Source organism: Dipodomys ordii, unplaced genomic scaffold, assembly GCF_000151885.1.
Source record: "Dipodomys ordii isolate 6190 unplaced genomic scaffold, Dord_2.0 Scaffold102, whole genome shotgun sequence".
Lineage (NCBI taxonomy): Eukaryota > Metazoa > Chordata > Mammalia > Rodentia > Heteromyidae > Dipodomys > Dipodomys ordii.
In genome coordinates this window covers 2,386,742-2,458,830 of record NW_012267318.1, presented here as the reverse complement: position 1 = coordinate 2,458,830, position 72,089 = coordinate 2,386,742, and the positions used below count along the sequence as shown (strand labels likewise).

Sequence of the window (72,089 nt, the reverse complement as noted above, 5' to 3'; positions counted from 1 at the left end):
AGATAGCTTCAAACCGTGGTCCTCAGATCTCAGCCTCCTGATAGCTAGGATTACAGGCGTGAGCCATCAGAGCTCAGCTCCGGACATTCGTTTTAAAGGACGTAATTGCAAATATGAGCGCAAACACATGATATTTGACTTTCTCCATCTAGCTTATTTGGTAGATGGATCAGGTTGTTCAACCTGATGATCTTCAGTCCCATCCACTTTCTTGCAAATAGCACCGTTTTGTTCTTCTTTATACCTGAATGATACTCCATTGTGGATAGCAGTTTTTGTGTATGGAGGTGTGTTGTTCTCCACCTGGAACAGCTCTGAGATTGTGGGCACAGTCTTACAGCCCTCCAGTCTGAGGCCAGAGGCTCCTACTGTGTCCAAACAGAGCAGGCCACCACCCAGCAACATGTAGGTTCGAAGATTGGCCTGGATGGGAAAGAAGTGCTCTTTATTTGTGTGTTCATTTGCTTGAAGATCAATGCCAACTTTCCTACTGTCTTTAAATTTTTCCCTCTCCTAATCTGTAAGATTTTTAAGCACTTTTGAAGGATGACTTGATCATACATTTTCAGGTAAAATAAATCAGGGCCAGGGAAGTAAAGACTCTTAAAGTCACACAGCTAGTAACAGCAGAATTAGAAGAGCAGAACCCAAGACTCTCCTTAGTGCCCAGTGCCTTGGGAAATGACAGCTTGTTTGCAGAGCTAGTCCTGGTTCCATTTCAGGGTCAACATATTAATGATCCTTTACTAATAAGCCAGGAGCATAAGATGTTTCACAATGGTGGCAAATTGAATGTGGAGAGAAAATAGAATGCTTTGTGACACACCACAATAGACAGGCATATTGGAAGTCATGTGACTCTTCACCCTGGCTTCTTAAATGATGGTTGATCTCTGGCCCCTGTGGAGTTTATTGTCTGGCCCTAAACAAAACACTTGTTCCAGACCACAGACTGTAGCTAATTAGCCACAACTACATTTCACATGAAGTTTTGGAGTTTTTTCCATGATACTTTCCCATGCAGCAGGAGACTAGGCACTGTGTTCCTTTGTGTCTTCCTAATTAAATTGAGTTGTAATTGCTTCTTCCTCTCAAAATGAAGACTCAGATTTCATCACCAAGTTCCTATATTCGTGTAATATCTGAACTAATTTTCAAAACCCTGACACAATTAAGTAGCTTAGTGGCCTGTACCCTGGGCGTAATTTTGAGGTGGATATTACACTTCCTGTTGGACAATAATCATCATATGTTTATCCAGTGACATCTGGGATAGAAATATTGCAAGAAGTACCAAGAACAGTAGACTATAATGGTACCCCTTGCCACTGATCACCAGACTTTTCCATCTGACTTTTACATACTTAAAAGGAAACTATGATGATTAATTGAACCATTTTGGCAAAAAATATAATTACGGATTTTGGCAATCAGAAGTATCACGTCAATAACACCACTCTATACAGTACAGCTGTAGCTAACAGATTGCAAGTGGAAACACATAGAATATGCAAACTGAAAAAGGTCTCAGAGCTAATCTGATGCAAACCCAAATCACATCCATTCTTAACTACTTACAGGAGCAAAATCCCTCTTCTGTTAAATGCCTACATCCAGGGCCTTGAGCCCCTAAATCTATTTCTCCTACTTCAGCAACAGCACCACAGTTTTGCTTTGGGAAGTCGCCATCCGCCCAAACTGGTGGAGAAAATCTTGGTGGGGGTTGGGGAGAGACTGTTCCTGAGGATGCTCTATGCCACCCTAGCCGGGAACTGGGCTCTGAATATGACACCAGCCAAGGGCTCTCTCACTCACTTTCACTGTGTCTCTCTTCTCCCTCCCTCTTTTCTCCTTGCTCATCTCCCTTTCTTCCCTTTTGATCTCTCTCCTTTCTCCCTTTCCTTCCCTCCCCTCCCCCATTCTCTCTAGCTTCACCACCCAGAAGAAGATGCTATTTGTCCCTAGGGGAGGTCTGAAACATCCTGCAGTTCCTGACCCTGCTGAGAGTCTCACTTACCCCGGTTTTGGAGCTTGTGGCTCTTGGGTTTTCAGCTTTTCTTTTGATTTCTGTGAACCAGTCTTTATTCTCCCAGGAACAGCCCTCATTTGCTTTTTGTTTTTAAAAAAAAGTCAGTCAGTTACTGTTTACCTGGCATTCCTGGGCTTTGGCTGATCCATTCTGGATTACTTCCGTGTGTTTCTGCTGCCTTCTGCCCTCACCAGACCCGACTTCTATCCAGCATGGGTGGAATCCCCAGAACCAGGAGCTGTGCCTACATCATGTGAGGCTTCCAAAAACTACATATTGTCAGGCACTGGTGGCTCAGGCCTGTAATCTTAACCACTTAGGAGGCTGAGATCTGAGGATTGAGGTTCAAAGCCAGTCCAAGCAGATAAATCTGAGAGACTCTTATCTCCCAATAACCAGTTAAAATCCAGAAGTGCATTTGTGGCTCAGAAGTGTTAGAGTGCTTGCCTTGAGTGAAAAAGCTAAGGGAGGACACCCAAGTCCTGAGTTCAAGCCCCAGATCTGGCACCACAAGAAGACAGGAAGGCAGGAAGGCAGGGAGGCAGGGAGGCAGGAAGGCAGGAGGCAGGGAGGCAGGGAGGCAGGGAGGCAGGGAGGCAGGAAGACAGGAAGGCAGGAAGACAGGAAGGTGGGGAGGGAGGGAGAGAAGGAGGGAGGAAAAGACAACCTATATGTCACATGAATGACTGGTGTGCAATCCCTAAATGATCCTGTTGTGAGATCTTCCTGGCTGGGATGACAGAATGACAGATGGAGGAAATGAGATGTTTTAGTCTATTTCATTGAAAATGTAAGCTTTTAAAAGAAAGCCAAGCGCTGGGGGCTCACACCTACTCAGGAGGCTCACTACCTATTCAGGAGGCTGAGATCTGAGGATCACAGTTTAAAGCCAGCCTGGTCAGGAAAGTCCGTGAGACTCTCCTTTCCAATAACCACCAGAAAACCGGAAGTGGCACTGTGGCTCAAGTGGTATAATGCTCACCTTGAGCTGAAGAGCTGAAGGACAGCATCCAGGCTCAGAGTTCAAACCCCACCACCACCAACAACAACAACGATGAAAATAAATTAATTAAAAAGAAGTAAAAGAAATGGAGGGAAAATCTGAGTCTCACTGACTAAAGCACAGTCTTGTTTTTCTGCCAAATTAGCCTTAAAATTGAGCAGCTGGGCAAGCAATGGGGAGGCCCTGGTGTCAGAATGGGCTTTTCTGCCCATTCTGCCTCCGTGGCTAATCCCCCCAAGCTGCAGTTCCAGGGTTGCAGCCACCGTCTTCCACTTCTAAGTCCAGCAAGCCAGGAGAACGTGAATAAAAAGCTTCCTGGAGATGATCCATTGAAAATTGCCTTCATAATTTTTGCAACCATGCTGTAGAATCCTTGGTAGATTTGTTTGTTGATACCGGTAATAGGACTTGAACTCAGGGTCTAGGCACTGTTGCTTAGCTTTTTCACTCAAAGCCACGGCTTCATTTCCGTTGTGATTGTTGTTTCATTCTATTTTGTTTTCTGTGATTAATTGGAGATGAGAATTTCATAAATTTCCTGCTTAGGCTGACTTCAAACCTTGAGCCTCAGATCTCAACCTCCTGAGTAGCAAGGATTAAAAGCATGAGCCACTGGGTAGATTTAAAGTGGACCTAAAACTAGTCAGTGTAAAAAAAGAATTGAGTTGCTTGACAAAAATCATAATAAATGATTTTAAAATGGGCAAATGACCTCAGTAGACATTTTCCAAAAGGAAATATACAAATGGCCAACAAGAATGTAAAACTGAAATTAGTGTGTCAAAAATACAGCTGCACCCCGGTTTGCTGTCTCACAATTCCCAACAACCAAGTCAAGGAATTAACCTAATTGTCCACTGATAGAGGAATGCATAATACAGTTGTGTTTATTTACACAATGGAATATTATTCAACAATGAAAAGAAGGAAATCCCGTCATTTGTGACACAACATGGATGGAACTGGTGATCATTGTGTTAAGTGAAATAAGCCAGGCAGAGAAAAACTTAAAACCTCAATCCTCTTTCTGTTACTACAGGGAGTGGTGGGTTATCATCTCCCTGAAATCTCAGTGGCTCTAATGTAAACCAAAAGCACAGCCATTTGGGGAACATTTGCATATGCTAGAGCCTCTAGGCTTCTAGCTTAAAATCAAGGGACATTGGTCATTTTTGTTTGTTCACATGCAGAAGATACAATATTGATCTCATAGAGGTAGAGAGTAATCAAATGCCAGTGGCTCACAACTGTTGTCTTAACTGCTCAGGAGGCTGAGACCTAGAAGATCAAAGTCTGCAAGGCTCCATCTCCAGTTAACCAACAAAAAGCTGAGCTGGAGGCATGGCTCAAATGGTAGAGTGCCAACTGTGAGCAAGAAAATCTAACAAGGGTGAGAGGCCCTGAGTTCAAGCCCCAGTACTGGAAGAAGTAGGGTATAGAATAGTGGTTCCCAAAGGTAGAAAAGTCAAGAAGGGTAGAAGGAGGGTGGAAAATGGGTACTAAGATAGTTAGAGGAAAAGTCTAAGTCCTAATGCTCTTTCCAGAGCATTTACAATACTTTACAATACAATATGATACTTTACAATACAATAATTTACAGTACTTTATTCCATATTTATAAAGAAATAACAGGAGTTTGAAAGTTTGTAACCCAAAGAAATGTTTGATAGGGTGGAAATGCAACTGACAGTCAGCCCTCATTAGTGGATTTATTATACGTGTTTTTGACTGAGCATCATAAAAAAACTGAAATTTCAAAAGTAAAAATATGATTAGGAAATATTTTTTGTTGTGTATATAAAATTAATTTTCACAAATGACTTACTAGCCAATATAGTATTATCTCTTTAAGGGATAAATTCATAATGCTATCTTACCCATGACATTAACTGTAAACTTCATTGCAAATATATCATTTGTAATTCGTGAAAAATAAGATAAAAAACCATGTATTACCTTCTAGGAAGATTCTTCTGAAATTTCAAGCAACCTTCTCAGCATGAATTGTAACTTGTAAACTCTATGGTCATTTTATGGGGACAGCAGTGACGGCTCAAGGGAGGTATCCTTCTCAGACCTTCTAGTCCTCACCAAAGTCTTTGAAAGCAGTTACCTCTATGAAAGCAGTGACATAAATCAAATGAGATAAAAGCAGAATGGGGGGTTAAGCCAAGACAAGAAAATGAGCCATAGATTTAGGCTAACCAGCCTAAATCTTGAGCATATCAGTTTATAAATGTGAGAAAAGCAATTTTATTCCACTGGGCTAGGTAAGATGGAACAGAGACTGAGATAATATGTGTCATTTTGATTATTCTTAATTTACTAATTCAAGTTGTCTAATATTTTGTTGTTTCTCTCTCTAAGTGAAGTTGCAATAATAGTCTCATAATTTAAAAAAAATGAAATTCACACTCCTTTAAAAAAAAAGTGTTTATGTCACATTGGTGGCTCACATCCATCATCCTAGCTCCAGAAGAGACTGAGATCCGAGAACTGTGGTTTGAAGCCAACATGGCCAGGAAAATCCATGAGACTCTTCAGCTAACCACTGAAATGCTGGAAGTGTGGCTCAGGTGGTAAAGTGCCAGCCTTGAGTACTGAAAACAACAGGGACTGTGCCCCAGCATGGGCACCAAAAACAAATACATAAAAACCAACCTTCATTATTCATTTCTGCGAGGGAATTACACAGCTCTCTCAATAAAAGCTCTCATTCGGTCCCACCTTTATTGTCAGTTGTGATCAGCAGATGCTTGTGTGACCTGCTGCTATTTCTGTGCTTCTACTAATGCACAGTCCCTAGGAAATGAGGTAAAAATTAATGCATTTAGTTGAAGTGATAAAGGGAAATTTTGAGATTTGTTGAACAGTGGCATGTCTCTTGCACAACTTGCACATGCTTGGATCAAGCATCCTCTCTACCCTGAGCACCAACCTCTCTACCCTGAGCATGTACAGCGTGGCCTCAGTAGTACTCCCCTGGGAACTCTAGACCTGCAGACATCAAGGGTCTACTCTACTCTGATTTAACCTTTATCCATTATATTCACCTATCAAGGTATCTCTATCCCATAAATATGTGAGCAATAATAGTTACTATTAAAAAAAATTGGTTGTGGGGCTTGAGCTCAGGGCCTGGGCACTGTCCCTGAGCTTTTTGCTCAAGGCTAATGTTCTACCACTTTGAGCTACAGCACCACGTCCCATTTTCTTGGGGTTTATTGGATATTAGAGTCTCACAGACTTTCCTACCTGGGCTGGCTTTGAACTGTGATTCTCAGATCTCCTGGGTAACTAGGATTACAGGCATGAGCCAGCGGCACCCAGCTCAATTAAAATTTTTAAATGAAGAAAAACACTAAGGAAGGGAAGGGTATGGTGATAGGAAATATTTGACCATTGGGTACAGATAAGTATAATTGGTTGAATATTGGAGACATAAGAACATGATCATAAGGCTGAACATAGTAACACATTTGTCATTCCGACTACTCAAGAGACAGGGATGGGTAAGATCACAGAGGCTAACTCAGGCAAACAGTCAGTGAAAGCCTTTCTCAACAAAACAATCCAAGCCAGGCACTGATGGTTGAAGTGATGAAGTAAACATTTGGGATTTGCTGAGCAGCAGCTGTCTTTAGTACAAGCTGGACATGCTTGGGTCAAGCATCCACAGTGCAGCACCAGTCTTAACTACTGTAATCTTAGCTACTCAAGAGGCTGAAATCTGAGGGTTGTGGTTTAAAGCTGGCTTGGTCAGGAAAAGTCCAATCAACCACCAGAAAGCTGCCAGTGGAGCTGTGACTTGAGGGTAGTGCTCTCGCCTTGAGTGAAAGGCACAGGGACAGCACCTGGCCCTGAATTCAAGTGCCAGTACTTGCACACACTAAAGAAATCCAGGTGTGGTGGTACACAAATTTGCTATACAGATACACAGGAAGTGGAGGGAGGATTATGGTCTTGGTCAGTCTCAGACAAAAGCATGACTCCCTCTCTGCAACATAAAAACTAAGACAACTCAAATAACAAAATCCAAAAGGGCTTGGCATGTAACTCATGATTGCCTAGCAAGCTGATGCCCTGAATGCAAGCCTTGATACTACAAAAGAAAATAGGAAGATGGTCACAGACCCCCCCCACACCTTGGATATGAAATAAGACTTTAATGGGTTAAAAATGATGCAAAAACAACCATTGAGACACTATTGAGTAAATCCATGCCAGTTGGCTGTGACATCACAGAGGTCTTGACAGATGTGTTCAGGATGGCTGTATGCTGTGAACATCTGTTGAGAATGCGATGCTGAATCACTGGCAGGCATTTTTCTTCTGGCAGAGTATCAGTCCTTTGCGGAAGGTCCCACCACCCTCTCCTGTTACACAAGCTAGGAAAGGGAGGCTTATAAAAGGTAAGGAACTTACCTTTTGCTTACTTGGTAATCCCAAGACTACAGACTTCAACTACCTAGTGTCACTGGACACAGGAGAGGATTAGTGGCGTTTCCCTTTCAGAGCAAGGCCTCCTCACTGAGGGTCCTTGACTTTGATTGCAGGATAAGAATTTCTGGACAAGTCAGGGTAAGAAAACTTGGCGGAAGCTGGGCGCTGCTGGCTCAGGAGTCTGAGATCTGCAAATTGAGGTTCAAAGCCAGCCGAGGCAGGAAAGTCCGTGAGACTCTTATCTCCAATTAACCACAGAAAACTGGAAGCGGTGCTATGGCTTAAGTGGTAGAGTACTAGCCTTGAGCCCAGGGACGGTGCCCAAGCCCAGAGTTCAAGTTCCACAACCTACAAAAAGAAAAAGGAAGGAAGGAAAGGAAAGGACGCTTGGCTGAGCTTTGTTGAGTAAGCAAGCAAGCAGACCAAAAGCAGACCGATGGCAGGGGCACACTTTAACAGTGTGGGTGCTCTCACAGGGAGATAGCACAGCCCCTTGGCTGTTATGGGTATTTGTATGGTAAAGGCAGGAGGTCTGGCTTCAACGTTATACAAAGCTAGGTGTTTTGTCTTTGCTCTAATCACTCCTGGTGTTACTTTCTGAGTCTCTGGATGTTTGGGGGGGCATTTCTTCCAGGTGAGCATGCATCCTGCCAGATGCTTATCCTTGAGATAAGGAGACACCCTGTTGTCCACATTTGGGGTAGGAGGTTGCTTAAGTTTTGGGGAAGCATTTTTCTCAGGAAGGCATATATCCTGTAATGCAAATGTTGATTTGGGGGGTGAGAAATGCATCCCTCAGAAAGGAATGCATTCTGTCGTCTCTCTTTGAAGCAAAGATGGCACTCCTCTGTTTCTAAATACCATATTTCTGAGTTGCCTGCACCAGGCCTCATTTTTCTCAAATTATCCTATCTCATTTTCCCCTAAATGACTTTGGTCCCTTAATATTAAGGGAAGTCAATGAATGAATATTTCCTGTATTCGCCTGCAAGCTGACCAGACCTCATTTTCCCTTTGTCTATTCCGCTTCAATAGAAACAAGTTCTAATGCCAGGGAAACTGAGAGGCCAGTGAGTTCCACGTGTCACTCACATCACAAAGGTGACAGGAGAAATTCAGGAACAGTTCAGGCAGGGAGGACACCAGAGTGGTACTTACGCATTCAAATGCCCTACCTCCGGTGAGCACCTGTTTGTATCCTGAAGCGCTTCTGCTCATTTCCTACCCCTTGTCAGTCCCTCACTCTGTGGCTTCCAAACCTCTCCCTGTCCATGCTCACCACCCACCCTACCCGCCATTCCAGAGGAGCAGATAAACCCGAGAATTGGCTAGTGGTATTTCTGCTCATGTCTCACACAAAAAAGTAATGGGAAGCCTTTTTCATGTTCATCCTGGGGCTTGAAGAACTCAGCGCTGAGTCTGTTACTGAGCTTTTCCGCTCAAGACCTGTGCTCTACCACTTGAGCCATAGCTTCACTTCCAGCTTTTTGGTGCTTAGTTGAAGATCAGAGTGTCACAGGCTTTCCTTCCTGGGCTGGCTTCAAACAACAATCCTCAGATTCAAGCCTCCTGTGTAACTAGGATGAAAGGTGTGGGCCACCAGCATCCAGTAAAGTGTTGCTGTTGTTTAACCTTTGAGAAAGCAATCTAGCCTTTGAATCCTGGAGAATTAAGGTTACCCTTGACCCAAAAAAAACTTAAGAAATTCAGAGAGAAGAAACCCTATTGGGCACTAGTGGCTCATGCCTGTAATCCCTGCCTAATTCAACCTAAGTAACCATCAAAAATCTGAAAATGGAGCTGTAGCTAAAGTGATAGAGTGCCAGTCTTCAGCAAAAAGTTAAGAGGGGAGTTCAAACCTCAGGATGGACACAAAAGGAAGAAAGAAAAAAAAGAAAGGAAGGAAGGAAGGTAGGAAGGAAGGAAGGAAAAGAAAGAAAGGAAGGAAGAGAGAGAAAGGGAGGGAGGGAGGAAGGAAGGAAGAAAGAAAAGAAAACTAACATCTAAAGGTGTTACTCCTCTTCCTTAAGACACTTTAGTCAGGAAATGGTGCAGTAGCTCAAATGGTAGAGTGCTAGCCTTGAGCTGAAGAACTGAGGAACAGCGTTCAGGCCCAGAGTTCAAGCCCCATAACCGACAAAAAAAAAAAAAAAAAAAGACACTTTAGTCACCCTCTAATGGAGATCATGTTTTCCAAAGATGGCTGCCGCATTCTCTCCCATTCCATGTGCTCTCTGCAATGCTACCTTCCCTGTCTTTCATCAAAAGGCAAAGACTAATTCCCTTCTCCTCAGATCTGGGCTGATCTGAGTTACTACTATGCGAGCCCGGAGGCTAGAGCAGAGGGATCTGTGCAACTTTGGCCTGAGTCCCTTGATATACTCCCTCCTCTTCCTTTCCAAACCCAGCACACAAGTTTAAGGAGCCCAAGCTAGGCTAAGATGAGGCCACCTAGAGTTCTCCAGGATAGCCTAGCTGAGCCTACCTAGAAGCCATGTCTACCCAGGCTTCAGAGAAGTGAGAGAAGCCTCCAAGGACACCAGTCCCCAGTCATTTGGTCTATAAATGGCTATTTGGTCTTGGAGCTAAGGCTTAAGATACTATATAGGAGGCACAGGCCATCATCGACAGTATGGTTCTTGAACGTTCTCTGGCATGTGTTTCAGGCTTGATCCCCCAGGTGCACTAATAGGAGACAGGGAGCCTTTAAGATGTAGGGCCTCAGGAGAGGTTGTTAGGCCATTGGGACGGTGGCCTTCTGAGCCACTATATCCTCTTCATGATATCAATGTAAGTAAAAACCAGAGCTATTCCAGAAGATACGGTTGGGAGGATTGAATAGTTCAGGGGTGACCCAGACAAAACGTTCCACAAGACCTCATCTCAACCAATAGAAAGCTGGGTATGATAGTGTGCAACTATCATCCCGGTGACACAGGAAGCATAAGAAGATGGAAACCCAGGTTGGTCTGGGCAAAAGCAAGACCTCTATTAAAAAGAAAGTGAAGGCAGGGGACCAGGGGACTCTGCAGCAGGACTAGAAGAGGGCAAGTGGCAAGATTGGTAGCACGTATAACAGACCAGAACAGCACAAGTGTCAGGAAGGGATGAGCTCCAGCATCAGGACAGGGAGAGAGGGAGGAAATGCAGCCCAGCCAAGGAATCCCACAGTGCAGATCAAAACAGACTGTGAGCTGGAGGGAGGAGGAAAGCAAGGAAGCCACATGTTAAGCAGAATGTGAGCAAATCAGGGAACAGATGATAAGGCCCAGAGTCCAGAGGCCCACACTGGAGACTGAACTCAACCCTCCTCACCTGTGCTGGGGAAAGTAGCAACCACCATTATGACCATAGGAACCTATTGCTATGCTCCCACCTGCTGGCCACAACAATATAGACATTGAGGAGAAAGAACATTTCAGGTACCCTACCTTAATTATTCCTTTTTATTCCTCTTTGATTTTCTTGTCATTCTTACCAATAGGTAGGTCATCCAGATCCTCCCCCCCCCAAAAAAAAAACTCAACAGAGAGACATAGAGAACTAAATGACACAATAGACCAAATAGACTTAACATATCTACAGAGTATTTTATCCAACAGCTCTGAAATGCACGTTCTTCTCATCAACCTATGGAGATTTCTCCAAAATAAATCATAATTTAGCCCATAAAATAAGCCATAGCCAATATAAGAAAAATAAAATAACTCCCTGTGTTCTATCAGACCATACTGGAATAAAACTAAAACTCAACAGCAAAAGAAAATCATGGAGACTGAACAATATATTATTGAATATGGAGGAGGATCAAACACCTCTGGGAATCTAACAAAATTAAAACACAACCTACCAGAACCCTTAGGACACAGCAAAGGAAGTGTTAAGAGAAAGATTTGTGCCTATTAGTGCTTACATTTTAAAAAAACTCAAATACTTAGCCAAATGATGCTCCTAGAGAAACAAGAACAAACCAAACCCCAAATTAGCAAATGAGAAGAAATAATAATTAGTGGAACAAAAAAATCAATTAAATGGAGACTGAAAAACAATATAAGCAATGAAACAAAAAGTGGGCTCCTTGAAAGATAAATAGGATAGACAGACGCTACCCAATCAGACAAAAAGGAGAAGAAAAAAAATCAAAGTTAGAAGCCTGGCACCAGTGACTCATGACTGCAATCCTAGCCACTCAAGAGGCTAAGATCTAAGAATCAAAGTTTGAAGCCAGCCAGAGCAGCAACGTCTTTAAGACTTCCAATTAACCAACAAAAAAGTTGGTCTGGAAATATAGCTTAAGTGGTAGAGAGAGCACCAGCCATGAGCTAAAGAACTGAATACTGGAACAAAATTTTCTTTAAAAAAGGCAAATGGGGAAAAAAAGTGCACAATAGTATTAGTGGAGTCAAAAGGTTCACAAAGGAATACTTAGAAAACCTATATTCACATTGGAAAATCTACAGGAAATGGTTAATTTCTAGATGCATTTGACCTACTGAAATTGACTAAGAGGCTATAAATGACTTAAGCAGATATATAATAAGCAATGAGATTGAAGCAGTTAATAGATCTAAAAAAATTCACTCTCCAACTCTTTCATAAAATAGAGAAGGAATTGTAGGTTTCATGAAGCCAATATATAAACCTCATCCTAAAACCAGACAAGGACACAAAAACAACAAGAAGAACAAGGAAGAGAATATAACTTGATATTTTTAATAACCATAGATGCAAAAATTCTCAATAAAAGTCTTATAAATTGAATTCAACAACACATTATAAAGATCACATAGTTGATGTCAGTGCCCTGCATCTTGTATATACATTTTTCTAATTTGGGGAGAGGAAGGAAAATAAAATGTTGAAATAAGCATACAGGTTGACCCATTGTAACAATGAGATGTACAAGACACTATGTAGAAAACGAACTTTACAACTTGGGTGGGGGAGGAGTTGGGAAGATGGGGAGAGAAGGGTTGGTAGGGGAAAAGGAGGAGGCAAGAATGCTCAATAGGAAATGTACTCATTACTCATGTAACTGCAGCCCCTCTGTACAGTATTTTTACAATAAAAAACATTTAAAAAGACCATAAAGTAACTAAACTGGTTTCATTGTAGGATGCAAGGATAGTTTAACAAACATAAATCAATAAATGTAATATAGCACATAAATAGAAACAGTGACAAAATTCACATGATCATGGCAATTGATGAAGAAAAAGCCTTTAAAAGCATGTTTTCACATCCTTTAATGATAAAAGCTCTGAAGAAACTAGGCATAAGAGAATTGTACCTCAGCATAATAAAGACTATATATGATAAACCAATAGCCGATAGCATACTTTCACTCAGGAGAAAACTAAAATCCTGTTCTTTGCAGTCAGGAATAAGACAAAGGCATCCACTCTCTCACAATGTTATTCAACATTGTGCTGGAATTCCTAGCCAGAGCAATAAGACAAGAGAAAGAACTAAAAGGGATTCAAATGGGGGTCAAATTATCCCTATTTACAGATATGATCCTTTACTACCAAAAAGAAAAAAAAAACTAAAAATTTTACCAAAAGAAAAAAAAAACCCTAGATCTGATACATGAATCTGATAATCTAATGGAAAAATTTCCCATGTTGATGAGTTGAAAAATACCATGAAAATGGCTCTACTACTAAAGGGATCCTAAAGATTCCATGCAATGGCCATCAAAATTCCAATGGCATTCTTTGCAGAAACAGGAAAAACAATCCTAAGGTCCTGTGGAATGCGGATAGAAATACCAAAGATCCTGAAGAGCAAAGGTAATCTCAAGCCAAAAGAGCAACACTGGAGATACCATCCCGCCAGCCCAGTCCCCCATCCTGCAGTGAATGCCCCGGGGAGGGTCTTGCCTGTTTTAGATAAGCCAACCACAGTCTCACACATTGCCTAAAGGGAGAAGGTCACAGTGTCTCAGGTAAACCCACTATCCTGCAGCCACCGCCCAGAAGAGGATCTTGCCTGTTTTCAAACACACCAATCATGATCTGGCAAATTGCCCAAAGCTGTCTATGGCAGCTCTGCCCTACCCTGGCTGGCTTCTTCACCTTTCTTCCCCAGACCTGCCTGCAGTTCACACCCAGCTTGGAGACCGCAGGTGTCTATCCAGATGGAGATGGAAGTATTGATTCCTCCAATGCCACCTTCATCTGCCCTTTGCCTTTCCGACAGTGGCTGAGATCGTGGGGTCAGTCTCTTCTCTGGAGCGCCCCGTAGTGGATGGTGAAAAATTACCCTGAGGTGAGTGACTGCCCCCTGGTGGATTGTTTCAGATCCTATGAGGGTGGTGTCCCACGTTTGCTAATGAATTTTTCACCCAGAATAATTGAAATTGCTCTCTCCAAGTGCAGGATTACCCAGAAGTTGGGGTAGAGTCCAACATTCCTATGGAAAGTTTTGTCTTGGCTTGAACTATTGTAACACTACACAGAAGTCTTAGGGAAGACTGCATTTGGGAACAATGTCTGAGAAAGCAGTCAGGCCTCTCCTTGACCTAGAGATTATCATGGGCTTTGTGCTTAGAAGATAGGAAAACGTTTGCCTTTGAAAATTATTTAGTTCTCTCTCCTATTAAGATGCAGCTTATATCATCACTTCCTTTTTTACTCCAAAGTCAATATTTGACACACAAAGATGAAGTTTGTCAAAGTGAAATGTAGGGGGAAAAATCATATTTGGAAGAAGTATTGGCTCTTCAGATTATGTGGAAAATATTGTGCTTCTCATCGATTATTTAAGAAACAATCAAACTTAAACCTTGGTAATTGATCTTTATACAGACAGAATCACAAATTATACATGATGCCTACAATTCTCTTCTACTGCAATGGTCAGGTCTATAGACTATCCTGTGCAAGGATAAAGCCAGGCCCACCTTAAACTTTGCTATTTTATACTTTGCAACACCATTTTACGTAGTCTCCCAATAGTCACAAAGAAAGAGAAGATTTGATGAAAAGTAGTGGAGCAGGCAGCTCCCCCAGGTCACCCAGCTAGTGAGTAAAGCATTGCTCTGAGCCGCTCTCCTTTCCCTGAGCTTCCCTGATTGCTCATCTATTCTTCGTGAACTTCAGATCATCTCACTTGGCCTTACCTTATTTGTTGTCATTACAGAAATAACTTGGAGACAAAGTAACACACTTCCTTTCAGAAATAGAATTAGTTCCATTCATCTCCTAAAATGTCAATGAGTTGGTGATGAAGTTGTCCTGTGGATGTGGCCTTCCTGCTCCTCTTTACCTTCCCTTGGAACTGCCTCAGCCTTCAGTCCAAGGTGCTCTAGCGTGTGGTGGGTCATAAGAACAGGGGTTTCAGGCCACCTGTGAGCAGATCTAGCCCACAATTGCTCCAAAATCATGGAACTCATTTATCAGTGGGGATTTTCTGAAGATTATATTGTCAAGGATATAAAAGATACCATCAATGTCTTTTGAATTTCATATTAGTGGAGGATTTGCCTGGTTATATTCCTCCAGATTGAGAGGTATGTAATGGCAGGACACAGGGCTTATATTCAACCTTTGGTTCTAAGGCTGAGCATAGGAACCTGACACTGAATGGGCACACAATGAATAGGTGTAAATGTACTTGAGTTGGATTGCAATTCTCTAGGCCTTGCTTATCCAGGCATAAGTAGGGAGAACAGATGAGGAATGAGATAAAGCTGACCCACCATGCACTCTCAGCTGGCATCCCAGTTTGTGTTGTTTCTCCTCTTTCTGCTTGTCTAATTCCCACAGCTGTCTTATCTTCATTCCCCCCACCCCTCTCTCTTGTAGCCATCTACAGTTATGAGAAGATGGGACTCCAAGGAAGCTGTTCCCAAAGACCACCAACACTAAAATGGTTCATTCCAGTCAGATAGTGTAGCCATCTGGTTCCCAGAAGCAAATATTCTGGGATGGTTATGTGTCATTTATATATCCTAATGTGTACATAATCACTTTATAGGGAAAAATCTACTCAATTAAAATATTTCTCAGGATGGTCAACATTTACACATGAATTTCTTTAGAGTTAGAATATGGCTGCAGTACATTATGATGTGTTTTTACTTTTCATTGAGTATTATCTCTAGCTACACTCACCATGTTAATAACTACATACTGATGTTAGTGTCACATTTGCTCTTCATTAGTTATTGGATTCTTCTAACTTTTCAACTATGAATTGTGCTATGATAAATATATTTGTGAAAATTGTCTTTTAGTATTCCTTAGGATCTTATGCTGTTCCAAGAAATAAGGTAACCAAGGTAAAGACACACACACACACACACACACACAGCCATTTGACATTATAAAAATAAGAGGAAAAGTAGGCTTTATGTAACAACATTTTTAGGCAAGAGTTTTAAAATGTTGAAGCCTTGAATGAAAGACATTGTAAGAATATATTTAGACCATCTCCTAAAGAATAAAAATAATGTATTTATTGTTGTAACTCCAGTGATTCTTGGACAGCAAATTTATAACAATCCAGCTCTTTATTTTAAAATTGTTAATTAATGTAACATAGCATTATACTTTCTTAACATGACTTTTGAAATAAAGTTGCATATGTGTCTATAAAAAAAGAATGAAAATAATGTCTTCTCAAAATTGTAATTTATTGCCACAGTTAAGGCAGATTGTTTTGACTGATATATATGGAAAAATGTGGTTTCTTACAGGCATGTAAGAATATGACCAATAGATATTAACAATATAGAAACTATTTGAAAAAAAATTCATATTATTACATTTAAATTCATTGATCTAAAAAAAAGAAGAAAAAAGAAATAACTTCATTGATCTGTCTTGAACTTTGTATGGTTCTTTAATCTATTCATAATTTTATTTTGTAAGGTTTTTTTTTGCAAATGAGTTCTGTTCTTTTAAATATAATGTTGGAAATACTTTTGTTTTGAGTGGTACTAGAGTTTGAACTCAGAGCCTTGTACTTGATAGGCTATTTTTCTACCACTGAGCCACCTCCAATCCCTCATTATATAATTTTGGTGCTACATGAAGATTTTCTAGATATTGAAACATTTTATTTTCTAATATCAAAACTCACAGTGGCCTAGTTGTATATGGCTACACTGAATAATTCTACAAAATATTTCAAAAAGAATTAACATCAGTACTCAAATTCTTCCACTAAATTAAGGAAGAAGAAGAAACACTTCTGAACTCTTTGTGAAACCAGAATTTACTCTAATAAAAAAAAGTCAAAAAATTTGTAAGGGAACAAACTATGGTCTAACATCACTGATGGAAAAAAAAAATACTACAGCCAAAATTTGGCAACACGTTAAGAACATTACACACCATGACAAAGTGGGATGTATTCCTGGAATGCAAGGATGGCTCAATATATGAAAAGCAATTACTGAGATACACTTCATTAACAGGTTGAAGGACAAATACAACATGATCATCTCAACTTATGTTTTTAAAAAATTGACAAAAGTCAATGCCCTCTCACAGATAACATACTCAACAAATTAGGAATGGAAGAAAACTGAAAATCTGCCATAAAAAAAATTCTACTGCTAACATCATATCATTAGTGAAAAACCTGTTTCCCTCCAAGATCAGGAACAAGGCAGGATGCTTAAGCCCATACGTTTGTTCAATGTACTGTTAAAGAAGTCCTGTCCAAAGCAAATTAATGTGCTCATGGTGGGAATAACATCAAAATGAGAAAGGAGAAAGTAAATTATTTTTTTTATAAATTATATTCTCATTATGCTCTTATATGTAAAAAACAAACAAACCCCTGAAGATCATAGACAGACAGAGGACAGAGAGACAGAGGACAGAGAGAAAAGAGAACTAATAAATTTGGCAATGTTCCAGAATACACATCAATTGATTTTCTACATACTAACAATAATTCACAGGGTAAATATGAATCCTATTTACAATAGCAACAAAATACATACATATATATGAATAAAGTTACCCAATGAGACAAATGACTTGTACACTTAATTATGGACATATTACTGAAATGACTTTTTTAAAAACACAAATAAAAGGAAAAAATACTGTCAATACTGCTAAAATATCCATACTGCCCACAGATTCATGAAATCGCTATCCAAATCCTGATGGTTATATTTTGCAGAAGAATGAAACTGCTAAAATTCATGTGGAATCTGAAAGGACTCCTGAAAAGCTGAAACAATCTTGAAAAAGAACAAAGCTAGAGGCTTCATACTTCCTGATTCAAAAATTAGTTTACAGTGCTGCAGCAATCCCAACAGTATGATTTGGGCAGAAATATAGACCAACAAAAAGAATAGAGATCCCAGAAATAAACTATCACTTCTGTGGTTGTAAATGTCTGACAAGGAAGCCAAGTTCAAAGAGTAGGAAAATCAGGTCTTTTGACAAATGGAATGGGAAAATTGGATGCCCTTGTGCAAAAGAAGAGACATGAACCCTTACTTTACACACATGAGACAATTCAAAATGGGCTAAGCATAACACTTAAAACTAACAACCTTTAGAAGAAAACATTTAAGTTTTATGGATTGGATTTGGCAAGGATCTCAGCTATCACTCCAGAACAAAGGAAACAAGAACAAAAACATAAATGAGCCTCCACAAGACTTACAGAATGGGAGAAAAGGATTCATAGCTACAACTTGTAAAGAATTCTTGCAACTCAACAAGTAAGTAAAAATGGGAAAAGAATTTGAATGGACATCTCCTTGAAGAAGACATGCAATGGCCAACAAGCATATGAAAGATGCAGCCAGGTGCTGGTGGCTCATACCTGTAATCCTAGCTACTCAGGAGGCGAGAGTGGAACTGTGGCTCAAAGTGGTAGAGCACTAGCCTTGAGCAAAGAGAGTTCAGAAACAGTACCCAGACCTGAGTTAAAGGAGGAAGGAAGGAAGGAAGATGCTCAGTCACACTCATTTAAGAGAAATGCAAATCAAAACCACAATAACTACCTTACATCCATTAGAATAGCCACTGTCCGCAAAACAGCAAATAACAGGCATTGGCAAAAATTCAGAGCAGTTGTAACTTTTGTGGACTACTGTCGGGAATGTAAGTTATCGCATGTACTATTGAAAACAGTATGGCTGTTGTGTTTGTAACCAAGCCTTTCATCTCTGTCACAAAATGCATGTGGAAAACATCGTAAGGGAGGAAGATTTATTTTGGCTCACAGTTTCAGAGGTTTTGGTCTGTGATCACTTGCCCCCATCAGTTTGCGTCAGTGGCAAGATAGAACATCATGAACAATAGAAAAACATCACAGTTGAGTGGCCATGTGAAACAGAGATGTTAGCTCATGCGGTGATGGAGAAATAAAGAGGATGGACCTAATACACCTCCAGTGTATGTGTGTTCCCAGGAATCCACTTTACAGGTAGGTCCTACCTTCTACCCTTGAGCTATGAACTCATCAATGGGTTGATTCACTGAGGTCAGCATCCTCATGATCCATCTACCTCTCAACAATGCCACCAGTTAGGGACCAAGCCTTTAACATACAAGCTTTTGGGAAGACATTCCATGGCCTGACTTTAAGGTTTGTTTAAAAATTAAAACTAGCTAGGCACATGTAGTTCACCCCTGTAATCATTTTCTGAAGTATCCAAACTCTTAGAAACAGAAAGTTAAATGGTAGTTACCAAAGGCTGGGTAAGGAGATATTCAAGTGTGAAGAGTTTTGGTGTTGCCAGATGAAAATATTCTGGACGTCTGAGGCATGAGGGGTACACATACATCACATATTAGTTTACTATTACATAGTAAGATGGTAAGTTTCATATTTGTGGGGTTTGATACAATGCAAAAAAGAAAAAGATACAAGATATATGCGAGTGGGGGAAAGGGAGAGGTAAACAGGCAACACACAAATGGCAAAAGAATGCTAGAATCTTTCTACGCATCCTGAGTTCATGGCCGAGGGCCCTGTAATCCAGGGTAGACCAACAAAAGCATGAAAAATCACTTGATCTGAGTTTTCCATGGCACAGAAACCTTCATAGGGAAGTAAAGACACATAGATGATTAAACCTGGACAATCTTATGCTACCTGGGATGAAAAGTGGGCAGTTTGGGAGAATACCATTGGACACAGAGTATTACCCAATGCTAATAAACCAGGAGTACTCAGCAAAGCCTGTTTGTCAGATTCTTCCTTGAAACCATCACCTTCAGAGACCATGATGCCACCATCTTCTGGGCACAAAGAGGGTATCCTTCACATGAGTGTCTTCTGACCTGCTACCAGAGGTCCTTTTTCGATGAGATGGTCTGCTTGAAGACAGAAGTCCCATTCTCTCATCAAGGGTGAGAGTGATCTTCCTATGCTGTAGCTTTCTCAAGCACCTTCAGCCTCAAATATAGTCACATATTACCTAACAATGGGGTATGGTCTGAGAGCTAGGTTGCTAGGCAGCGTTGTCACCATGTGAACATCATAGTGGCTATTCACAGAATGTGGCTATGACATAACCAGGCTGTATAATCTTATAGGAGCCATCAAGATTTATGGGGTCCATCACTGATCAAAGCATCAGGACAGCAGGCCTGACTGACTTAGTATGCCAAGAAGCCCTATTTAGAGGAAGCATATCTGATAAGGGATTTTTAGGTCAGTGAAACTACAATAAACATTTATATCTCCAAGTGACAGCGGTGCCCACTGCGGGCATTTCACCTCTCAGTGACATCTGACAGCCTCAAACCACAGGAATGATTAAGTTTAGATGCACACAAGAACTTGTAGCACAGATTAGTTAATAGGATTTCCTAATGATGCTGTTTATCTAGCCCCAGGCCATTTAGTAGGACAACCAAATGCCCAACCAGAGGAAACCATAAAGAGTTAAACCTGCCTATGAGCCCAAAGGCTGGCCTAAGCCTTTGAACTTCTTTTTTCAAGACTAGACAGGGTAGGAGTACTTTAAATGGAGGAAACAGGAAGTGCCTAGATAAAACGTTTGTTTGGCTTCTTGGGGGTGGCTGGGATGGGGGGCGGGGAGTTGGTCTTTCTAGAAGCACTCTTCCGGGAAACCAGACCTTTCCCACCTACAGGTTGAAGTTTCCTGAGAAACACATAAATAACCTCTCCCTGGCATAGTGCAAGGGATCGGTTAGTCAGAAGAAGGGGTGGGGGGGAACCTGCAGAAAGGGAACATGGGCCTCTCTCACTATCAGAACACAGGAAGGAGGAGATGAGGACTTTGAAGAAGGGACATGAAGAAGAAATTGGTGTGCAGGCTGTCGTGTGAAGATTTAAACAGGCACACGCATAAAAGTAGGGCCAAACATAAGAGCCTAGACTTTGCTTGCCAGGGCTGGGCTCCGTTTGCCTTGTTGAAGAACCAGATTCCGGAAGGAACTGCATCTAAGAGGAAGAGCCCGCTGGGCTGAGAACCTGAAATTGAAGCATTCTCAAATCACTCCCTTTTGTTCCTGGCTCCCCACCAAGAACCTAGAATAGGTTGGGTTTTGTGGAAGACAGTGCCCCCTAGTGGAGAGTTTCCCAAAGCGCAACCCACTGTGGAAGCGTGAAGGCCACAGGACAAAAGAGGGTTATTTCCAATGGGGTGGCAAAAATGTATTGCTTCTTTGATGCCTATAGTCTCTCCATCTTCCCAAATACCAGATGACATCAAAATATGCTACCTACAACCTTATTTTGAAGTTACTTTCAATTCACCATGGCATTTATGTATCTTCCCCCTTCTCCTGGATGAAAATTATGTGCTTTTTTTCCCCATATTTTACCCTAAACTCCTTATTTAGACCTCTCTGCCTTCTGCTTCATTTCCTCCTCCACTTCCCAGTAAGCAACTTCTCTTCTAAGTGGGTTGAACCAGCTTCCTTCCTACGTTTCTCTTGAGCCTCCATGTGATAAACACTGCTCATAGGCAAAAGTGCCAAAGGAAAAAAAAATTGTTCAATATACTTGTTAAAGCAGGACAAGGCTGACTTTATTTAAGATCACTGAAATAAGTATAAGGGCCATCACCCAATGGAATTTTGTAACATGAGACAGAGACTGAGTTCAATCCTAGTATAGTCACTGCATGGGGTGGGGGCAACCTGGGGGAGGGTTCATGGATGGAAAATTACTAAGAGGAAGAATTATGGGGAAGTGGAACTGTAGCTAACCCCGCCCAATAGGAGGGAGATGGTGACAAATCAGAAATGTTACAAGACATAAAAGTGATCAGATGTATAAGTGTGGGAGTTTTGCTAAACTCCCTCACTTTGCAGGAGTCTATTATAATTTTACAAGGAAGTGCATAGGCTGACTTAGGAGTAACTTTGTACCTAAGGCTTTTTTTGTCTGTCCAGCAAGATGTCAATCACTGAAGCAATGAGTTTTGCAAAAGATAAAGAATTATATTCATGAAGTATCAGGGAATTGAGGATATATATATATAAAGAAATAAGATTAGTCAGGTCCTGGTGGTTCACACCTGTACTCCTAGTATCGCTGGATACTGAGGTCTGAGGCTCAAAGCCAGCCTGAGCAGGACAGTCCGTGTGACTCTTATCTCCAATTAACCAGCAAAAAGCCAGACGTGGAGAAGTGGAGCTGGTGGCTTAAGTGGTAAAACACAAGTTTGAGCAAAAAAAGCTGAGGGAGAAGGAGAGCTCCCTGGCCCTGAGTTCAAGCCCCAATACTGGCACACAAAAAAAGAGAGAGAAAGAGAGGGGAAGGAAGGAAGGAAGGAAGGAAGGAAGGAAGGAAGGAAGGAAGGAAGGAAGGAAAGAAGGAAGGAAGGAAGAGAGGAAAGGAGGGGGAGGGAGGGAGGGGAGAGGGAGAGAGGAGGAAGGGAAGGAAAGTAGGAAGTTAGTTGAGGCAGACAGAAGTAAGGCTTGGTGATCTGCACATGCGCACATTTGGTTGCCCTTCTTGAGATGCTGCTTAGAAAACAGTGGGCTTATCATGATCTGTGGGTGTCTTAGCATGATGTCAATAGCTCACTCACTTGTACAAGCTTCAAAGAGTAAGTTACTTCACCAGGTTTAAACTAGAAAAGGCTACCTCCAAATCTCTAAGCAAACTAAGCAATCATTTCCAAAGCATCTGCACCTCGGAAGCACTGCAGGGGGCTAGCCAGGTTACTTCATTGTTTACCAAAGCAACTTCAGGAGCCAAAGCAAAAGCTAGAAGTAAATTAAGTTAGGGGTTAATTCATTCAGGATTTCCCTGGGATTCCAAACAAAGCATGTGACCAATCTGGTCCTTAAACTTCAATGAGGGAAGAAGAATGGATCAAACCTTTCAAATAAGTTGTGTGTGTGTGTGAGAGAGAGGGAGAGAGAGAGAGAGATTTTGTTCTTGAGACTCCTTACAGGCTCAGGAAACTGACTAAAATTCAGCCAAGAAAAAAAGAAATCTTTGTCAGGACCCATGTATCTTTCTCAGTGGTCTTTTAGTGTTTGTCAAAAGCTTAAGCAGTGCTGTCGTTAACCAAAATAGTAATGGCTGGTATTGGTTAAGAACTTGGTCTCATGTCCCAGGCAGGATTAGTGGGAGGCAGAGAAAGTCCTGTTGACCTGTTGCTAGCACACAACTGGCTATATAACCTAGCAAGTGAGCACAACCTAGAAAAAGTAGGGCACTTCCAGTGCAAAAGCCCTATAGAATATGCTGGCAGGGCAAGAATGTTTGCTTCTGCAGCTTGCTAAGACTCAGCATTATTCGTCACTCAACTTAGTGCCCAGTATTTGAGAGAAATATAAGTGGTTTTTTCTTTAAACCAAGAATTTTGAATAGAAATTTGTAATAGATGTTTCTCAATGCCATCATTCAGCCAGGCACTGGTGGCTCATGCTCTAGCCCTAGCTACTCAGGAAGCTGAGATCTGAGGATAGCGGTTCAAACCCAGCCCAAAGGAAAAAGTCCATGAAACTCGTACCTCCAATTAACAACCAGAAAACTGGAAGTGGCGCTGTGGCTCAAGTGGTAGAGCGCTTGCCTTGAGCTGAAGCACTGAGTGACAGCGCCCAGGCCCAGAGTTCAAGCCCCATGACCGACAAAATAAATAAATAAATTGTAAATAGGATTTAATGACCATGGGTCAAGGAGTAGACCAGCTGCAAAAAGTGATCAAATCCCATCAAAACCAACCCTGATGACCAACAGAACATCATGTGCGCCTGGAATCCAAAAGATCTTCCTCTGAGGATGCTGCCTTCCCACCATGTCCTCTGCCAGTTCCATGTGGTAGAAGGGGGTCTGTCCTGACAACTGTACCGAAGATTGGGTGGGAGGCACGGGCCTGGGCATGTCCTTCAACACTGCCAGTGATGCCCTGGTCACCTACATGATTGCACACATCCTGGGCTTGCAGCCAGGGGACTTTGTACACACTTCGGGAGTTGCACATACTTACCTGAATCACATTGAGCCACCTAAAATTCAACTGAAATACTTTCCCCAAAGCTCAGAATCCTTCAGGAAGTTGAGACAATGGATGACTTCAAAGTGGAAGATGTTCAGATGTTGAAGGGTACAAGCCTCATTCACTATTAAAATGGAAATGGCTGTTTTGAGCTATTTCAAAGGGACTATTGCAAGGATGTTGCCAGACTTTAGCAACCCAGGTGAAAGTTAATTCTATTCTAAAGGAATAAACAACTACAGTAGGTCAAAATCTGTGCATGACATCAGTTACTAGGCATCAGTGTTGAAGGATGTTGCTGTTTCTTTTAGTAATGGAAGGCATGTTGCGTTGGATGAGTTCACTGCATGAAATGAGGAGATGAGTCAAGTACAGACATGCAGCAGTGTTTCCATCCCAGATGCTCATGAAGGCTGGTGACATTCACTAACTGCAGAAGCTATTTTTCTAAATTTAATAACAGCATAAATACTAATGTACAGGGTGCTTATAAATGTTTATAAAGTTATCTTTTGTTTTATATGTTGTTGTAATAAAGATCCGTTTGCTGTAGTCTAACTATAAAATATAAAGTGATTCCTGTAGATCTGATCACTATGAAGTCGACCTCAGACCTATAGAAAGGGCGGAATTAGCCTAGACTATCCTCATTTTCCATGTCAGAGCCATGCTGCTCCTGGCACAGGCTCCGGACACTGGAGGGAAATGGCAGCACCTGGAAGATCGAGTGTAAGATGTTTGCAAGAACCCATGGAAATCTCACATGGTTTTTGTCCTGAAAGATGTTTGTATTTTGCGGAGTTTCTGGAAGCCACATTAGGTCATTGAAGAGAGAATAACAGCTGGGTGTCACCCTTGACAGCCAGTGTAAACACTGCATTCCCAGATCAAAGAAAACTAGACAACATCAGGAATTACATCATTCAAACTTATTAAAGAAATGCCCCCAGATGGACGCCATGGCTCACGCCTGTAATCCTAGCTACTCAGGAGGCTGAGATCTGAGGATCAAAGTTCGAAGCCAACCCACGCAGGAAAGGCCGTGAGACTCTCATCTCTAACTAGCCACCAGAAACCAGACATGGAGCTATGCCTCAACCTAGTAGAGCACTGACCTTGAGCTCAAGGATAGCACCCAGGCCCTGAGTTCAAGCCCTATATTTGACCGGATGTTCCCAGCTGGGTACTTATGGCTCACACCTATAATCTTTGCTATAATCCTTAGGAGACCTTGGTATGAAGATCAAGGTTCAAATCTGGTCTGAGCCGAAAAGTTCGAGACTCATCTCCAGTTAACTGGCAAAAAGCTAGAAGTGGAGCTGTGGATCAGGTGGTAGAGTGCCAGTCTTAAGCAAAAAAGCCGAGCTGAGTAGAAACAAGAAACCCCAAGTTCAAGCCCCAGTACATACACACACACACACACACACACACACACACACACACGAGCACGCGCGCGTGCTGGATGCCAGTAGTTCTTGTCTGTAATCTTAGCTACTCAGGAGGCCGAGATTTGACAATTGAAGTTCAAGGCTATCCTGGGCAGGAAAGTTTATAAGATTCTTGTCTCCATTTAACCACCAAAACGATGGAAGTAGAGCTATTTCTCCAATGGTAGAGCACTAAATTTGACAGCACCTAAACCTTGAGTTCAAGTCCCAGAACTGACAAGGTGAGCCACCAGTACCCAGTTATTATTTTAAAGTCCTTGAAGTTAAAAAAAAATCTTGTATAATTTCCTCTTCTCTTTTTTGCCAGTCCCAGCTTATTTCAGAGTGTTTTTGGTTTGTGTTATGGAACTCGAGTCCATGGTTTCAGAGAGCATCATGGCAGGAGCATGTGGTAGAGAAAGCCTCCTTGTCTCATGGTGCCAGGAAGCCAAAGACAGAGAGAGAGAGAAAGGAGCCTACAGCCAGGCACTGGTGGCTCACACCTGCAGTCCTCACGACTAAGGAGGCTGAGATCTGAGGATCAGGATCGTGGTTCCAAGATAGCCTGTGAGACTCATCTCTAGTTAATCACCAGAAAACCTGAAGTGGTTGCTGTGGCTCACAGTGGTAAAGCACTAACCTTGAGCAGAAAAGCTCAGGAACAGTGCCCCATGACCAACAACAACAAAGAAAAGCAAGAAAGAACAATATCAATAAGGAAGAAAAAAAGAAGCAGCAGCAGCTAAGTGTATTCAGCATTTTGTATGAGTGAGCGCAATTTGCTGAAGGCATTGTAGATGCTATTTCGTTTTAGCTGCACAAATTTCTATGCTGCCATTGTACTATAATTGTGGCCTGAGGCCCACAGAGGCCAGTGGATGCAATGGTTCCACCTCTCAACTGGGCTTCCCACACCTACCTACCTAAGATGCAATATTCTCGGGCCTTACAGTTGCCTCAATCCTCCTCCTTCTCCTCCCCCTCCTCCTTCTTCCTCTTTTGTGCTGGTCCTAGGGCTTGAACTTTTGTTCTCAGTTTCTTTTTTGCACTCAGGTCTGTCACTCTACCACTTGATCCACACCTCTACCTCTGGCTTTTTTATTTTTGGTGGCTAATTGGAGATAAGAGTCTCATAGACTTTTCTCAAGCTGGCCTGGAACCTTGATCCTCAGAGCTCAGCCTCCTGAATAACTAGCATTACAGTTGTGGGCTACCAGCACTGGAAACCCCAACTCTTTGCAAAGAACTTTTCAGGTATTAACTCACTGCTCACAAAAGTAGGCAATGATATTCATTATTAGCCCCTTATTTTACAGAAGAAGAAAGTAACCTCCAGAGAGACTAAGTAACCTGCCCAGGACCATCCAACCAAGCAGTGCTAGAACAGGATTTAGACCCAGGAAACGGGAGCTAAGAAGTCAAATTTTTGTCTTCCTTTTGCAGTACTGGGGTTTGAACTCAGGGATTCATATATGCTAAGCAAAGCAGACTATTATTTAAGCCAAGACCCAAGACTTATTTTTCAAATAAGGAATTATGCTTTTTGCCCAGATCCCAGCTTCAGACCTCAATCCTTCTTATCAAAGCCTCTGGTGTAGCTGGGATTATAAACATGCACCACCACACCTGTTGTGTTCATTCAGGTGGCCTCTTAAAAGCCATCTTTCAGACAGATGCTGGAGGCTCATTCCGATAATACTACACCTCAAGAGGCTGAAATTAGGAGGATTTCTGAAGTTGATTTGGGCAAAAAGTCTGTGAGATTTCATTACCAATTAATCAGAAAAAATCCTGGACTGAGCTCTGAGGATCACAGTTCAAAGTCAGCCTGGGCAGAAAAGTCCCTGTGAGACTCTTATCTCCAATAAACTACTCAAAAAAAAGCTGGAAGTTGTGCTGTGGCTCAAATGGTAGAGTGGTAGCCTTGAGTACAGAGAAGCCCAGGGATAGTGCCTAGGCCCTGAGTTCAAGTCTCAAGACCAGAAAAAAAAGAATACAAAATTAGTTTGGTAGAAGAATGGTAGAGTTCTAGTGAATCTTTGAGGTTCTGAGTTCAAGTCCACATACCAACAAAAGAAAGAACAAAATTAAGCTGAAATCTGAAGACTAGGCCAGTAAGAAAAGTCTGTGAAACTCTTCCAATTAACTATCAAAAAGCTAGAAGTGGAGATGTGGCTCAAATGGTAGAGTACTAGTTTCAAGTGAAAATGCTAAATACAACACCCAGGCCTTGAGTGTAAATCCTATTAGTCTTTTCTCTCTCTTTCTCTCTCTCTCTCTCTCTCACACACACACACACACACACACACACATACTAATAATACTTAAAATTATTTCAGCTCCACACTGACCAACTAGCTCTTTAAGAAGATGAAAAAATAAACCATCATGTTGGATATAACTATTGCCTTCCATTTGCAAAATCTCTCTCCCTTCTATTCCCTCTCCTATTCCACAGTAGAAAATGAGATACAGACTCAAAGGAAGTTTGCTGGTTGTGTTTAGCTGAAAGGCAGTAAGTTCATTGGGATAGAATAGGTATGCATGCACACACACACACACACACACACACACACACACACACATACACACACATTCATATCCTTGGCTTATCACAGGCTTATTCACAGCTCATAATACATGTGCAGTGAGGGGGTGGGGGAGGAGTAGTGATGAGTTGTTCTTCTCATTGTTCCATTAAAAAAAATGAAGTTGAGGAGCAGATGGAGGGTCCCTATGGGTCAGTGTTTCCGTAATTTGGGGATCTGGGAACAGAGCTACACACAAAATGGTGATGTTGCTTCCCAGACGTGACAATGGGCCACTTTATGCACCAAAGCAAGTCACAGGATGTATCCAATAAAAAGAGAACTTACTATGCACCCAGAAAGGAAGAGAAATAGAGTCTTCACGTAGGTACAACACTAATAACTAAAATAACCATAAATGCCATCAATGAAAGGAAATTGGATAGTGGAAGCATAGGATCCCCAAAGAGGGGCCCCTTAACTGTAGCTCTCAGACTAAAGACCCCCCTCACAGAAGATTCTCAGGAATGACGGTGTTAAAAAAATAGTACTTTGACTCTAGTGCCCTTTGTTCATATGTAAGTAATCCAAAGCCCAACTTAACCAGTCAGAAACCATCACGTCACCTATACGAAGGCACTATATTGAAATGATCCCAGAGACCAAGATTTTTCTTGTTTGCTTCTGATTTGATATTGGAAAAAACTTCCTTCAAACTCCCACCCCCTTGTCCAAGCCCCAGACTATCTGAGATCTGCAGCTGCCACATCACTGTCTGTTCAAATAATATAATGTGCCTCAGTTTACCTTTAAACATGATAATGTTTCAGCTGGTTTACGTGTACCTAAGGAAGGAGACTGATGGAGCTGGTGGTCATCCGTGAAGACTGAGACAAAGACAACAGAAACATAGTGCTCAGTCATCAGTTTAAGAACTTTCCCAGCCAGGCACCAGTGTCCCAAACCTATAATCAGCTACTCAGGAGGCTGAGATCTGAAGATTAAGATTCATAGCTAGTCTGAGCAGGAAGGTCTGTGAGATTCTTATCTTCAATTAACCAACAAAAGGCCAGAAGTAGAGGTGTGGCTCAAGTGCAAAAGCTAAGGGATAGCACCCAGGCCTTGAGTCCAAGTCCCAGTACCACCAGCATACACACACACACACACACACACACACACACACACACACACATCAAAAAAGTCTGGTCTTGCCACCAGCAGTACTAGCAGTGCCAAGGAGAGAAGTCATTCTTTCAATAAGTGGAAATGAGGAGAATCAAGGATTTCTGCAGCCTGCTTTAGACTTTCCTTCTTTTTGAACAATCAAATTAGCTCCAAATAGCCAAAGAATAATTCATCTGCTTCACAGCCTTAAAATGTTTGCATGCGTAGAACTGCATGTTCTGAGGAGAAATCAATATTAATACACCTCTGTAGCCAACTAAAAGTACATGTTTAAAAAAATCCGTTTTATAATGCTTCTTTTTTACAAATAACATTAAATATGTACTATGTATAATTATTATAATTAACTATTATGTTATGTATTATAATAGAATCAAATTATATAACAGTATCTATTTTATAATATAAATTATATCATATGTAATAAATAGCACATGGCATAATAGCATATCAATGATATATGTTATTTTCTATACAATATATAACACATATTTATATATACTATTTTTATCTATATATACTATAAATATACTTCTATATAAGACCATATAATATATAAATATAGCCGGGCACCAGTAGTTCACACCTGTAATCCTACTCAGGAGGCTGAGATTTGATGATCCTGGTTCAAAGCCAACTGGGGCAGGAAAGTCTGTGAGACTCTTATCTCCAATAACACCCAGAAGTGGTGCTGTGGCTCAAGTGGTAGAGTGTTAGCCATGAGCTGAAGAGGTGAGGGGCAGCGCCCAGGCCCAGAGTTCAAACCCCATGATGAACATATATATATATATATATATATATATATATATAATTTTATATATTTATATAAACTAGCACAGAAACATACAAGTCTGCTTTTCTCTTCTGGCCTTCATTTCTTTCTGAACACTCCCCTACTAAATAAACTATAAATAATTCTTATGCTTTCTTCTTTTTAAACAGCATCTGTTGTTATAGGGCCTCTCCTTGAACCTAAGGTGGGAAGGAGAGAGATTTCTCTTTATCTCTGGCATCAGCGATGTCACCCATGGTTCTGGTCGCAGTTATGTGTGGCCCCCCCACGAGTTCTGTCCCCGGAGGCTGGCTGTGACCCACGGTTCTCCACCGCCTTTAAATAATGCCCGGTGAGGCTGCAGAGACAACGTTCCTAGGTCACCATGGGGCCCGGAAGCGATGTGACGTTGGGACGTGATGCTATACTCATTTTTCCGAAATTTAAAAAGAAAAAAAAATCTGCGAAGAGAGAAATTATGACTCGTCTGCACAACAAGCTTTCATAAACATCCCCAAATTCCAGCAGCAGACAAAAGGCGTGAGTCACACCGCGCAGCGGGGCGTCGCTGGGACAGGGAAGTGGCCCTTGTGAACACTGCTTCCCTCCCCAAAGCTGGGTCTGGCTCCCAGCGGGTCTGTAGGAAGCTGATAATGGGGTGTTTCATTAATGGGGGGAGGGGGAAGCTCGGTTTTGATCAAGAGTGTTTCCTTAGCTAAATAGGTTAGATTCTCAGGCCTTGATTTGAATTTTTACTAGATGGTGATTGAAGAGACTGAACCTTTGACAGGATGGTTCAGAAGAGGGAAATCTTTTGATCTTATAGTCTCCTGTGGGTCCTCGGGATGAGGTCATCCACAGGGGTGTGGTCTCAGCCCCTCCAGCTCCCCCCACCACTGCTGTGGTTTTTTTAAAAGGTAAGGAAGGTCCTCACACTACCGCAGCCCTGGCCTACCTGAGATTGTTGCGGGGTACAACAATCCCTTGTCTCTGAGGGTCCACTTGGACTGAAGGAGGGTTAGGAGTCTGCACTTGACTAGCACTCCAGATGATGCTTTGGAAGGGACCTTCCTACTGAGTTTAGAGAAACACTGATTAAAAATCAATTTCTTGCTGAGTGCAGGTGAATATGCCTGTAATGCTAGCTGAAATCTGAGAATCGCAGTTCAAAGCCAGTCTGGGCAGATAAGAGTCATAAGACTCTTATCTCTTATAAACTACTCAGAAAAAGGTGAAAGTGTTGCTGTGGACTAGCAAAAAACAAAAAAGATCTTGCTGGGCACCAGTGGCTCACACCTGTAAGCCTTGCTACTGGAGAGGCTGAAGATCTGGAGAAGAAAAAGTCAGTGAGATTCTAATCTCCAATTAACCAGCAAAGAGTCAGAAAGTTGAAGTGTAGCCCAAAGGACAGAATGCCAAACTTGAGCAGAAAAAGCCAAGCGAGAATGCAAAGCCTTGAGTTCCTGAGTTCAAGCCCCAGTATCTGCACGCATGTGTGTGCGCGCACACACACACACATACACACAAATCATATCCAAAAAATAAGAATATTGATGAGATATGCAGAAATTTGGGCTGCTGGTGAGAACGTAAAATTATGTAGCTCCTGTGAAAAACAGTATGACAGTTCATCAAAATTAACTAAAATCACTGTGTAACCCAGCAATTCCATTCTAGCTATAAACTCAGAAGGATTGACGGCAACATTTGTATGCTGGTGGTCAAAGAGGTGTTTGTATGTTGGTGATCAAAGTGGTATTATTCACAAACAGGTAAAACCAGCCCAAGTCTTATTGATGGATGAGTGCATAAATAAAATGTAGTCTAGACTACAATGGAATATCACTCAGTCATAAGAGGAAAGGAAATTCCTACACATGCTATCACCTATAAGAACTTTTGTTGTTGTTGTTGGTCATGGACCATGAACTCTGGGCCTAGGCACTGTCCCTCACTTCTTCAGCTCAAGACTAGCACTCTACCACTTGAACCACAGCACCACTTCTTGTTTTCTAGTGGTTAATTGGAGATAAGAGTCTCATGAACTTTCCTGCTGGGGCTGGCTTTGACCCATGATCCTCAGATCTCAGCCTCCTGAGTAGCTAGGATTACAGGCATGAGCCACCGGCATCCCGTTATAAAGAACTTTATGCTAAGTAAAATAAAAGTCTCAAAGGAGTGCTGGAGGTATAGCTTGAGTGGAAGAGTACCTCCCTAGCGAGTACAGGGCCCTGAGTTCAAGCCCCAATACTGCTGAGAGAGAGACAGAGAGCGACAGAGACAGAAAAGCAAAGCAGTCACAAAGGAACAAAAAATACCATTATATATTCTCTACTCATAAGCAGAACCTATATTAGTCAAGTTCATACTATTCAAATGTCAGGGAGGGGTAAGAGGAATAGGAATTACTGAGGATTTCCCAAGATGAAAAGCATTCTGGATAGTTGATTATAATTCCAAACTGATGGAGACATAGCTAATGCCACTGCATACTTAAAATGGCGATGATAGCCATTTGACCACAACATTTTAAGTAATAAACAAAAAAACCACCAATACCCCTTACAGGAAAAGAACATTGCACAAAGAACACATAATTCATTCTGAGATTCTGTTTTTCAGTCACAAGATAGAAACACCATGAGTCAAAAATGTTCTTAAGGAATCCAGGACTCTTAGAAGTCAAATGACCTTTGTCAGGGTCGGAAAGCTAGAACACAGAGCACCCCTGATGTGAATCCAGGAAGCTGATCCTAAGGCCTTCAGTGCTCATCCTTTGGTCCCTCTGGCTCATTTCTGTTTGTATGTGAAGGGGGGAAAAAAGAAGAGAGTATTTTGAGATTTCATGTTTGGGTTCTTAAAAGATGTGGGAAATTCAGGAGAGGCCATTACTGTGAGGAGGAGGAAAAAGGAAAGTGATTTCTGGTTGGAACTGGTTCATCATCAGAGCTGACAAGAGGATGATGGGAAGCGCAGGGGGGGGTGTGGGAAGTGTTAGATTGTGGTTAAAAGTGGAGGCAGCAAGTTATAAGAGACAGAGGAGGAAGAAGAACAGAAGTCAGGGAGGCCAAGAAGCAAAGGCAGGCCTGAAGAAAATGCCCAGACTGTGTCCAGGAAGCAGACAACCAGGAGAAGATAGCAACCAGAAGAGATAAGGAGCTTAGGGGTGCCATGGAAGCCCAACACTGGGCCTAGTGACCAGGCTCTTCCAGTGGCCATTACCACCTGCAGAGACTCTTTGTCCACCATAAGGTGCTATGGCTCAAGTGGTAGATCATTATTCCTGAGGGGAATAAAAGCGTTAAGAAACATATCTCAGGTCCTGAGTTCAAGCCTCACTAACAACATAAAACCATTTTTAATTGAGACAATTAGTATTGGTGATGTTATATGATCAATAGTGAAAATAACCTTTGGAGTGTCAACAGTTCTATTCTTGGTAGACCACCACAGTTTGCAGCTTTGTCCCAACCTACTGAGGCCCTGGCCACAAGGAAAGGAGAGCCTGCTTTGGCTCCACCCCTCCCTTCACTCCTTTCTCAATTTTCAGAGGTTCTCAGCAACAACCCTTGTAGGCATGCTAGGATTTTCTCTAGCATATCTTCCCTTTTCCTTCAACAGCATTGGAATGAAGAACAAAAATTAGACTGGAGATTCTTATCCTCGGATGGTTTCAAATGATGCTAAATCCAAAGCAGGAGGAGGACCCCAGAGAAGTGTTCGCCTGTCCCAGGAGCTCACACAAACAGTTCATGTCTTCAACCATAGCTTAACACTGTACTTCAAATTCACCAATAAATGATTTTAGCATTCTGTCACACACACATTTATCTTCTTGGATAAAATAGGCATCAATGTCTCTATATTGTAGTTGATTTTACCTCTCTATACTATGGTTTGCTTTAAACTTTACAATTACATGCTAAGCACCTATATAATCATCTATCCATACACCTACATAGTATTGAACCTATAGCTTTCATATATTTACACATATGTAATTGTTATCTTTATATGTGCATATAAATCTTGTATATGTATGCCTGTATAAATCAAATACTAGTTGGGAGTGCTCTTTGGAAGAAAATTCTGACGTATGAATATAATGTGTTTTCATTACACATTAAGTGAATAGTAAGTATCAATTATTTCTCATAAAACTTGCTCCAAAATGTGGAAAGAAGCCATTTTCCCTAGGCCTTCCACCTAAATATTTAAGAGGCTGAAAGCTGAGGATTTTGATTCAAAGCAGACATTTCCAAGAGATTTTTATGTCCAATTAATCAGTAAAAAGCCAGAAGTGGAGCCGAGGCTCAGAGTAATAGAGCACCAGCGTTGAATGGAAAGTGTTAAGAAACAGTGCCCAGGCCTGAGTTAAAACCCCAGTAACAGCACACACACACACACACACACACACACACACACACACACACACACACACACACACAAGAGCTTCTGCATAATAATAATATAATAATAATAATAAATTGTCGAAGGTCTGAATGGGTGGAGTACATTATAACAAAGATCCAAGTAATACCTAGCATATTCTAGGGAATGCTCATGTTGAGTTTTAAGTCCACAAATAGATTGAAGGGATCTAAATCAATTCAGTGAGCCAAAGAAAGCTCTCAGCCTGCTAACACCAAGTCTGAATTTTCTAATTTCCCAAGCCAAAATGTGAGTTTCATTAGGGAACCCTAATGAGAGAGAGAAAGAGAGAGAGACCATGTGCAATTTATAGTCTCTGTGGAGTCCCTTCGGTTCTAAGCTGACTTTGGAGTATATAGCCATACTGAGCCTAAATTTCCCTTGTCCCCCAAAGGGAACCTTCTAGAAACTTCCCATGCCCCATAGTCTTAAGCCTGAATAAACACCAAAAGTGGTGGTGGACCAATGCAAGCTGGTGTTGCCTTCACCTTTTGGCTTTAGGACTGTTTCAAATTTCATACTTAGATTACTTTAGTTCTTTTTCTTTCTCTTTGTCTGCCTTCCTTCCTTCCTTCCTTCCTCCTTCTTTCCTTCTTTCTTTCTCTCTCTTTCTTTCTTTCTCTCTTTCTTTCTTAATTTCTTCCTTCCTTCCTTTCTTTCTTTCTTTTTTCTTCCTATCATTCTTCACTTGACTTAATTCTCCCTTGACATTTTGCTGTAAAAGACACTCTTAGAGAAGAAACAAAATATACCCTGCTCTGCTCTGCTTCCAGTAGGAGCCAACAGATGGCAGGAGATGACCCAGTTAGCTAAATCAATGCTTGTTTTCTATCTAATTTTGAGGAGATTTCCTCCTCAATCTTTGAAAGCTTCCTGTATTCATTACCTTGGTTACGTGTTTGGCTCAATGTAACATTTTTTAAAGGCCATATATAGGCCTTCTAGAGGAAACAGGACAGACATAAATATACTCCCTCTTTGTTGAGGCTATAGGTTCTAGGAACAATAGCAGTTGCTTTTGGGGACAGAACAACAGAGACCAAGGTTATTCCTTTTTTATGCATGACTATTATAACTTCATGTTTATGCCATATCTGTTTCTACTCAAAAGTCTGCTTGTAGAAAAATTTTAATATGTTCTTGGCTCACTCACACCAAGACTGGTAAGAGGACCAGGCCAAGATACCTGTAGATCCTGTTCCTCCCCCTGACTCCATAGCTCTGTCTACAGTCCAGACAAACTACCACTGATCCTTAACTAAGGCTCAGGAGTACATAAAGAGATATGAAGAGAGTCATCTATCAGGGGCTACTCTTGGCCATAGCACCTGATTTTGAGGGGGAGGGGTATACTAGGGATTGAACTCAGAGCCTGGGTGCTGTCCCTGAGATTTTTTGCTCAAGACTAGGTTTCTGTCACTTGAGGCATATCTCCACCTCTGGCATTTTTGCTGGTTAATTGGAGATAAGAATCTCAGGGATTTTCCTACCTCATCTGGCTTTGAACCATGATCCTCAGATCTCAACCTCCTAAGTAGCTAGGATGACAGGCATGAGCCACAAGCACTAAGCTAGAACCTAGATTTTGTTTGATTTCCAGAAGCAAAGCCACCATCATCAGATCTTCTCTAGGATGCCCAATGGCCTTCCTTCTGGACATGTCTTTATATGACAATAACAAGTACTAGTATAAAAAGAATTCTCTTCAACTGCTCTGTGTGTGCATGCATGCATGCACGCATGCACAGACACATACACACACACACACACACACACACGCCAGTACTGGGGCTTGAACTCATGGCCTGAGTACAGTTCCTTATCTTTTTCTCTCAAGGCTATCACTCTACTGCTTGAGCCACAGCTCCATTCCAGCTTTTAGCTGGTTAATTGGAGTTAAGAGTCTCACAGACTTTTCTGTCTGAGCTGGCTTTGAACCATGATTCTCAGATCTCAGATCTCCTGAGTGGCTGGGACTACAGGCACAAGCTATTCTCTTCATCTGCTTTGTAATGGGACAAGGGAGTTTCTTTTACCTCATTTGTATTTTGTAGTAGAATGATCTGAGTGGAATTTACTCCATTGTAATGTCCACTTCTGCATTTGATCCCTATTCCCCCAAGGTCTTGCTTAGTGTTCTTAGTTTTCACGAGGAGGGCAAGCAGGGAATGAATAAAATTGTGTGGGGCACTGGGAGTTTGGGAAGGAAAGGAACTAAATTTGGCCTAAGAAAAACAAAAGCAAGAGTTACAGGTTATGAGCTTGTTTTATACTATCCTCAGCCTGTTGAAATAAGGAAGAGCTGGCAGGTGATCATGAATTAGAATAGGCCAATGCTATAAAAGAGTGCGTTCCCTCCTGGATTAAGGCGTCTGCATGGCTGTTCTTGTGAGTGCTTTTCCATAGGACAGAAGTAAGGAGCAAGTGGAGGATGGATTTCTGGCCTGATTTGGCATATGCTACGAGGAAGCTGCATCTGATTTGATTTGCAGATCTGAATGTAGGAATTTATGGATGAGGGAAGACACTGGAAAGTGAAGCCAAGGGATCAGAAGTAACAGCCACAATGTTCGGAGAATCCTGGAATTATGTTGACCTCTTCCAGTTATTCTGACTTGAGGCAAGGTGTTTGGAGCTGTTACAAGCTATTATGGACTGAATTGTGACCCTCCCCTAAATAGGAATTTAGATTCTGCTCTGTGTGTATGTGTGTGTGTGTGCACATGCATGCATGCACCAGTATTGGGGCTTGGGGCTTGAACTCAGGGCCAGAGCTTCTGTCCCTTAGCTGGTTTTCTCTATGCTGGTGTTCTTCTACATGAGCCATAGCTCCACTTCTGACTTTTTGTAGTTTATTGGAGATATGGATTTTCCCCCCAGGTTTGCTTTGAACCATGATCTCAGTTTCCTGAGTAGCTAGGGTTACAGGGGTGAGCCACCGGCACTTGTTGGCTCAAATGTCATTTGTTTCCATCATCTATCACACACTGAAATTCAAACCCCCAAACTGGCACGCATACACACACACACACACACACACACACAAGCACTAGCAGCCTGGTGCTAGTTGCTCAAGCCTATAATCCCAGCTACTCAAGAGGCTGAGATCTAAGGGTCATGATTCAAAGCCAGCCTGGGCAGTTCATGAGACTATGGCATTTTGCTGGTTAATTGGATATAAGGGATGTGGTTTAAGTGGTAAAACACCTGCTGTGAGCAAGCAAGCTGACTAAGAGAGAGGCCACAGTACTGGCCTCCCCCCACCCTCCCTCCCTCCCTCTCTCTCTCTCTCTCTCTGTCTCTCTCACACACACACACACACATAACTCAAACCACTGATATGGAACATTTGCTCAGGGAAGAATCATAGAGAACCTCTACCTAGAGAGATAAGGTTACCACAGGGTTCCTAGCCGTTTTACCAGAAGTAAAATGCAGACACAAGAGCTTGGGCTTTTCCATTAAGTCTTCGAGGAGAGGGAGAAGTCGGTGTCTAGTGAAGGGTGTGCGGAGACTCTCCTGAGGCCTAATTCCTTATCTAAATGTGAGCCCCCAAGAGCCCTCCCTTCCCTTGAGCCCAGAGGACCTCCAGGAAGTCTGCTCATGGAACCACTGAAGGTGTCCTTGGCCAGTAGAGCCCCAGTATCTAGCGGAGGTAACTGTGTATCTTCTACAGCACGCACCTCCATGGAGGCCTCCCAGAATCCCCAGACAACTTTCCCCAATGCCACTGGCCTTTGCACAAATAGATACAGCAAGCCAGGAAATAAGATTCCATGACAGTGGAAAGAAACAGCAGAAAGATCTGTATAAACTTTTTAAAAAGTATTAGGTCCATTTATAAACTAATTCTCCAGGCTATGTATCCTTCACTGTTGCACAGTTCAACAATATAGCAATGTGCTCCAGAAATTAAATTCAGCTCATCTTTCTACTTGGTACTCCATCTTCAGTCATTCGTTTGTTTTCTACTAAATCTCCTCATGGTGAAAAGATGATTCCAGCCACTCCAGATTTCACAATCATACAAATTCCAAAGGTCCATAATCCTATGAAGCTTTTATCACTGTAACCCATCCCAGCAGACTTATTTGGATACTTCATAGGCCAGGATAACCAAAAAAAAGTTACGGAAAGATTAGACTAACAAAGAGCCAACCTCTGTGATTGGACATGGGGAAGTAGGGCCTTGAAGTCAAGGACTTGCATATTTCAACAAAACACAAGTTCTAAAGGCAAAGCTGAAGCAAAGATTGAGTAGCAGGAACAATTAGGGAGAGAGAGGACGCTTCTGTAACCTTCCTCTGCTAGGGTATTGAGCTGTGCAGTTTCCTGATAAGATTTTTCTAACTGTACCAAAAGGTCTGGTTGGCTGACATGGTTGTAACTCTGTTCTTCTTCACCCAGATAGAGACCTCAGCATCTATAAGATAAACCGACTTCTGACATCCTGGTACAGAATGGGCGGCTCCGTGAGCCTCAAGGAAATGTCATTGGATGCAAGCCACTGCCAAGGCAGAGGATCTGGTGAGAAGTTTTGGTTCCATATGAGTCAGACAACAAGACTATTGTCAACTACTGAATTGTGACTGTTGAAAAGCGAAGACAAAAGCTTGGGAAAAGGAGAATCAACAAATGGAAGTTACAAGGAGGACAGAGAGGGTTCTGGCACGGCCAGAATCATGTAGCGTCTGATATTTCAAAGGTCTGTCTTGCCCTGGCATTCCAAGAGAACACTACTTCTCAGAAATCAGTGTGTACCCCTGGCCTGTAACCCCTAAGTCCTCTCTAGCAATAACGTGTAATAGAGTAGTGACCTTACAGCCTGGGCTCCCCTCAGGCATTTGTGGTCTTGGCATACTTATTTTAGAAAGATGAGCACTAAAGTTTGAACTCAGGGTCTCCAGCTTGCTCTACCACTTGAATCATGCCTCCAGCCCTTTTTGGCTCTCAGTTCTTTTTTCAGATAGAGTGTCACTTTTTACTGAGGCTCGCTTCAGACCTTGACCCTCCTCCCTCTTCTTCCCAAGCAACTGGGATTGCAGATGTGGACCACCACACCTGGCTTGGGTGAGTGTGGGGTGTGGTGGTGGGTTTTTGTGATCATACTAAGGTTTGAACTCAGGGCCTTGGCATTGTCCCTTTGTTTTTTCTGCCCAAGACTGGTGCTCCACCACTAGAGCCACAGCTCTACTTCCAGCTTTTTGGTAGTTAAAGGAGCTAAAGTTCTTTTGGATTTTTCTGCTAAGGTTGGCCTTGAACCTCAATCCTCAGATCACAGCCTCCTAAGTAGCTAGGATTGCAGGCGAGTCAGATCTGCCTTGTGTTTTGAGATGGGGGTCTCACTGCCTTTTTGTTTTTCCCCAGGCTGATCTCAAACCACTATCCTTCCTATCTCCACCTCTTGAATAGCTGGGATCACAGATGGACTGTGATTATTATATTCATAATTAATTTACTACTAATAGCAGCCTTTCATGTTAGTAGTATAAAAGATAAATTATATGTAAGGGAGTGACCCTCTTCATCTGTATCCCTGGACTGCTTACATTTTGTCTTGTACACACAGCCACGCCCCGTGCACATGCGCAAGCTTGTCTTAACATGCTTCTACGTCAATTATGATCACTTCCTCATGTTATCACTGGTGCTCAGCTGTGCTTTGGAACTGGGTATTCTTGCCCAACTCTCTCACCCCCCTGCTATAAATCATTAATCCTCTCCTCCTGGCTTACCAACTGAAAAAAAAAGTCCAGTTGTACAATGAAAATAAGCACTGTTTTATCAGAGATTCTGACTTGGAGGGGAAATGTTCATTTTCTAAAAGCAGGTACAACTGGAATTTCATGGTTCCAGTATTCATTGGTTGAACCCCTAAATTCCCAGGGTGACTGTATTTAGAGGCAGGACCTCCTAGGTAGCAAATATGTGAAAAGGATGGGCCCTAAACCAATAGGGCAGGAAAGGGAGTCCCCAGAGGACAGGACACGGGAGAAAGTGCAAAGGAGGGCAGAATGACAGGGTGCCAGGGGCCATCTGCCAGCCAAGAGAATGGGATCTGACATTCGCATCTAGACATTTGAGTTTTAAGGTTGTGAGATGATGACTTTCTGCGGGTAGTTTACGGCCCTCGCCCCCATCTGTGGCATTTTGAGGCAACCCCAACAAACAAATACACACAGCCAAGGAAGATTTGCTTTCTCACTTCTAAGTGACTACCAAGTTGTGGATGTCACACACACACAGTTACACAGTTAGGGTGTTTTGTAGTTTTTTTCTTACGTAGCCTTCACTTTTATATCTTACTCTTGGCTCTGCAACACTGTCTTATGTATGTTTGGGGGGGTAGGAGGGTTGGCTACTTTCCAGCTGTTAACTACCTTGGGAAAGTACATACATAGGCCCCCATATTCAAACTTTCTAAAATTCTCTTTTAATTTCTCCTTCCAATAGGATAAGTCCTGGAAAGCCAGCTCTGTGAGGGGATGGAATGAAACTCCCATCCAGACCTTCTTCAGGGCTGAGGCCTCCTTCCAGAGCTACTAGGAATATTGACCACCAGGAATTCCCACCCCCGAGGGCACCCTCCCACCTGGTGGTAGGGGGAGCTCTCTCGCTCTCCTACTCACACTGTCTCCTGGCCTATCCGTGCTGGGTGCACAACCCACAGGGCTGGGCTCTTCTCAAGCCCCTGCTTCTAGCAGATCTTAGTCTAGCCTCTCGTGCTTGTCCTGGGCAGCCTAAAGGCAGCCAACTCTACCCACCCCAGCATGCTCATCTTTCCTCACCTGAGCCTCTCTACTTCTAACCTACTGGACACCTGTGCTTGTCTGCCTCTTCTAAAACATGTCCTCTTGAGGTAGGTCTTGGTTCCATTCACAGATGTATCCAACTCAAGAAAACGTGGTTATCTGATGGACTTTTCATCAGCTTAGAGAAGGATATAAATTCATTCTTGTCTTTTGTCGATATGGGTACTAGGGCTTGAATTCAGGGTCCTGAGCTCTTGCTTGGCTTTTTTCCTCAAGGCTGGAGCTCTACCACTTGAGCCACAGTTCCACTTCTGCCATCTTGCTTGAAAATTGGGAGATGAGTCGGATTTGTCTACTGAGCTGGCTTCAAACCATGATCCTCAGATCTCAGCCTCCTGAATAGCTAGTATTATCAGCTTGAACCGCCAGCACCTGGCAGAGAAGGAAGTATTTTATTCACTGATATTGATTAGTACTGTGAGGCCTGCATTGATAATAAAAAGAAAGCCACCTTGAGTCATTCTTACGTTTTTCTGTTCTCTGTGTGGCTTTTACCTGAGGCCCAATGCTCTCACTTCTCTCAGCTTGCCAAACCACCAGCAAAATAGAAAGCAGATGTAGCTGATGTATTAGACTTGAATTTTGTACCCCAAAAGAATCATGTTGAATTTGTCAGTCCTTGTATCTCAGATCCTGACTTTATTTGCTTATTGATGCAATTAGTTCAGAAGGGACAAACTAGAGCACAATTCAATATGTGAGGATAGGGGGGTGGAGAGGAGAGACACAGCTGGAGTCAGGGACTAGAATGAAGCTCTAGGGTCCAGAGGTTGCCAAGGATTACCATGACCACCAGAGAAAGCCATGAATAGATTCTGCTTAGAACCTTCCAGAAATAATCACCATACCAACTCCTCTGACTTCCAGAACAGAGAGGGAATACATTCATGCTGTATAACTAACCCATTCTGTGTTACTCCTGTTATGGCAGCTCTAGGAAAGGGACTCAGGAGTCTTCCTGTAACCGGTACACAGTTGCAGCTTCTCATTTGGGGTACTTGGCATGTAAGCCCCTCTTCTAATAGGGAAGCCAGAAAGGACAGCTACTCCCACTTCCCACCTCCATTTTCCTTCCTCCACAACCATAGTACAAATGAGGCAAATCAAAGTCCATTGCTGAGGCTCCTGGTTTTGAGTGACTGAGTCACCCATCTGAGCTATGACAAATGTGCCAAGACAGCCTCACCTCCTGAACAGCCATTGCTGTGGCAAGGTTTTGCCTATGTCTTCCCTGTAGCTCTCTAGCCTTCCTATTGATTCTATGAGCCACTAACACTAATTTTCTAGAAAATTCCAAGAACTTTAATACATTTTGGGAAAGAGTTTTGAACAAAGATCCCTGTTGTGATTTAGTTTGTTAACATTTCTTATTTTCTCTTCTCCTGTATGCCTTCAGTCTCTCACTTACTCATGCATCAGATTTGCAATGGTTGACTTTCTACGCCAGAGAACTGGGCGAATAGAATACATTGTTCTTGAGGACACAGAAACAGCTCCTGCCCTTAAAGAACCCCATTGCTGAGTCCAGGGATGGGGAACTAATGAGTGTGAGAAGGCTCCTAGCTGACAAGGTGGGAGAGAAGGGAAAAGAGGAAGTGGAGGGGAAGTTAGGCCTCCTCAACTAGGTAGAAGATAGAGGCCAAGACTAGTTCCAACATGACAGGGGGAGGAGGTATAACACAACAAAACACATGGGTGGAATGACTCACAAGACACTTGTGGGTGGGGGATTACAAAGCAGAATGAGGGAACCAGCCACAAGACTTCCCACAGCTCATGTCTACCCCTGACCAATCAAACCAGAAACATACCCTAAGAGGGAGGAGACACAGAAGCTCTGCCCTCCTCCTCCCCCCTCCCCCACCCTCCTACCCCCAGTGTGCTATTCTTGGTTTCCAGGACTACTCCTTGCCCACATGTAGTCTGTTTTCCTGTGTCTTTCACAGTTGCTTTTGTTGCTTCTTTCACTATTTCTTTAGCTGTCAAACAAACCTCCTCTGTCTGCTGTAAACACTTTCTTGCCCTTTACTTAATTATTGATCTTCAGAGAAAACAAACCCAAATGCTACAAGGCAATCAGGCTCCTGTGGTCATTGACCCTTGACCGGTGTCTTGAAGGGACAAGCCAAATATTAAATAGGGAAGAAAAGACAAGAAGAAATGACAAATAAAAGACAATATTTGAGCCAGATTTTTTTTCCCCTGGCATCAGAGCACATAATTAATTGGGATGGGGCAAAACCCAAGGGCAGGAATATTGTAAAAATGTAATAGCTAGCAATCCAAGGGCCACACTGGGATAGTGGTAGAGAGTAAACAGGGACAGACAGTTTGATGAAAGGATGGTCTGTCTTCTTGTACAATAACTGAATTCCTGAGACTGGGAAATTTATAAAGATAAAATGGGGTTTGTTTACAGATTTGTAGCTGGGCATTCCAGGAACAGGACACTAGTATCTGGTGAGGGCTTTTTGATACATCAGAGCATGTCAGAAGACATCTCTTGATAAGACTGAGCAAGCAGGCTATTCAAACTCTTCTTATCAAGAGATAAAAACACTAATCCCCTCATGGACCCCATTCTCATGATCTAATCTAACCCTAATCACCTCCCAAAGGCCCCATCTCCAAATACTGCTAACATATGAAAATGAGGATTAAGTTTCCAACACTTGAATGTGGAGAGGGCATATTCATCCTAGAGCACATTTATGCTGAATCTTCTGCTTGGCTCTAAGAACTGTTGTCTTACACAGGCTACCTTCCATATCTACCCTATAGTGCTCATCATAGTGAGTCACAAGTAAAGGATTTGTCTTCAAGCCCACTTGATTCTTTCCAGTCCACTGCAGAGCCTAGTAAAGGCAAGTTCTTCCTTTCTGTTACAGTGGTTTTGATTTCTATCATTTTCCCTGGTTCTTTGTTAGAGTTTCCATGTTCCCAATAGAACCCTGAATGTGTGAATTATGGCTATTATAAGTTATGGCTTGTAATTCTAGCTACTTAGGAGGCAGAGCTCTGAGGATCATAGTTTGAAGCCAGTTGGGGCACGAAAGTCCATGGTATTCTTATCTCCAATTAACTACCAAAAAGCCAGAAGTGGAGCTGTGCATCAAGTGACAGAATGCCAGCCTTGAGGAGGAAAAAAAAAAGGGAAAGAATCTCCGTGGTCCTGAGTTTCCAGGAAAAAAATTACTAGTTCAAGAGTTCTCAAAACTTTGCCATCTAGAATCTAGTTCCAATGCTTTGGGTTATGTTTTTGTTTGCCTTTAGATTACTTTTTTTTGCAGTTATTGTTGCTGTTGTTGAAAGGTAAATCATCTATCAGGTAACCAGGGATTGCAATAAAGAAGCTTTGATTTGAGCTTGTACATTGACCTGGTTAGGCTTTAAGCTGTCTTCCATCTTGGGTGTCACATGATATGACAGAGTCCACCTTTATAGCTCTAGCTTCACCTGCCATCTGCTATACTTCAGCAGAACTTTGCTGCTGGTGATTAGGTATGTGGAAGGCAAAGCATTCTGATCATTGATATTCTTTTAGTGGACCTCTGTCCTTGGGCTGAGACTGTCATTAAGGACTTATTAGCTTCCTTTTCCACCCTAGATGAGATAGGCAAGCTAGAGAGGGGCAGGAATCAGGACAATGTCCTTCCCCCAGGTGGAGAAGGCCCCAGTCAATAAAATCTCACCCTGAGAAGAGAGCCTATATTAAAAGAATATTAAACTGATAAATAATTCCCTCTCCTGAAAAAAAGCCCCAAGGGATTTGCTGATCACTTGAGAACCTGGGGGACTTCTGGAGGCAAACCATAGAAGTGTGGGTTGTGTCCTACAATGAAGACTTCTCCCTAGTTTCTTCTTCTCAGGTCAGTCTACACCCCCAAACTGCCCCCAGCAATTTATGAAAATGACCTTGTATGCCTGTACTAACAGAGGATCCTCTAACAAGCCTGCTGTTCTAGATAAGGCCAGTGGGTTTGGACTCCGTATTCTTTCTCTCCTGATAGCAAAGGAGCATGTGCCCTGTGACCATAGTCTCAAACATAGGCTGAGAAAATCACCGATTTTTAGTTCCCTTAGTTTTTCCTCACACTGTGGAGGGATCAAAACTGGGCATGCACAACACACAGATGCAAAAAAAAAACCCACTGTACTTTCTGGCCCTTTTCTTGTTACCTAAAGATTATTAACATTGTGAGGAGATAGACAGAGAGAACTCCCATGAGTCAGAGTGGGTGTTAATGCTGACAAGATAAATTCTATCTCTCTTACTTTGAAAACACCCAAGGGTAGGGCTCCCCTCATGTGAGCTAGGGTGGCAGGGTAGCATGACTGCCTGGTTTCCTAGCCCCAGGGAAGGTGGTAGCCTTGAGGATGAAAGTAGTAAAATTTGAGTAATGACAGAAGCAGCTGTGCGTGGAGAGAAGAGAGATTATTTTACCTCCCTGTGGCATATACGTGGATCTGTGCTTCTCCTATGTGAAAATATCTTGAGCTTCTCCCCTGTTCTTATCCTTTCTAAAAACTCCACCTCCTATTAGGAAAATAATGGAAATAACAGTGACAATGTATAACAGTGAAGCATGCATTCCAGTACTTTCCATCCACACTAGAGGGTAGTGGTTTGTCCTTCAGGAGTGACACAGTCATTTCACGATTGGTGTCAGTGTTCTTATGCCCAAAGTCCAAGGTGGGACTGGAGGACCTCTGCAGTCTAGAGTTTTTCTATCTGTGAGTCTGGTTTTAAATCAATCTAGGCAACCCCAAAGTTCAGCCCCATTCCTCATTTCATACAATGCTTATTTTTCTTAACAGATTTATTTTTTTAGATGAAGGACTCACCATTGCTTATCTGTAATTATCTGACTTATCTTGGGTTGTCTGTGACAGTTTAACAGTGGCATTCTTCCATGAGTTGTTCATTCAACTTTAAAATTTGGAGACTCACAATTTGATGCCTATAATCCTAGCTAACTGGAAAGCTGAGAATGAAGGATGGCAGTTCCAGGCCAGCCTGTGTGGAAAAGTCCAGACAACATTGACTCAATGGAAAGATACTAGACGTGGCTGTCTCATCATCCCATCTACAAGTGAAAGCTTGAAATGGTCAGATCGTGGTCCAAGTGCACATTCAGACAGGAGGCAAGACCTCACTTCAAAATAACCAGGAAATAAAAACATCAATGCATGTGTACATACACACACACACACACACACACACACACACACACACACACACACACACACACACACACACACAGGGCTGGCAGTTTAGCCAAATGGTATTGCACCTTCCTAATAAATAAATATAAGATCCTGAGTTCAAACCCCAGTACTGCTAAAGGGTACAAGTAGTTCATGCCTATTGGCTTAGCTATTCAGGAGGCTGAGATGTGCGAATTGTGGTTCAGTACCAGCCCCAGGGAATAAAAGTCCAAGAGACTCATAGCTCCAATTAACCAGCAAAAAGCAAGAACTAGAAGTGTAGCTCAGGTGATAGAGCACCAGTTATGAGTTCAAGCTGTACTATCAACAGCAAACCAGTTTTTCTTCCTCATTAGCTCCATCATTTCCCATTAATTAAACTTTTTCTGACTACAAATTAATGCATATATGTTATTGAGAATATGGAGAATACAGATATTATGCTATATATTTTTAATGTATCAATAAAAATTAGTGACCTTATCTCTCAGAGGTAATACATGTATACATAATAATATATACCTCTCAGAGGTAATATATTATCATTATAATATAATTTTATGGGCTTTTTCTATACATTCATATGCATGCTAATTTTAGAAAGGCAGGATGTATTATATACTTTTTATGCTTTTTAACCACTTAATATTATAGTAAGAATTTTTTCCTTATAAGTAAGTATTTCATGAAATTATAATGGCCTTTTAAACATAAAGTTATATGTAAAAATTATTCCACTACTGTTTTATGTATGTATATACTTACAGTTTTAAATTTGTAAATATTTAGGTATCTTAAAGAATATCTTTTTAAAAAATCCAATTAAATTAATTCATCTATAAATTTATATTATCCCACTGTAGAAACTTGCTAGGGAATATATAATATTAGCACATGCTTTTAAGTTACTATGCTGAAAAAGTTCATAAAATTACTTTTTACTAGCAGTGTGTGATATTTTGTTTATTCACTTTAGGCTAGTTGAATAAATTTTATCTAAAACAAAAACTTTGCTCATGTAGAAGGTAAAAATATCTTAATTGTTTTCCTAATGTATGTTTATTTGGTTACTAATATGACTTTTTTTACCTCCTTTTTAGTGGAAAATAAAATTTCAGATAGAATTACACTTTAGTATTTCACATTTAAACTGGTTTTATGAATAAAGATGTGTCCCTTTCTGTCATTATTACATATTACATACTGCATAGTATATGAATAGTTTGTAATCATGGGTTGCTAATATTTGTTTATATTATTCAAAAAAGCAGATATTTTCATAAACACAGTCTCCTAGAAAAATAAATCCAGTAGTGGAGTGCTGGCAGCTCATTCCTGTAATCCTTGCTATTCAGGAGGTTGAGATCTGGGGATCACAGTTCAAAGCCAGCCCCAGCAGGAAAGTCCATGAAACTTTTATCTCTAATTAACCACCAAAAAACCAGTAGTAGAGCTGTGGCTCAAAGTGGTAGAGTACTAATCTTGAGCAGAAAAGCTCAAGGACAGAGCCTGGGCCCTGAGTTCAAGTCCTACAACTGACAAAACAAATAAACTAGGTGATTATCCTCTGTGGTTTCTGAATGCCTATTTACAATTGTATGATTTGACAGTATTATCAAACCCACCTAATTTTATTAATTTGACCAAGATTTCCTCTGATAGCAACTGTTCAACAGTCATATGATGAAGATATCCTCTGGACATCCACATGTGGACACTGGTCATGAGTAAGTTAGTCATAGCCCCATGTATGTGGAGCACACATTTCAGTGCAGGTAGAGGTGACCTAAAGATACTAATAAACAAAAGAATATACGATGTGAAGTATTATAAGAAGTTGAACAAGAAACTGTTAAGCTAGAAAATAGTAAAAAAGAGAACTAACTTTCTTCCCTCCTTCTCTAAGAAACGTTTAAGCTAATCCCTAAAAGTAATTGTTCCACTAAGCTGGAAATTTAATCCCAAAGTGATATGCTAATGGAATTTGGAGGGGGGATTTGGAAACATTAGGTTGGATAAGGCCATGAGAATAAGCCCACATGATGGTACTAGTAACTTTATAAGCAGAGGGAAACCTGGGATAGACCCAAGGGATACAATACTTGATTCCTTTGCCTTGTAATCCTGTCGGCCATGTAATCATGAAACAAGAAGAGCCTCATCAGGTGCTACAGCCATGGTCTTGGACTTCCTAGCCTCCAGAACCATGAGTCAAATATATTTCTTTTCTTTATAAGCTACCTAATCTCAAGTATTTTGTTCCAGCAACAGCAAGAGGTCTCAGACAGATTGGAATGGGTAGTGATCTTGTGATGTAAGAGTAAGTTTTGTTGGCTGTGTATTCAGATGGATAGGACATTTTATTTTGAATTCAATGGGGCATCCATGAAAGATTTCAAAAACACAATGTTTGGCTGCTGTGTAGAAAATGGATAGAAGATGGAGGTGGAATAACCAGGTAAGAAACTACAGGAATGTGGGTGAGAGACAGTGGTGAGCTTGGTTAAGGAGCTAATAATGGAAGGGGTGAGCTAATCCTCTAAGTCTGCCTATAGCTGTGGAGTCATAATCTTAAGACCATCCATTATTCTACTGGTGTTAAACCCTTCTCTCCTTTACCCAAATTTATTAAAGAATGCACTCATTCCTCTAAGCAGGAAACCCTGTGACCAGATAGTCTGCTCTAAGTTGCCAGAGAGTAGTACGGTGTATGTGACCAGCGTCTCAGAACTTCTGATTTATAAAGGGGTTGTCCTTGTCCCTTTTATATGCCAAACTCCTCCCCAGAAACCTTCCCACTGCCACTTATCGTGAACAAATAGTAAGATAGGGTTCTCCACATTCTCCAAGCCAAAGAAGAGCCTAGTCAGCATAAGTGTTCCAAAACTGGGAGTCCTGCTCTGCCTTTCAAACACACACTGCAAACAGGAATGGACAATTCCAGTTACACATATTAACCAAAATATTCATCATGGATGCAGTGACCAAAAGTGGAATGACTCCCAAGTCTCTAGACAAGGTAATGCCACTGATTATAGGAAGGTATAATGAGGAAGCTGGTATCAATTTTGGACATGTAAAGTACATAGCCATTTGTTCTGTTTTGTTTTGGTGCCAGTCCTGGCACTGGCCCTGAGCCTCTTTTACACATGGATAGCACTCTACCACTTGGTCCACAACTCTACTTCTGACTTTTGTGGTAATTTATTGGAGATAAGAATCTCACAGACTTTCTTACAAGGGCTGGCTTTGAACCATGATCTTCATATCTCAGGGTCTCGAGTAACTATTATAGGATGAGTCACCAGTGCTCTTCTATAGCTATTTGAAAAAAATACAGGTTGAACATTCTTTATCAGAAAATCTAAAATGCTCCAAAATTCAAAACACCTAGAACACTGACATGACAGAAAATGTTCAGATAGAGAATTTCAAATTTTGGATATTTGGATTAGGAATGCCAGAAATATTCCCAAATCTAAGAAAGACAAGAAGTGAAGTCAAATATGAATTACTCAAATAGATAAGATTTGCCCAGATTCTCTTTGGGCAAATTATTGACCAAGGTCATATGATCGGATTCTAGTTCCTTTCAACTATTTGTGCTTGGAGTTGAATCACGCTAGACTGTTCCCAGCACAGACCTTAACCGGTATAACAGGATTTTCAGCACATTCTTTGGTTGATTTTTATCAGAAATGAAAAAAAGTCACAGCTGCTTTGAAACCAATATAATCTTGTAGCTGCTCTGATCAGTTTGGGGATTTTTCCTTTCAAAAAACACTCTCTAGCCCAGCATGAGTTTTTCTTAACTTAGAATGTCTATTTGTGAGCCTGGAGCTCCTATAATCCTTGTTACTCAAGAAGCTGAGATCTGAGGATTCCAGTTCAAAGCCAGACCAAGAAGTAGAGTCAAGACTCATCTCCAATTAACCACCAAGAGGTCTGAAGTGGAGATATGGCTGAAGTGGTAGAGGGTCAGCCTTGAGTGATCAGCTAAGAAATAATACCTCATTTCTGAGTTCAAGCCCCAGTACTAACACACACACACACACACACACACACACACACACACACACACACACACACACAAAATGTCTCTTTGTGTGTCTCCTCTACATTTTATTGGAATACTATGAAAACTTTTGATGAACAACATGACTTAAGACTAGTTTTCACTCTGCATGAGCAAGCCATTTATATATTTAGTCCACTTTTTTTATTAGTGTATCATGTTAAAAGGTTCCTGTTTGGACCCAATGTGACAAAAAAAGCAGAAATACAAATGTAGACACTGAAATCAAATATCAGTTCTTGATTACAACTCATAATATGCTTACCTTAAAATTGCTAGGTCGTTGAACTGAAAATATTGAATTTCAAAATCCTCCCAGAGGCCCCTAGGATCACACCTGCTGATTCATGTTTCTGCCAGGGTCATAACATTGCTTCCTGCACACCTAGCCCTAAGTTCCAATTTCTTCTGTCTTGGAAAGAAGAGAGCATGAATCAGTAAAAAATGACAATAGTATGGAGTAAATGGGATGTCTGATGGTTTCCATAGACTTGGTTTTAGAATCATTTCTAATCTCTTCATAGATTTTATTTCATTAACCTATTTTATTAATTAACTTATTTATTTGTGCCGGTATAAGGACTTGAACTCAAGGCCTCATTGTCTTTCTTCTTCATGGCTGATACTCTACCACTGGAACCACACAAATTCATATGTGGCATTTTGTTGATTTATTGGAGAAGGAGTCTTGAGAATTTTGGTGCCCTTCCTGGCTTTGAACTTTAGTCTTCTTTTTTAAATATGTTTTTTATTGTAAAAATACTGTACAGAGCGGTTACAGTTACAGGAGTAAGGTAATGAGTGCATTTCCTATCAAGCATTGTTACCTCCTCCTTTGTTTTCCGCTACCATCCCCAACTCCTCCCTCCCTGACCTCAAGTTGTAAAGTTCGTTTTCAACATAGTGTCTTGTACATCTCACTGTTACAATGGGTCAACCTGTGTCCTTATTTCAGCATTTTGTTATTTCCCTTTCCCTCCCCAAATTAGAAAATGTATATACAAGATGCAGGACACCGACATCAAATACAGTAGAAACAAGAGTTATACAGTGGAGGAAGAACATACAAAAGAAACAAAAAAACACATAGTACATTATAAATACATTAAAAACAATAGCAAGAAAGAAAAAAAACACTTGGGGTGAACTTTAGTCATCTGATTTCCATCTAATGAGTAGCTAGGATGATGTGAACCACAGCACCTGGGTCCCTTCATATATTTCTATTTCATCCTACCAAATAAAAGGAAACATTTTTTGATGATTGATATTTGTTTCACCACATTGTCCAGGGCAGTGACAAATTCCAAGTAGTCCATTAAGGCTATTAACAGCATTTAAAGCAACAGAATGTATTAAGAATGACTGACTTTCTTCTTCGTATAGAAAAAAGTAGGGACGTAGAAATGTAGAAGTATATTGAGTCCTAATCATTTCTGCTTTGTAAGAAAGAACGCATCTTTTGTGTATGTGTATATGCCCCAGTACTGGAGCTTGAACTCAGGGCCTGCGCCCTGCCTCTCAGCTTTTTTTGCTCAAGACTCATGCTGTACCACTTGAGCCAAAATTCCACTTCCAGCTTTTGAGTGATTAGTTGGAAATAGGAGTCTCACAGGCTTTCCTGCTAGGGATTGGCTTCCAATCTTGATCTTCATATCTTAACCTTCTGAGTAGTTAGGATTACAGGTGTGAGCCACCACCAGCCTGAAAGAACAGCTTTTACATGCCATTTCTATTGACTTTCCATGAGAAAATGTTTCTTGAAACATGGAAGACATTAGAGCTATTGTTCATGACTTCCTTGTTCCTCTGAGTATCTGTTAGGATTACACTTTTCCATAGTCCTGTGTCCTGGTCTGGCCCATGGAATATAAGAAGTGGACTTTTAGAGCTGGCATTCTGTTCATCATATTCCCATCTCCCTACCCTTGTGCCATTGGTTTCATTGATGTGTGTCTATGACTGACTGAAAATGACAGAGAGTGAAGCTTCCAAGTGATCCAAGATGGGCATGTACCTGGAGAGATAAACTATTCCAAGATAATAAGATTTGGAAGTGAGGACCTTGCACATGCAAAGTAATCATTCTATCACTGAGCTATAACCCCAGCCCCAAACATGGTTTTAACCTTCTTCATTTTATAGGAGCTAAGTTCCCAAGTGATCATTTTACTCTAGAGAGTTAACAGTTAATAAGAGTCAATAAGTCCTCCCAAATACTTTGAAAAGGAACTCAGCAAGTACAAAAATCGATGTTATTACTAATAATTATGGTTACCCAGTGCTTTTCAATTGTCAAAAACACTGTGGCATAGGTTCTATCTGTATTCTCCCTTGTTTTCATATAGGGTAGTCATATCTCCATCTCTTCTGTCCAGATCAATTCTTTTATAGATGTATGTATGTATTTATTTATTTAATGCCAGTACTGAAGCTTGAACTCAGGGCCTTGTTCATTTGCATAGTTTTTGCTGTCTCTGAGCTCCCTCCTAACCTCCCCTCTCCCCTCAAGGCCAGCAGTCTACCACTCAGAGCATAACTTCTGATTTCCTCATGGTTAATTGGATATGAGTCTCACTGACTTTCCTGCCCTGGCTGGCTTTGAACCACCATCCTCAAATCTCAGCCTCCTGAGTAGCTAGGATTACAGGCATGAGCCACTGGTGCCTGGCATATTTGTTTAGTTTTTGCTCAAGGCTGGAGCTTTATCACTCATGCCATAACTCCACTTCTGGTCTTTCCTTGGTGTTCCACTCCATCATCTTGTCTGAACACTGATAAGACTTGAAATTGTGCACAAAATTCTGTCCACAAAAATGACCAGCTAGAATGTAGAACTTTTTATTAACTATGTTTGTGGTTTCGTTCTGCACTTGACTCCATGATAAGAATTGCCCTCCCTTTCTGAGCAGAATCAGTTTAAAGTGAGGCCTTGCTTCATCCAACAATGTTTTAGTTCCCGTCTTTCTTCAATAATAACCTCAACTGCTGGGCACTGGTGGCTCAGAGCTGTAGTACTCCCCACTCAGGAGGCTGAAATCTCAAGATCCCAGTTCAAAGCCAGGCTAGGTGGGAAAGTCTGTGAGGCTCTTATTCCAATTAACCAGCAAAAAAGCCAGAAGTGGAAGAGGGCTCGAGTGGTCTAGTGCTAGTTTTGAGCCAAAAAAAAGCTGAAGAACTAGGCCCTGAGTACAGTACAGGTGTGCTTTAGCCGTGTGCATTGAAAGGCATATGGACTCAGCACGTTATGACACCTTGTTGAGGATTTAATTACAGCACTGTTAAGACTGGTCCCTAGCTGACAGAGAAATGGAGACCAGGGACCATATCTCATCTGGACCATATCTCATGAGCACTCCTTCACTAGTACAGTTATCTCGGTCAGTTGGGTTTTTGGCCCAGCGGGATGCTAGTGACAACTGCAAACCCCAAGACCCTTGAGTGCTGTTAGTCCTGCAATCCGTTGGGGACGGAGGAGTGGGAGGAGAGGAGGAGAAGGGCGGGACAAGAAAATCTCGTTATGTCGCTCAGGCTGGCCTAGAACTCGCAGTGTTTCTGCCTCACCACGCCAGGTTTGGGCTGCCACGAAAGACACAAACTTCGCAACTGTGGAACTGAAGGAGACAGCACGCAGCTCGTCTGCTCCATTCACCGCGGCGGGGTGAGTGGAAGACACAGACCCCGCCCTCGGAGCAAGCGCACGAGAGTGACATGGATGTGGACCAATCGGTGCAGAAGCTTCCGTCACACGGCCCAATCGGAAGAGAACTCGGTAGTATTGTGCCAGCGCAGGCCCCGCCCCCTCCTGGGCGGGTGGCGATGTTTTGGGGACTCGGGCGGCTGAGTCACCGCGCAGCCCAGTCTGGCTGCTGACACAACACCGGCAGACTGCGCCGAGAAGAGACCCGGGGCCTCCGGAGCGGGCCGAGACCAAGTTCCCAGGGTGCGGAGGAGCCGAGGGCGGCGCCGTGAACGTCGCAGGTGTCACTCGGGACGCAGGGAGTGCGGTGGTCCTGGTTTGGTTCCAATTCCCGGCAGGTCGCAGTCATCCGGACTTACCCCGCCCTCCCCCGCGCCCGCCGCGCAGCTCCCCCCCCACCCCGACCCCCGGCACCCCAACCCCAACCCCACACCCCAACCCGCGCGCCAGCTGCTGCTACCCTGCCCGGGTCCGGAGAGCCCTCCCATCCCCACCCGACCCCACGGGGCGCCGCGCGCGCGCGAGGGTCCCCAAAATGGTCTGACCTGCAGCTTCGCCTGACAGGAAGACCGTAGCCAGGGGTGAGTTCTTTCAACTAACAGTGATCTTCTTCCCACTGGGGAGCTGCTTTACTTTTTTTTTTTTTTTTCGGTCCTGGGCCTTGAACTCAGGGCCTGGGCACTGTCCCTGAGCCTCTTTTGCTCCAGGCTAGCACTCCACCACTTGAGCCACACTGCCACTTCTAGCTGTTTCTGTGTATGTGGTTCTGAGGAATCCAATCCAGGGCTACATGCATGCTAGGCAAGCACTCTGCCTCTGAGCCACATTCCCAGCCCCTTGCTCTGTCCTTTAACACGCACCAACATAACAACAGTTCTATCTGTCTCGTTCCAAAGAAACGTCATTGTTTACCTTATGGAAAACAAACGGTAGTATCTAATATCATTATTCTCAGCACAGTTGTACAATGAGACTGAGGCCAACTAAACCTGTGAACTCAGTAAAGTTATTGCTAAAAATCATTTTAAAGGCAGGCTGTAAGTCGTAAAAAGAGCAAATGTGACAGTCCTGGAGTGTGGAGTCAGAGAAAACAATTATTCTACAAATGCTTGCTTCGTGTTGATGCCATAAAATTATCCTAATTCCTGCATCTTTGAAAGTCTAGGCTCTGGGAGAAGAATGAAGTGATTACTTCTTCCTCTCCTTTCTCTCTCTCTGATAGAATTCAGCCACCTACTGTAGCAACATGAAGATCTCATTTGTGGAACCTGCCATTCTCCTGAATGCATTTTCTATGATGCTGACCCTTCCCTTGACGTCACAATATGTGTACAGGAGAATCTGGGAAGAAACTGGGAACTACAGCTTTACATCCAGTAACAATATTTCTGAGTGTGAGAAAAACAAAAGCAGCCCAATATTTGCCTTCCGGGAGGTAAGAAAATATCCCTAAAATATAGTCTGTAGAATAGGATCTGTAGAATGTAACTGGACCCTGTACCTGCCATACATCGGCCTCTTAAGGATAACCATCAGATTCCCAAATCAAGTGGCCTATGTTGTCATTTCATTTGAAGTTTCCTGGTACCTTTATTCTGTTTCTTTCTAGAATCCCCTTCTGTGCGTCACTAATTCTTTCTCTTAGAAAAATCTCAGCACAGCCAGACCTAGTGTAATCTTAGCTACTCAGGAGGCTTAGATCTGAGGATCTCATTTTTAAGCCAGCCCAGGCAGAAAAGTCTGTGAACATATTATCTCCAGTTAACTAGCAGAAAGCCAAAAATGTAGCTCAAGTAGTAAGAGTGCCAGCCTTGAATGATAAACCAAGTGAGAGCACAAGGCCCTGAGTTCAAGCCCCTGGTAGAAAGAAGAAGAAATTCTCAGCATACTCATTTCCTCTAGGGCGGTCTTTCTTCTTGGTCCTAAATTTTAAAAATGTTTGAATATTGGACTAAGTCTTTCTGGAATGATCTATGTGGTAGACCCATTGGAGGAAACATTAAATCTACCTCTCTCCCATCCTTCTATGGCATCTATGTTTCCCCATTTTCAGAAACTCCAGAAAGTGGCCTGTCATCAAACACTGGGCCAGTGTCTAGTGTCTGTCAGTGGGCTGGAGTGGGATAGCATTTGTTATTCTTCATTTAGTGGTTACATCAAACCTATTTTAGCGCTCACGTGTTGAGCTTTGTGTGTGGATAGGTGGAGTGAGAAGTGCTCACTTTCTGCCTCAGGAAGTGGAAAATGTTTAGCTCGACATTATGAAGAGCCCCTCAAGGCCCCTCCCCAATTTTGTATTTATTATGACAGGTGGCACTCACCATTCTTCTGGTGGTTGAAGCAGTCTTTGCATTCTACACCTATTTGAATGCAAAGATACCATCCAGATTTAAGAACACTTTCCCCTACAAGCCTTCAAAACACAAACCGTGGAATTCTTTTTCTTGGGGCTGCTTTGTGATGGCCAGAGAGTGGTACACTGCCTTCCTAGTCACAGTGAGAAGAGTTCAAGAGACTTGAGTCACCTCCTCTGCTTCGAAGAGGCTTTGTGAAGGGTGATGAGTCTAAGAGGAAGAAAGAGCAGAGGGCCCTGGATGAAAGACCCAGACCTTCCTAGGTGTCAGGTAGAAGCTTGCTGGGGAGAGACTCTGGTCTTACTCTTTTTGTGTGTGTGTGTGAAAATACCATACAGAGGGGTTACAATTACATGGGCAAGGTAATGAGTACATTTCTTATCAAGCATTATTGCCTCCTCCTTTGTTTCTCCTTCCCATCCCTTCCCATCTTCCCCCTGGCCTTACTTATTCTATGAAAATTATTATTTCTTGCATCTGATTAATTCTGGGCAGCCAGGCAGACAGCAAAGTTCAGGCCTTGAGCATGGGCCAAAAGAAAGGCTAAAAGACTGATCAAGCAATTTATCTCCCTTCAAAAATATCTGTGCTTGCCTAAGGATCATGGTTTGAGGTCAGCCCTAGCAGGAAAGTCTGTGGTTCTTTTATCTCCAATTAACTACTGGAAAACCAGAAGTGGTGCTGTGGCTCAGAGTAGGAGAGCACTATCCCTGAATTAAAAAAAAAAAAAAAAAAAAACTCAGGGACAGCACCCAGGCCCTAAGTTCAAGCCCCACAACTGAAAATAAAACCAAAAAACCCCAAATTCTATTTGTCTGTAACCCAGAACTGGTAAGGAGTTGAAGGCCAGCCTGGGTACAGGACACAGTTGGAGGCTAGAAGCTATCTATCTCAAGAAAAACACAAAACCAATTCAAAGGAGTCTCATAAGGTATGGGGGGTATGGCTCAGTTAGACAACTTGTCTAGCATGTTCAAGGCCCTTTGATGCTTAGCACCGCACAAAGGTGTGGAGACAGGGATGTTCATTGGACATCACTCTCAGGAGTGAGAAGCTTCTATTTAGTTCTGTGCCCCCTTTCACCTAGCTCTAGGAACCATCCTTGTTCCAGTGCTAGGGACCTGGGAGGAAAGGACGTGTTTGGCCGCGGCACCTATGGGACTGAGGAATGGGTGCCAGTGATGAATTCCCCCACACCCAAGCTGCTGATAACCCCTGACTTCCCAGAGCACTGATCTCATTTTAAAGATGTTGGCCAAACTCAAGTTGATTTTTTTCTTATTGTTTCTAATTAGATTAATAATGAAGAGAATAGACTTATTTTTTATTTCTTCCCTTGTAGCTGATGCTCTTTAGGCCTCTCAAACTAGAGAATTAGAACTACTCCTCAACCCATGGCTGGACCAGGGCAGGGAATAGTGGTACTTGAGCCATCCACAAAGAAACAAGAACCACCATCACCTGCTGTACTTCCTTCTGTCCTCATTCTGCTCCTCAGAGAGATCAGGCTCCTCTGAACCCAACAGCCAATGGCTCCTGTTTTCTGAGTTTCTGTCTCTAAATATCCAGCTCTGCTGGGTGGATTTTGGTCACTTCCTCTCCTTAGGGGCTTTTGTGGCCTGTTCACAGAACCCTGGTTTACACAGAAGGATGAACTGAGCTTTCTTAATAGTTGCCATTTTGAAAGTCCACTTTTTTTTTTATTGAGGGTCACCTTTCAACCCATTTTACATTAATGCATATTTAAATATATATACACAGTCATAAATAACTTAATGTTGATGTAAATGGATTTTTCAAATCTCCAAGTTCCCTGAGCAGCTCCATTGTTCTCTTGGGCAAAGAATGTGCCAGTGGCGAGGGTGCTCTTGACTAAGGAGCAAAGAAGTCGGGATTTCTAGGCAGACTTGCTTTGAACAACTCACTGCCCCTTTACTTCCCTCCTTACATGATTCATTTTGGAGAAATGAATTGGTGCTTAGAGTCTGTTCTTTTCAGACAACTTGTAAGATGGGGACTCTTGGCTTAGGGACAACTCAACTGATCATGATGTTCTTGCTTGGAAATTTATTTATAAACTCTGTAATAACTTATTAACAGTGTGTGTGTGTGTGTGTGTGTGTGTGTGTGTGTGTGTGTGTGTGTGTGTGTGAATTTGGAGCCTAAGTGTTGTCCCTTACCTTTTCCACTCGACTAGTACCCTATAGTTGAGCCACATATTCATTTCCAGCCTTTAGCTACTTCATTGGAGATAAGAGTCTTATGGTCTTTCCTACCTGGGCTGGCTTTGAACTGCAATCCTTAGGTCTCAGTCTTCTAAATAGCTAGGATTACAGGTCAGAGCCACTGGCACCCAACTCAGCAAATTCTTCCTTAGAAAAAAATGGCATAGGGTATTTCCTACTAAATTGGAATTCACTTATACATATCACAAAACTGTGGCTTCTTTAAAGTTGAAATTGTTATATAGCATATAACTAATTCTCCAGTTTAAACCATATACAACTTGTTTTTTGTGTCTCAGTTGTGACTTATGATGGAACTTTTGCATTTGTCCTTGTAAAAATCAGGAGGCCAGGGGCTGGGAAGGTGGCTCAGTGGTAGAGCACTTGCCTTGCATGCCTGAGGCCCTGGGTTCGATTCCTCAGCAACACATAAGAAAAAAAAGCCGGGAGTGGCGCTGTGGCTCAAGTGGTAGAGCCCTAGCCTTGAGCTGAAGAGCTGAGGGACAGTGCCCAGGCCCAGAGTTCAGGCCCCACAACCGGACCCAAAAAAAAAAATAAAATAAATAAAAAAAATAAAAATCAGGAGGCTGAGGTCTGAGGATAATGGTTTGAATCCAACTTGGGCAGGAAAGTCTGTCACTCTTTATCTCCAATGAACCAGCAAAAAGCCAGAAGAGGAGCTATGACTCAAGTGATAGAGCTCCAACCTTGAGTGAAAAAGCTAAGAGACAGCACCAAGGCTCTGAGTTCAAGCCTCATTACCAGTATGCACGGGCATACACACACACACACACACACACACACACACACATCTGTACTTGAAAATACACACACACACACACACACACATCTGTACTTGAAAATACAGATTCCAGATGAAGATGTAGTCTGTGTATGAGACGGGGTTAGATAGTAACAGAAAAGGGAGGACCAGATGCAAGTTGAGTAGAAATGGGAAGAAGAAGAATTGGAACATCTGGTTGAGAAGTAGATTATATCTACTTGTTCAATGTGTTCTTGACACATTTCGACAGGAGATACAAGGTGTGCTCAGGAACTCTCTTCTATTCAAAATGAGTTAGGTAAAACTGAGTGCTGACTGTGAATGAGGGCCTGTGCCAGGCACTGTATATTTCCTTTAGAGTTAACCTTTCCAGCAGCCTGTGAAGCGGGACTGCCTTGTCACCATTTTCAAATGGAGAAGGTATCAAGATCAATAATTTGGAGAGGTCCTATACAACTAGCAAGTGACAGAGGCCTAGCTATTTTTCTGAGCCCATCCTGGGCCCAGCTCTGTTCTCAGACCTGATGTACCAAGGTGAAGACAAAAAGCTTTCCTTCCCTATGAAGGGTAGGTTATAATGGAGAAGAAAAACATTTCATTTTGTTTGTTTATGGTGCTTGTACTAGGGTTTGAACTTGGGGCCTTGAATCTTCTCTTGGCTTTATTGCTTACAGATAGTGTTCTACCACTTAAGCCATGCCTCCACTTTCAAGTTCTCTCATTGGAGAGAAATAGAATTGTCTACCCAGGCTGTCTTCAAACTGATATTCTCAGATCTCAGTCTCCTGAGTACCTAGGATTATAGCTGTGTCCCACTGAAGTCCAGCTCAGCATTTATTTTTGTAGTTACATCCGTTTTTAGGCTGTTTGTCAGATGGTATATCAATATATATTTTATTTTTTTAAATAAACTAGTGTCTCTCATTATGCAAATAGCATATACTCTGGACTGGGCATGGTGGCTCACACCTATAATCTAGCTAAGATAAGCCTGGGCAAAAGTTAGCATGAGCCCTATCTGGAAAACAAAAAATTAAAAGCAAAAGGATTGTGAATGTGGATCAAGAGCAACTGCATAGCAACAGCTCCAAGTTTAATCCCCCATACTAAAAAAAGTAATGCAATTATCTCTCTTTCTGTCCCTTTGATATTCTGGTACCAGGGCTTGAAATCAAGGCCTGGGCACTCACTGTCACTTAGCTTTTTCACTCAAGGCTAGCATTCTACCATTTGAACTAGAGCACTGCTTTTGTTTTTTTTGTTTTTGTTTTTTTAGTGGCTAATTGGAGATAAGAGTTTCATAGGCTTTCCTGTCTGGGATGACTTTGAGCCTCAATCTGCAGATCTCAACTTCCAGAGTAGCTAGAATTATAGGTGTGAGCCACTGGTGCCCAACATTTTTCTTTATATGAATTCAAGTCCACAGTGTACAAGGTATTAGCTGACTGTGAATGATTTTGACACCACACTTTGTGGACAGTATGAAGTTTAAGGCAGATCAGAAGCCCCCTATACCACATACTCTGCATCCATGATGGATGATAATACCAAAGTATACACCATGTGCTCAAAACTTAGTACTCTACCACTTGAGCCACAGCTCCACTTCTGGCTTTTTTAGTAGCTTATTGGAGATAAGAGTCTCACAAACTTTCCTGTCTGGGTTAGAATGGTGATCCTCAAATTCTACCCCCCTCCGTAGCTAAAATCACGGATGTGAGCCATGAATGCCTAGCTAAGACTGTGGTATTTTTATGCACATTGTATAACTCTATGTAAACCATTGTCTTCTTTTCTATCTTGCAGGAAGTTCAGAAAAAAATGTCTCTTTTTAATCTGCAGATGGACATAAGTGGGTTAATACCTGGTCTGATATCAACATTCATGCTCTTGTCGAGCAGTGACAGCCACGGAAGAAAACTGCCAATGGTTTTATCTTCTGTTGGTGCCCTGGCCACCAGCATTTGGCTCTGTTTGCTTTCTCATTTCACCTTCCCATACCAGCTTCTGATTGCATCTTCCTTCATTGGTGCTCTCTGTGGCAACTATACCACATTTTGGGGAGCTTGCTTTGCCTATATAGTGGATCAGTGTAAAGAACACAAACAAAAAACCGTCCGAATTGCTATCATTGACTTTCTGCTTGGAGTTGTTTCTGGACTGTCAGGACTGGCGTCAGGCTATTTTATTAGAGAATTAGGTTTTACGTGGTCATTTTTTATTTCTGCTATCGTTCTTACTGTGAACTTGACCTACATTTTATTTTTCCTCAGTGATCCAATACAAAAATCTTTATCTCCAAACATTACTATGTCCTATAGTGAAAGACTTAAAGACCTTTTTTACCGAACTTACCTACTTTTTAAAAATCGTCCTGGTAAGCAACGATCTTTGCTCTGCTTGTTAATCTTCATCACAGTCATTTACTTTTTCGTCATAATTGGCATCTCCCCGATTTTTTTGCTTTATGAACTGGCTTCCCCACTCTGCTGGGATGAAGTTCTTATAGGCTACGGGTCCGCGCTAGGTAGTGTCTCTTTTTTGAGTAGTTTTCTAGGAATATGGACCTTTTCTTATTGCATGGAAGACATTCACATGGCCTTCATTGGAATCCTTACTACCATGGTAGGAATGGCTTTGACTGCCTTTGCCAGGTCCACGCTGCTCATGTTTTTAGGTGAGTTATAAATACAGCCTCAGAGTTGTGTTGGTGTGAGATGAATTCATTGTATGGAGCGAGAAAATGTAACCTAAAGCTCTCTATTTAAACCGTACTTGTTCAGTGAAAGGTGAATGGAAAGCTTGTTTGTACAAACCAATGAGCTGAAAGCCACCTTTACTCTGGGGGAAGGGGGATGGGGAGGGTATAATATACTGAATAACCAAGAACTTCCCAATTTGCATATTTGCCCAAACCTGTTTTGAGGGACACTCCTTCCTTGATTCACTTCCTCAATATTGCTTCTGCTAAAGCAAACAGTTCTTAAATTGCTGTTCACGAGATCTCTTTCTCTAAAACCACTTAAGGACAATTATATAAAATAGACTCGAAAGATTGAAAAGAAAAACTCAGGCTGGGTAGAGTGGTTGAGCCTGTAATCCTAGCTATGTTGGAGGAGGTATTGGAGGACTGCAGTTTAAGGTTACCCTCAGCAAGAAAGAGTGTAAAACACCATCTTACTTGTTTCTGGGTGCAGGGGCGTTGCCTGCCATGCTCAGCCACATGGTTGCCACAAGCAGGACTTTTGCGGCTCTGGCGGGTTGAAAAAATATATACCCTACCTTGAAAATGCACTGTCCTTGTATGATCTGATCCTCCCTGATTTGATTATTAATCCTGTCATTTCCCTCACAGTCAGAGTGCCGTTCCTGTTCACTATTATGCCCCTCTCTGTGCTGCGGTCAATGTTGTCAAAAGTGGTTCGTTCTACTGAACAAGGTGAGTTTAATTTATCTGAGGAATATAATGAATGTACTAGCTCAGATCCAAGTACAATCAATGTGTGATACATGCCTGCAAGCCCAAAACTCTGGAGGCTGAGGCAGGAGGATTGCAAATTTGAGGCTACATAATGAATTCCAGGCTATGGTGACCTCCTTCAAAACAAAGAAGTTTAGCTGGCTCACGCCTATAATCCTAGCTACTCAGGAGGCTGAGATCTGAGGATAGAGGTTCAAAGCCAGCCTGGACAAGAACGTCCATGAAACTTTTATCTCTTGTCTCCTAATAACTGGAAGTGGTGCTGTGGCTCAAGTGGTAAAGTGCTAGCCTTGAGCTGAAGAGCTGAGGGACAGCGCCCAGGCCCAGAGTTGAAGACCCATGACCAACAACAACAACAAAAGGAATTTTTTAGTATATGAACTATATCTCAATAAAACCATTAGGAAACAGACTTCTACCTGCTTTGATTATGAGAGCTGAAATGAACTTGTCAAGATAGACAGCTTATTTTTGTATAGTTTTGCTTTAGTTTATAAAGACTTCTTCGTTCCTCTTTGGTCCAAGAAAACACAAATATTTACATGAATCATGTTGTCCAAAAACCGTACTGCAGTTTATTATGGAAAAACAAACTTAGACAAGAAAGGGATGAGCAAGAGGGCTTGAGAAACTGCTATAAGCAGAGAGCATATCGGAGCATAGGCTGAGGAAGTCAAACTAGAAATAATCACACAATTTTATAGCTAATGATGATCTGTGACTTGAGCTGTGGCTCAAGTGGAAGAGCACCAGCCTTGAGTGAAAAAACCAAGTGAGAGCACAAACATTGAGTTTGGGCCCCAGTACTGGCACAAAAATGAATGAATGAATGGCCAGCCTGTATTTGGTAGATCTTGGATTTCAGACCTGGTTGACCGAGAACCATTTCTCTCTGGTGTGAAATTGGTGTGTGCAATCACTGCATGCTTCTTGGACCATGATGACCAGCCTCCTTTTGTTCTGTGTAGAAGCCAGTATGAGACCCCAGAACCCCCCCTCTTCTTCTCCACTGGTAAGGTGCTCCTTGACAGAGGCTGGGTGAGCAGGCAAGAATGAGGTAGCACTATCTTGAGGCACAATCCTTTTCCAGAGCACATTGTACTAACTGGATGAGTCACACTGGAGACCAAGGGTGGCTGGACTTTCAGGTCATTCTGGAGGGATATGGAATGCATAATAAATCACCTGTTTACCTCAGCGGGCACTCCTGCCACAGCTGAGAGGAAGAGGAAAAGGATTTCTTTACCTTCCAAAAGGTCCTCAGTCTGGGTACTGGTGGCTCACAACCTGAGTAAGGCTGAGGTGTGAGGATCTTAAGATAGACTTTCCTGCCCAAAGTCAGGAAAGTCAATAAACCTCTTATCTCTGATCAAACTTCAAAAACCCAGAAGTGGAGCTGTGGCTCAAGTGGTAGAGCACCAGCTTTGAGCCAAAAAGCTAAAGGAGTTTAAGCCTCAGTACTGGTACGTGTGCACACATGCGTACACACACACCCATACACACACTCACACACACACCCCCAAGACTCTTAGCAGGCTATCCCAACATAGCATGTCTCTAAGGTTTCAGGAATGGCACCAATAGGAGTAAGTGTAGCTTGGCCTGTGGAAGAGAAACAGTTGGGGACTTTTTCTAGGACGAGCTCTGTGTTCATCTCTTCATCTGCCAAATGGTTACTGACAGACTTCTCGAGGATCTTGAGGAAACAGCCTTCATTCAAGTGTGACCTGTTTTCTCTTATTTTGCAATTATCCTTCTTTCTCTCTCCACACCTCTGCCTCAAACAGGTGCACTGTTTGCTTGTATTGCTGTCTTAGAAACACTTAGTGGAGTTGCTGCTGTTTCTGCTTACAATGGGGTTTATTCAGCCACTGTGGCTTGGTTCCCGGGCTTCATTTTTCTGCTGTCTGCTGGTCTGTTACTCATTCCGGCCATCAGTCTATGGTATGTAATTATTTCTAATCGTTTTGTCAAAGCTAGATTAAATGAATTTCCTAATCGCACCCATTAAATGACATTCATGATTGATCCAATTATTTTTCCTAAAACCCTGTATTAGCTGGGTGCTGGTAGCTCAGGCCTGTAATCTTAGGTACACAACTGGCTGAGGTCTAGGGGATCACACTTTGAAGCCAACCTGGGCAGAAATATCTTTTGAGACTCTAGTTCCAATTAAAAATCCCAAAGTATGGCTGGAGGTGTGACTCAAGTGGTAGAGCACCAGCCATGAGCAAGCAAGCTGGGTGATGGCTAAAGGTCTTGAGTTCAAACCCTGGTATAAACAAAATCAAACCACCACAAAAATAAACTATCTTAGCTGAATCCCGGTGGCACAGGGATCCCTGTAAACCTATCTTAGGAGGACGGCAGAAGCTATCTAGGTGGAAAAGTCTAGTAGCTCCATTTCCAAAGTAACTAGCAAAAGCAGGGCTGGATCTGTGGCTCAAGTGGTAGAGTGCCAGCCAGCAAGCAAGCCAAGCAAACACGAGGCCCTGAGTTCAAACCTCAATACTGGCAAAAAAAATGCATGCATATAGTGGGTAATTTTATCTTTCATGTATCATTATATATTATTTATTCCAGTATAACCAGATTAAAGGTAGTTTTTTTCTCATAATGGTGTTAATAATAGGCAATGTGGATGGACTTTTGAGTTTCTTAACCCTATATTCTTAGTATTTTAAAAAATCAAAATTCTTACTGCTTTAATTTTTTCAAAATGTCCTTGCCTCAGTGATATTTTTAGTTGTAACTGTTTTGTGAGGATGCCACAAAGTAGACAGAGTGATAAACAGGATGTCTTAGGAGTTCAGGAGACAAATATATATGTGTGTGTGTGTGTGTGTGTGTGTGTTTTCAGAATGTGTGAGTCAGCTGGCTTCAAAATGCCAGGATGCCTACCATGCATAATTTGCATATATTATTGAGCCATGTAACCATGGGAACAGTGATGACTTAATCTCTGCTTTACAATCTGTTTACAGTGTTATCAGGTGCTTCGGCTGGGAGGAGGGAAGCTATATACTTCTTATACAGGAAGAACCCAGTGACCATACATCAGATGGATGACGGTACACATTTTTGCACATATCATGACCTCTGAAGAGTGTAAACTAACTTTAAATTCAATGCTTCAATAATTATCAGCATTACATATCCTTTCTCGTAAACTGAACTGGCAGAGAACACCCAACTTGGCTCCTTCAGGTACTATATACTTCGAGCACTTTGTCCTCCTAGTACAGTGTATTTGCGACACTTCTGCACTCCAAAGAAACTGAAACTGAAACTGAAGTGCAGAAGGGACCAATAAGAAACTGTGGTGAAGTTAAAAGCAATAATTTCACTGACATACATGTTTCTCCCACACTGAGACCAAGGAGAAGTCTTTATCTCAGTTTCACATCTGCAAAATGGAATTCTGACATCGCTCAGGGATTTAGAAGACATAATGAAAAATTAGAGTGAATAAGTCACTGATCCAGAATACGTTTCAGATATTTATAATTCTGTTCATACTTGAGTAATGGTCTGTTTTATAGAGTTCATCATGGCACTGTTAATGTTTAAAACATTGAAAGAATACAAAATCCTTACAAGAGAAGCACTTTAAAGAATATGTATTTTTCAGCTGGCAAGTATGATCAGATTTTTTATATGTAACACAAAGGGCAGTGGGTAATTAAGATGATAAAAAAAATTGTCCTAAAGAAATTTTTAAACTGAGCAAACAGCTCATCAGGGTGAGATATAACTAATATCATAGAGCCAGAATTTATTTTCTACCTCTGTAGAAGGATATCCACATTCTATAAATCCTGGATAGGAATTCAACCACTCACATTTCTTTACCCCTTCCACACCTTTCCCATGTGTGGGGAAGGACATTTCTAAAACACAGGTCTTGTACTCTACAACTAAGAATTTTCAATAGCCAGGTGCTGGTAGTTCATGCCTGTAATCCTAGCTATTCAGGAGGCTGAGATCTGTGGATCACAGTTCAAAGTTAGCCAGGGCAGAAAAGTTCATGAGACTCTTATGTCCAGTAAACTACTCAGAAAAAGCTGGAAGTGGAGCTGGGGCTCAAGTGGCAAAAGAAGCTCAGGGACAGTGTCTAAGCCCAGAGTTCAAACCCCAGAACCAGCCCCCCCCTAAAAAAAATTCAGCAGCTGTCACCCAAAGGACAATGATCAAGCTATGGCAATCTCCATCCCTGGGATTCACCCTAACCCCAGGAAACACCATGATGTATTGTACCTCCATTATCTTTTTTATATACTCTCAGTTGTCCTTTCCCCACCTTACAATTAAAGCATTGCTTTTTGCCTATGTCACCAGAGTCCTTGACATTTGCCACTAACTCTCAAACCCTGCAGGGATTTCACAGTTCTGCACTCTGGCCTGGTATTTTCAGTTGTCCTGTAATTGTTTCCCCTACCTGACAATTATTTCCTTTGGACAAGGGCAATCTCCGATTACTCATTCTATGCTCAATAAATGGATCTACACTAAGTGACTACAAACCTCTAGTTGTAAAAACCGTTTAAAGGAATACATTTAATGCCATATAAAAGTAACCATTGCTATCATGCATTAAGCCAGCTCTGCAAACAAACTGAAAATTATGTTATCCCATGTATTTTTAAGTTAATTTATTTTATACATCCTTCAATACCTTCTACGTAAAGTGGCAGGGTCCAGAGTGAGTTGCAAGTTGTTATTTCCCATGGCATTCCCTTCCTAGTAGCACACCGAAATGAGCAACCATTCTCTAGAAGTGCAAAGTCAGGACTGTGGCACAGTAGATTTGATTATACAAGCATACCACCAACATGCTGACAGGTGAAGAGTCCAGAGAGGGCCAAAGAAGAGCTTAAAAGCCCTGAGTCTAAACAGAGTCCTGACCACTTACACAGCTCTAGTACTCACCACAGTTGTATCCTGGGCCTAATTGGTGCGATCGTTGAATCAGCAAATCCAGAATCCAGCACTAGACTCTGACTTGGGACCCATACCAGTTTAGGGAAGAACAGCCTCTAATCTACTCTCTGAATGAAATGGGGGGCCACACCCAATGTCTGGATCATGGTGGATAAATGTTTGACTTCTGCACTATATCCCCACTTCAGTGGCAAGAAATGTCACCAGCACCTGGCTATCACTCAATCATGCCTGATTGTGAATACTGCAACTGAAAAGGCACAGGAGATTAAAACTTTCAACAAAAACTTGATCTTAGAGGCATAAATCTCAATTTAGAAACAAAATATAAATAAATGAGAAAATAAGTAATATGTTGCCTCTAAAAGTCAATTAATTTCACAATAAAGAACTTGAATGATAGTACACTTGCATGAAATCTCAAAATGGGAACTTAAAAGAATGATCAGTGAAGAAACTTAATTCAAAGAAAGTACAGGGGCTAGGAAGGTGGTTCAGGGGTAGAGTGCTTGCCTTGCATGCATGAGGCCCTGGGTTCTATTCCTCAGCACCACATAAGCAAAAAGAAAAAAGCCGGAAATGGCACTGTGGCTCAAGTGGTAGAGCGCTAGCCTTGAGCTGAAGAGCTGAGGGACAGCGCCCAGGTCCAGAGTTCAGGCCCCACAACCAGAAACACCCCCCCCAAAAAAAGAAAGTATAAATAAGCTGGGCACCAGTGGCTCACACCTGTGACCCTAGCTACTCAGGAGGCTGAGATCTGAGGATTGTTCAAAGCCAATCTGGAAAGGAAAGTCTAGAAGACTGTCCAGTTAAGCACCAAAAAAAGCCAGAAGTGAATCTATGGCTCAACTAGTAGACTGCTAGCCTTGAAGAAAAAAGTTCAAGGGCAGCATCCAGGCCCTGAGTTTAAGCTCCAGGACTAGCAGAAACAAAACAAAACAAAAACAAAAAAGAAAACACAAATGAACAGTTAACTGAAAAAGAATACAAAAAATATAAGGGAGAACAACACAGGACTTGAAAGAGGAATTCAATAAAGATGGAGAACTTGAAGAAAACCAATTTGAAATCCTGGAAATAAAAAGCTCAATAACTCAGCGGGGAAAAAACGTTAAAAGTCTAACAGAGTGGAACAAGGTAAAAAAACAGATACAAAGGCTTGAAGACGAAGTTGAGGAACTAAGACACTGCTACGGAGGAAAATACTAAGTACAAATGGAACATGTAAAACCTCTTGTGCACAGAAGACCAACCTATGAATCAGGCATCAAAGAAGAGAATCAAGCTAAAGGCATGGGTAACATGCCCAAGTAAATAAGAGCTGAGAATGTACCTGATCTTGAGTCCGGAGACTTTCTGGACTCAAACAGGTAAGATCAAAGAACCTCCCTAAGACATATTATAGAAGACATTAAATATACAGAAGAAAGAAAGAACATTGAAAGTTGAGAGAGAAGCAAGAAGTTCTATATTAAGGCAACCCATCAGAATAAAAAAATTCTCAAAAAGGAAAGCATAGGATGATATTCCAAGCCCCGAAAGAAACTGTCAATCTAGAAAAATGTACCAGCAAAGGTATCCTTCATAACGGAAGGAGAAATTTTGTTAAAAAAAAAACTTTTTTGCCATAAACAAAATATAAAAGAATTAGTGACCATTAAACCAGCACTGAAGAAAACATGTCTTCCATACAGAAGAGGATGATAAATGCAACCAAGGAGATATAGCAATGAGTAAGTCACAAAGATTTCATCTTTCCGTACCAGTGGTTCTCAAAATGTGGTCTCTGGGTTAGTAGTATCACCATTGCCTAAGAACTTATCAAAAATGCAAATTTTCAGGCACCAACTCAAATCACAAAGTCTAAGAGTAAGGCTGTAAGCCATCTATAGTTTGAAAAAGCCTTCATGTCATTGTGGTACACATGAAAGTTTACAAACCACTGGCTACCTCTGGCATCTCAGCTTCAAAGCATGCAGCTATGTTAAATTCAATCTTGTATACTATTAAAACCATGCCAGTCTTATCGAGTTATTTGAGTGTAGAGTTATCTAATGTACATTGATATTTTAAAAGCACGTTTACAATAGCCTTATGTGTGCTCCTGACTTTGTTGTAGCTAGAAATTGGCAACGTTCCCCAAATTCTTTCTACATGTTAGGTTTCTTAGGAGTCGGCTTCCAGGAGAATGTTGGGCTCCTATGGGGAGTGGAAACAAAGAGGGCTGTGGCAAGAAAGGAACTGGATCCCTCTAGTAAAATCATCCCTTTTAAGTATGATTGTCATAATGGTGAAAGAAAAGTCCCCCGTCTAAGTGCAGAAACAATCTTCTCAGCCAGTTTCCACAGCTTAATCAGATTCCTACTGATATAATCAATGCTCCAATTTTCACAGTAGACCTGTACTGTAGCAACACCTGTGTTGACTGGAGCTCAGATGGAGGTTTTTGTTGAGAACCTTTCACTGCTGTAGCTTGCTTTGGGAATTTGGACTTGTTATATGCTTGCTTTATATCCCCCCAATGCTGTTGGAAACATCTCCTCCTGACTTTCTTAGTCTGGCTGCCCAGAACCTTGCTCTAAAATGGTCCTGTGGTTTCGTGTGACTGGACAGGATAGCTCTTTTATAACTGCAGAGCAGAGCAGCCAGATTGCTTACCTAGAGCCACTGCCTGACCCAGGCCCAGCTCAATCTTGTAGCAAATCTACCAGTGCCTTGGGGAATTTGTATCCATAACATCCACTTCCTGATGCCAATTATTCATCCAGAGATCCAGAGTGCAAGACACAAAATGTATATTTCAAGCATAAAACTGAAATGATACTAGAGGCTTATACCTGGCAATAGAGGAAGGAAGCAGTCAGAAACTAACAGATCCACAGATAAAGCAACAGGAGACAAGACAGTGATGGTGTAGCAGGAGAGCACTCTTGTGTGTGCCACTGGTGAGGCAGCTCACTGGCCTCCTCCTGTCTTTGCTCAGGAATCCTAATCCCAGGAGAGAGGTCTGACTAACCTAGGTAACAGCCCTGCCCTTTGCTTTGGCTAGGAGCAGACAGTGAAACCAATGTGTCCTCTTTCAATACTGGAGATGGGGGCAAACACTCTCCCCAAGACCATAAACAATGGAGTTTCAGCTATTTTCCATTAGCATCCAGGGGACTAGAATTTCTGCTAGGAAGATAGCCAAGAAGATAGGTGAGTTCTCCAAAGTGGAAAGTGAAATAGAGGGGAATGGAATCAGGTGGCTCACCTTGCCTCATTTCCTCCCAAAGCTAAGCCCTAGAGATATTCAATTGTTTCAAGAAGAGAGATTAGAGGATCATGGTTAGAGGTCAGCCCAAGGAAAAGGGTTGCAAGACCCTCATCTCAATATTAATTGGGTGAAGTAGTATATGTCTGTCATCCCAGCTACATGGGAGGCTGAGATCAGGAAGAAGAGCACAATTCCAGGCCAGTCTGGCAAAAAAAAGTTTACAAGACCTTATCTCAACAGAAAAAAAGCTGAATATTGGGGCACGTGGCTGCTATTCCAGCTATGGCAGTAAGCAATAAATTGGAGGATTGTGGTCAGACAAAAAAGCAAAACTGCATCTTAAAAATAATCAAAGCAGAAAGGGCTGAAAATCTCGCTCAAGTGGTAGAGCATCTGCCTAGTATGTGGCCCTAAGTTCAAACCTCTATATCACAAATAAAATAAAGAAATATTGCATTTAGAGCATCAAAAGAACACTAATAGAAACAGAATAAAAAGCAAGTATCCATGAATCCAAAAGGATAGGAGAAATATGAACAACTTGACTTTACCAAAATATCCATCAACCAATAAAAGTAGAAATAGCTGGACACTGGTGGCTCATGCCTATAATCCTAGCTACTCAGGATGTTGAGATCTGAGGTTCGTGGTTCAAAGCCATGCATGAGACTTGTCTCTAATTAATCACACACACACACACACACACACAAATTCAGAAGTGAAGCTGTTGTTCAAATGGTAGAGGGCTAGCCTTGAGCAAAAAGAGCTCAGGGATAGTGCCCATGCCTTGAGTTCAAGCCCCAGGATGGGCACAAGAAAAAAAACAAAAAGTAGAAATAACCCTGTCTTCAGTCTGCATTATCATAAGGATTCAGGGGAAAAAAAAGTTCTTGGGGAACAGAAATACACAAAGTCCCTATTTATTACTGTACAGATCACTTACTGATTACAGAAGGAAAATTACTTTTACAATGGAGAGGTCCTGTGGCCATCGCCTATTAACAAGGGACCACAAGCTCTACTGAAG

The 72,089-nt window shown here is 41.9% G+C and overlaps 1 protein-coding gene and 1 pseudogene across 5 annotated transcripts; both read left to right on the top strand.

Annotated features, from left to right (window-relative positions):
- Positions 1 to 23,554: 23,554 nt before the first annotated feature.
- LOC105993889 lies at positions 23,555 to 54,165 on the top strand (annotated as a pseudogene).
- Slc46a3 (solute carrier family 46, member 3) lies at positions 54,153 to 66,871 on the top strand. 5 transcript variants are annotated; one of them, XM_013027274.1, is made up of 6 exons: positions 54,153 to 54,264; positions 55,244 to 55,456; positions 61,191 to 62,061; positions 62,740 to 62,823; positions 64,653 to 64,809; positions 65,850 to 66,871. In XM_013027274.1, the coding sequence occupies exons 2-6, from the start codon at positions 55,268 to 55,270 to the stop codon at positions 65,932 to 65,934; spliced, it is 1,386 nt and encodes a 461-aa protein (XP_012882728.1). In that variant the 5' UTR covers positions 54,153 to 54,264; positions 55,244 to 55,267; the 3' UTR covers positions 65,935 to 66,871. The 5 variants fall into 5 exon arrangements, with proteins under 5 accessions (XP_012882728.1, XP_012882730.1, XP_012882727.1 ...); XM_013027276.1 differs by having other exon boundaries at positions 54,153 to 54,302; positions 61,227 to 62,061; XM_013027273.1 differs by having other exon boundaries at positions 54,153 to 54,302.
- Positions 66,872 to 72,089: the final 5,218 nt, after the last annotated feature.

Coding starts and splice junctions, on each gene's coding strand:
- Slc46a3 (XM_013027274.1), top strand. CDS start 55,268: ATGAAGATCTCATTTGTGGAACCTGCCATTCTCCTGAATGCATTTTCT. Junction 62,824..64,652: donor GGTTCGTTCTACTGAACAAG/GTGAGTTTAATT, acceptor TGCCTCAAACAG/GTGCACTGTTTGCTTGTATT. Junction 64,810..65,849: donor ATTCCGGCCATCAGTCTATG/GTATGTAATTAT, acceptor ATCTGTTTACAG/TGTTATCAGGTGCTTCGGCT.